Below are 72,089 nucleotides of genomic sequence, written 5' to 3' on the forward strand. Positions count from 1 at the left end.
GGCTGCAACACACACGAGGCCTTTTCAGTCTCTCGGTTAACCGTTGGAGCATCAAACGAAGTCCAAATGGTACGAAACTTGACAGGCGGTCTACCGGTAGTAAAACCAAGGCCAGTTGGCAAGTATCGGTCCAATCCGGAAATGTTTAATCCCCACAAACGAGAAGAAGGTAGAAATGACCACCGGAGGAGAATGGAACGCCGGAATGCAAAATGGACAACGGGTAAAATGCTCGGATGCATGAGACGAACATGTATGCAAATGAAATGCACATGATGACATGATATGCAATGCATGACACGCAAGCAATGACAAGGCAACAACAACGAATAACTGGAGGACACGTGGCACATCGGTCTCGGGGCGTTACAGAGCACCACCTAGGGTGTGCCTCGAGGGGGGCACAGCCCACTTGGGCACCCCTTCTTTACCCTATAAATTCACAAATATTCCGAAAACCCTCGGGGTTAACCTAGATCAGAAGTTCCGCCACCGCAAGGCTCTCTAGCCACCAAAAACCAATCTAGACCCTTTCCAGCACCCTACTGGAAGGGGGAATCATCACCGGTGGCCATCTTCATCGACCTGGCGGCCACCACGATGAGGAGGGAGTAGTCCACCCTCGGGGCTAAGGGTTTGTACCAGTACCTACGTGTTTAATCTCTCTCTCTCGTGTTCTGTAGATGTCACAATCTTGATGTATCATGGGCTTTGTTAATATAGTCGGATCATATGGTGTTTTCCCCTCTCTATCTTGTGATGAATTCAGTTTTCCCTTTGATATTTCATTGTTATCGGATTGAATACTTTTATGGATTTAAGGGCACTTGATATATGTCTTGCATATGAATACTCATGGTGACAATAGGGTATCATACTGATTCACTTGATATATGTTTTGGCACTCAACTCATGGATTCCTGAGGTGACATTGGGGTAATCTATGCATAGGCGTTGATGCATGTTCTTTTCTTTGTTTCTCCGGTGGAAATCTTGCGGCTCTCTTTGAAGTTATTTCTGTTGGATTGAGTATTATGAATATAAATTTTCTTTGGTGTTATTTTAGTACGAACTCTAGGATAGATCAAACAAAAAGAATAGCTTTATGTTATTTTAATACCAACTCTTGAATAGATCGAACAAAATGAATAGCTTTGAGGTGGTTTCATACCATACAAACAATTTATTCTTATGTTCTCTGCTAGATAGGAACTTTGGAGTGATTCTTCATCGCAATTTGAGGGATGGTTATATGATCTAATTATATTAGCACTAGCGAAAGTACGGACCCTAGGCCTCATTTTCAAGCATTGCAATACTATTTTGTGCCAGTTTACTATTTGTTACCTTGTTGTTTTTATTTGTTTAGATTGTAAAATTATATTTCTACGATCCATATTACACTTTTATCACCATATCTTCACCGAACTAGTGCACCTATACAATTTGCCATTGTATTGGGTGTGTTGGGGACACAAGAGATTTCTTCTATTTGGTTGTAGGGTCGTTTGAGAGAGACCATATTCATCCTACACCTCTCACGGATTAATAAACCTTAGGTCATCCACTTGAGGGAAAATTTCTACTATCCTACAAAACTCTGTGCTTGGAGTCCTAACATGATTCTACAAGAATAAAGTTGCGCTGTAGACATCACACCCCCATACGCGCGTAGCCGCTTCCACCCTGTGGCAACCCCTACTGGGCAAGTGTACTACGCTCCAGCACCACCTTTACACCATCAATCTACCAAAGCAGGAGTAGGGTTTTACGCCTCACTGCCGCCCAAATCTGGGTAAAAATGCCTCCATGATCACTGTCGTGCTGCCCCACGCTCGTCTGCTCTTTGTGCAACGCGACGTGCCCCTGCCGAACCAGCAACAGGCCTTTTGACCCATAGGTGGCCGTGGTTTCCCGTAACAGGTCGCACTGGGCGGTGAACCTCCTTCGTTAATCCGTATTCTGAATAGTATTCGGCAAAGAGAACACAGCTCCAAACGGTACAAAAAAGGGTGAAGAACTCACCTCGGAAGCCATAGATTTAGAAAATTCCAGATGGCAATCCCCGGCGTTGGATATCAGTTCGGGGGCTACCGAGGGAGTCCCAGATTGAGTGGTCCTCGGGGCGCCGGCCCATTGCTTGTGGGCCGGACTGATAGGCTACTATGGGGCCAAGCTAGAGCGCAGATCTATGGCTGGATAGAAGATCTTCGGAGCCGTGGTGTATCCTCAAAGTCAAGACTTAGCATGATCTTTCCTTTATTGTAACCGATCATATGTAACACTAACCCTACTAGTGTCTATATAAACTAGTGGGCATTACTCTTTAGGGTTAGAGCAACATCCAATACCCCATCAACCTAGGGTTTAGCTAACCTAATCTCGATGTAGATCGACTCTGTAACCATACCATACACATCAAATATAATCAAGTAGGACGTGGTGTTTTACCTCTTAGAGAGGGCCCGAACCTGGGTAAACACCGGGTTCTTCGTCCCTTGTTCCTCATTGATCCCAGATCCACAGCTCAAGACCCCCTACCCGGGATCCGCCGGTTTTGACAATGACAGTCGTTGCCTTATTTATTCCTTCAAATAGGTGGTTAGAAACATTCTTGATACCTTTTCCCATTAAGAAATTAGAATGTTTATATTTGTGAGTCTATGCTACAACTAGTGTCATTATTATACACACTTTCAATATCCGTGCAAACAGGGATGCTCGATTTTAGTGGAACTACAGAAAAAGTCCAAATGGTTCAACATTGTGAGCAGTTTTTCTTCCAAATAGTCATATCCAATTGATGGCACTATGAGCTGTTCATTACCAAGGGACATGGTTTGCTACTATCTTGCTACTCTTTTTGTACTGTCATTAGAATCATGACAGTGTCAAATTGTCTAGTGCAAAACATGACAGTGTAAAATTGTCTAGTGCAAGACATGACAGATGCTAAGAGAAAACAACTAGGAGAGACGTGTTTAAACCGAGAATACAAGGTGGGGTATATGTTAACTAGCTGCTTCATATTTGCGCACAAGGATATCTGCCCATTGCTATTCGGCAAACAAACAAAGTGACCTCAATTTGATGGAATTGCACAAGAGAATAGTACATTCACTGCATGCAGTGCCATTTGAAAATAGACACAGAAAGATTGGATAGTCACTTCATTGACTGCACAAAAGTAGTAATGTACGATTTATTGGCCAACACTAAGTGCTTCATTGCTTTGGTTTATTATATAATGGGCATCATTTTGCCTATGTTAAAGTTGTATTCTGAAAATAGCGTCGTTGTGTGATCGACAGAAGACCAATTCATATTTCGATGGATGTTCCTCCATCAGGTGTGTTTCACTCTCATGGTTCCATCTGTTGCTGAAACCACTTACGTTTGCAAGAGGAAATTGAGAATTCACAAAAAAATTGTCTTCCACTCTGGAAGGAACGTTGGCCTAGAGAAGCATCCATGTTAGTAGCAAGAACAACTATTTTTTGTCATCTTTGCTTTAGGAGCTACATATTGTATATGATCTATGAATCAGATGCATTAACATGTTGATCTTATGTATGAGAATCATACTAGTTGGTTGTGAATTTAGGCTACTAATGTGAACATATTACAATGCCAGGCCTATTAGTCTCATGTGAACATTTCGAATGGATCGACACTTACTGTGGACAACATGATCCTTATTTCTGTGTGCTCAGTGCTTACAAGTTACTAGTAGTTCCTTATTTCTCTTCCCTCAGTGTTTACAAGTTGCTGATCGATCACTAGCTAGCCTACTAATACGCTCATGGCAATTTTAGTTGCGACGCCAGATTGAAAGGTGGCAGTTTTTCAGTACAAATGCCTACCTCTGAAGAAACTGACATCCTGTTCTAAAGAAAATGCCATGCGTATCTAAAGAAACTGCCAGCAGAACTGTTCAAAAATGCCTTATCTCCTAGCGAACATTCATCAGGTATTGTGATCCTACATTTACACTATCCGACCGACTCGATCCTACGTGAATAACCAGCGGATCACACACGTATCTCATCTGGGTGAATCGAGTGCACTCGTTTGACCATCATGCTTATGTGCGACCCAGCGCGGACGGGATGCACCACTAACGGGACGGGACATGACAACATAGTCATCATTTTAGTTTTTCTAGTTTTCAACGGCAAGCTGGCGTGCTAAGCCATGCCTGCTTATGCATTTAATTCCGATGACCGTCGTGTTTCCCATGACACGCTGGTTCACCTACCATCTGCCTATAATTACTGGTTCCAAGCGTTCTCTGGTGGCACCATCACCCAACTCGTGCTATCCTCACAACCCCCCACCGGCCTAACGTCGATCGCCACTTGCCCTTTCTCTCACCACATCTGTCACGCCCTCGCCCGTCCGTAATAGGCAACGCCAGAGGCGCTCACCGCCAGAGCTAGTGTTCGGTTTTTCACCGGAAGGAAGATGGAGGGAGGAGGCATTCATTGGTCCTTGGATGGCAATGCAGAGCATGAGGACTTTTTGGAGCGCGACCGCCTAGCGGAGGAGCAACATATCGCCGGCACCGCCAGCGGGATATGGAGAAGCAGCACACCGCCTCTCGAAGTCGCGAGAAGAGCGCTCGCAACTGGGCCGACTACGTGGAGGTCCGTGCCTGACAAAGAGCCCTAAAGGCTATCGGGCACGCACACGTTCATGACACCGAATTTTACTACCAACTCATGAAGTGGGTTTCCCACTTAGAAGACGAAGCTTCGGTGGACCACGCTGGCATGGAAAGGGCCAACGCATGTGAGCAACCCGCCCTATCGCACCTCTGGCAACTCCGAGGCAAGGAGGAGGACATCAGTGCCAGCATTTAGTGTGCATCGCAGACGGCGGCCATCATCATCTAGTTAACTAATACTAAGTTAGTACTTGTAGACTAGAGTATTAGTGGGACTAGATAGTTAAGATGTCGATGATGGTTGTTAACGTGGAAGTTTAGTACTCTAACTCTAGTCGGATTTGTGCCATGAGTTTGTGGGCGCCTTTACTGGAGGTCACCAAGCCCATGGCCAAGCAAGCGACCTGCACATCATTCCCCAGAAGGGAGGCGAGAGTCTGCGCAAGTATATACAGAGGTTCAGCCGGGTACAGTACAATATCCCTGATGTTGACCCTGCCGCCATCATCAGCGCGTTCTGTCAGAACGTGCGTAACCGCAAGATGCGCGAAGAGCTGGCAATGAACAAGGTGAAAGATGTGGCGGAACTCTATGTTCTTGCTGACAGATGTGCCCGAGCTGAAAAGGGAAGGAAGTACCCCGGCGAAGATGCCGGCGTGGAAATCGACTCCTCAGATAAGGATACTGCCACCCTGGCGAAGAAAGGCCAGCGCCGCAACAGGAAGCGCAAAGGTAAAGCCGTGCTTCCCGTCGAGGGATCTGACGACGCCAGCTCCGCCAAGAAAACCAAGCCAGATGACCCCGGCAAGGAAATTGCCGGATGTGTCGCCTGTCGGGCCTTGGCGGCTGCCGAGGAGCCACGAAACTCCGACGAGCAATACTGCAAGATCCATCGCACCAAAGGCCATGATCTCTAGAACTGCCGACAGGTTGAGCTCCTTGCTGAGAAGCAGAGGGCTGAATATGAGAGGCGGGACAAGGAGAAAGGACAGGACGGTGCTGAGGGGTCCGGCAAGAAGCGTGAAGGCCAGGCGGGCCGTCGTGGCAAAGATAAACAGCAGGAGAGGCCCGCCCGGGGCCGTGACAAAAATCCAGAAGGCGATGATCGTGAAGAAGACGATGAGTCTGGTGACCAAGAATTTCAGAAAGCTACGAAGGCCATGTGCGTCGATGGCGGCGCCTCGCTACATACCTCTCACCGCCAGCTTAAACAGTGGGCGCGTGAGATTACAGCGGCAGAGCCGTCGTTGGATGCCCAAAGGCCGCTGAAGTGGTCCAGCACACCTATCATTTTTGACACTGAGGATCACCCTGATCGCACTACTACAGTCAGGTGCTTGACACTGAGGATCACCCTGATCCCTCAAGGTGACAAAGATGCTAGTCGATGGCGGGGCCGGTCTAAACTTAATCTCGCCTACCATGATCGAGAAACTGCAGATTCTTGATGAAGACCTCGAAGAGATGGGCACGTTTCAGGGGTCAACCCGGGAAGAAGTCAACCAAAGGGAAAGGTCACATTGCCCGTGACTTTTGGGAGTGATCTGAACTACAGGACATAAAGGATTGTGTTCGATGTTGCCAAGATCCCCTTGCCTTACAACGGAATCCTTGGCCGCCCAGCGCTGGCCAAGTTCATGGCGGCGTCACATTATGCCAACAACACCCTGAAGATGCCGGGGCCTGTGATGATCATCACCGTCCCATCAGACAAGAAGGATGCGCTAATTTGCACTGACCAACTCTACCAACAAGCAGTTGCAGCAGCCGCCACTGCTAAGGCGCATGCTCCTGCCGCTGGAACCCTGTGAAGGAAAAGGAAGAAGACCGGTGAGACCTCAGGCACCCACTCCGGCAAGTGCACCTCTTCGGAGTGTAGCGCTCCCGTCAAGGACGTGCCAGAGAGCTCCACCGACAGAAACAAGAAGTCCAGGGCCACACCAAAGATGTCGATGGGAACGACACCTATGGGATCACAAGAATCCCTACTACGGTTAGCGGGGCGCGGGGTCGTGAGAAGAGCGGATCAAACAGATAGTACACAGTTTGTTTATCCAGGTTCGGGCCGCGAGGATGCGTAAAACCCTACTCCTGCTTTGGTGGATGTATATTCCTGTTCTTGAGCTAGCTCTGGGGCATTAGGAGCTCCAAAAAAGCCAAATCCTCCTCCTGGTCGCCTCGGGCCTCCTTTTATAGAAAAAGGGGTTGCCACAGTGGCACGCAGGAGGTGGAAAGGCTACAGTGATGAGAGGTTATCCCTCACATTACATGACAAGGCGCATTTAATGCGTCTTGCTTAGGTGTCCTTGCTTTATCGGGGACGGGAAAGAAACCTGTCTCGTACATCGCCGCTCCTTCTTGTGTCGACACGTGCCCTGGCCAGCGATGCCTGTGATGCGATGTAGGTAGGTAGGCAGCTGAGGTGGCGCAGTGGAGGGTTTTCATGAAGATTTGCATGCTGCCACGTAGGTGCCTTCCTAGCTGGTTGGGTCGGCAGCCCCATGCGTACGGAGGTGGAGGTTTAGTCGGCGTGGGCCTGATGGTGGCCCTACGGATGTCCTCGGGAAGGGCCTTGCCGGGGCCCCGGCAAGGGTCTTGCCGAGGCGCATGCTGTCATCCCCGGCAAGGTTCTTGCCGGGGGTCTCGTGGTCTTCCCTGGCTGGTATCTCGCCAAAGGTCATCGTCTTCTTAGTGCGTATCTGATCTTGAATGTCTTCACAAAGATCTGCATGCCACCACGGGGATGTCTCCCGAATCCTTGCCCCTTGGGGGTAGTGGACTCAAGGGTAATTTGCTCCGTAGGCGTGGGGTGAGTCGCCGCGGCAAGGGTTTTGCCGGGGTTGCCAAAGCTGTCTCCCGGCAAGGATCTTGCCGGGGGAGTCCGCTTCGTCCCTTTTGCTCTTCGTGGTCTTGGCCTTGGCGTCGTCCTAGTTCCCTTGAGCTTCGGTCTTACCCTGGCTCACCTCCCTTGCCTTGCTTGGTGTGGTGGTGCCTGTGGCTCGGACTGTCCGTGCACAGTTATAGGGGTACAAAAAAGTGTACCCCTCTTTTTGTACACCGACAGGAGCCCCCGGGCCTGGGCCACAGATAAGCGCAACGCGTTGTTGGGCTAGGCCCAAAAACGGTGCGCGGGCAGGCTGGGCGTTTTTTTTACCGCGGTAAGATTTTTCACGCGTTGCGCTTCCCACGACTCCCGCGTGCGGCGCGGCGTGGGGAGGTGCGTGTGACGTGGGCAGCATGCGTGGGGTTGGTCTCTACACGCATGCGTCACGTCGTAGTAAAGGGGCGGTTCGCATCTTCCCCATAAACGGAGGGAGGCGTGGAGGCACGGCCCATTTACTGAATGGGGCCCAGGCGCGGTCCTCAAGGCGTCCACTCCCCATTATCACGGGGTGGGGAGAGGTCGCCTCACCCGTCCCCTCGGTTCTGCACATCCGCCACGTGCCTCCTATGCGCTTGGGGTGGCAAACGGCGGAGGCGGGAAACCGGGCCGTCGCTGGTTGGGGCAGCGGGTCGGTCCTGGCTCCCTACGCCTTCCGTGTTTTGATTGGCCGAGCGGGGCGGCCGAGCCCCAACCCCGTTCCATTATAAAGAGCAGGAGGGGGGATGGCGTCCCGCATTCTTCCATCTCCTTCCTCCTTCATCTTCTGCTCCTCTCTTCCATTCGTCATGGGGAGAGGAAATCCCGGTCCTTCACCGGTGGCGGTGAGGGTCGCCGCTCGACAACGCGTCCCTCCTTCTGTTCTGCCTCCGGTGGCAGGGCCGGTCGCGAGGGGAAGGGGGAGGGGGAGAAGCCGTGGGTGAGGCCAGGGCGCTCGGGGAAGAGGAGGACGGGGTGGCGCACCGGGCTCGCCTCCGCCAGCAGCTCCTCCTCCAATGGAGGGCCATGTTGGGGATGACCCTTGTGAGTTCTTCGTCAGGCTGCGCCGGCCGCCACGCCGTCGCCTTCGTCTCCCGACTCCATTTGCACGGGAGATGGAGCTGGATCCGCCGGAGTCATTGCGGCTGCATATGAGGGGCTGCGGGATCAGTGGCACGCGGGTCCGCGTCAACTTCCCCGCTCCTCACGTGATGTATCTTCGTTGGGGATGGAAGACGTTTGCTCATATCCACAGCTTGACGGAGGGGCTCACTCTCCATTTTAAGCTGATGGAGGGTGGCCTTCTCTCTGTCATGGTCTTCGGGCACTTTGGGACTCGTACAAGGTGCTGCGTGGAGAGCTCTTCTGATAGCGAAGACTCCTCCTCGGGCGGGAGTGAGGAGGAGGACAGTGGCAGCGATGACGAGGGAAGTAGGCGGCAGGATGACGGGTCCGACTAGGTGTTGGGTGCCGCTCCGTGCGGCACCGGCGACCCCATCATCCGTGTTGTCGGCTCCTTGAACTTCTCGGGGTCGTCTCCTTGGGCGGCTGGCGTTCGGAGGCTGCGGAAGAGGAAGAGGGCGGGCGGCAAGGCCGTCAAGTCGAAGTACGCGGGCACCGATGCCTTCGACGCGTGCTGACGTCCTGCCGCCTCGTCTTCGAGCTCTGCTTCCGGCGCCGCCATCACCATCCAGCCTTTGGACGGCCACCAAGATGTTCTCTCTGCGTCTTCTGCCACCCGTAGCTCGCCTAGGTGCTCCTTTTGCCCTTCTCGCCTCCTTGACCCGCGTCCTGAGGAGAGGGACAAGAAAGGGATTATGGGCACCTTATCTCTTTTTAGTTTGTAAGCCTTCGGGCCTTTGTTGAATTTAAAATTTGTAATCCCTTCATTCATGTTTTTCATTCCCTACGGACTATACCTGAGTGGAATGTTTTAATGAAAAAGGGATGCTTGCTGGGTCATTTGTTTGCGGGTGGAACCCACGACAAGGAGTAATCCCTTGCCGTCTCCCCACTTCGCTCGACCTTTCACACGCCTTTGGTAGAGGCTGGGATGAGGCGGGTTCAGGCTCCTTGTTTCATCCTTTCGCTGCCGCGACTAAGACCAAACTTGGTCCCAGGAATGAGCCCTAGGGCCTAGAGTTAGAGGACCACGGTAGCTTAAGGAAAAACGAGGTTTCACATACCTCAGTCCATAATGGAATGCATGATAAGGGATGAAGAACTTATCTGAAGCTGCAGCCCCCGGCAACCCTGGTTTGCCGTGGGTGAATCTTTGCTCTTGCAGCCTCCGGCAATACTGGCTTGCCGGGGCCTAGATGCTGATTTGTTCTTTTTTTTCTCCCCAAGTGGTTCGGCAAGGATATCTATGTGTCCTGCGAACCAAAGAAGACAAAAGAAAGACGAAGAGACGCACACTCGACCTCTAAGCTAGGGGTTAGTCGCCGCTAAGCACTATCAACCCTAACCAAGGACGAGACTCGACCTAGCATGCATGCTATAACTTAGGGCGCCAGCGCTTCATTTATTTGTGCTCAAGGTCTGCGCCTGGCTTTATACAAAGGGTTACATGCGTCATCGACAAGGCTCATACAAAAGGTGGCTTGCCGGGGGGCCCGGCAAGCCGCGCCTCATGGGTAAAACTTGCGAAGATGCTCAATGTTCCAGGAATTACTCACCGGAGCGGCATCTTTGGTCTCCAGGAGGACTGCGCCGGGCTTGGTGATTCGTATTACCCGATCAGGGCCTTCCCACTTTGGCGTCAACTTGTTGGAATTCTTGGCCGATTGAACGCGCCGAAGAACAAGGTCGCCTTCCTCAAAGCTTCGGGCATGAACCTTGCGGCTATGGTAGCGGCGCAAGGCTTGCTGGTAGCGCGCTGATCTCACAGCCGCCCAAAGATGATCTTCCTCAAGGAGCGTTGCGTCATCTTGCCACAATAGCTCTTGCTCAAGCTCGTTATAAGCGAGTACTCGAGGTGACCCGTATATGAGTTCCGTGGGGAGAACTGTTTCTGCCCCGTATACCAGGGCAAAGGGTGTCTGGCCGGTGCCTCGATTTGGTGTCGTTCTAATTGACCAAAGAACCGCCGGTAATTCATCAATCCAGCGTCTTCCACTCTTGTGCAGTCTGTCAAAGGTCTTTGTCCTCAGGCCTCGCAGTACTTCAGCATTTGCCCTCTCAGCTTGACCATTGCTTCGTGGGTGAGCAACGGAAGCGAAACAGACCTTGCTGCCGAGGTCTTGAATATATTGCATGAAGGTGTGGCTTGTGAACTGCGTGCCGTTGTCGGTGATGACCCTATTGGGTACACCAAAACGGCACACCAGTCCTTTGAAGAACTTGACGGCTGACTGTGCTGTGACCTTCCTCACTGCTTCCACTTCTGGCCACTTTGTGAACTTGTCGATTGCAACATACAAGTACTCAAAGCCCCGACAGCGCGGGGGAAAGGGCCCAGTATGTTGAGCCCCCAGACCGAGAAAGGCCAGGAGAGAGGAATGGTTTGAAGGGCTTGAGCTGGCTGATGAAGCTTCTTTGAATGGAACTGACACGCTTCACACCTGGTGACTAGTGTCATTGCACCCTGGAGGACGGTGGGCCAGAAGAAGCCTTGCCGAAACGCTTTGCCAGCAAGGGCCCTCGACCCTATGTGGGATCCACATATGCCTCCATGTATCTCCGCCAACAGTCCCAGTCCTTCCTCTCGAGGGATACACTTCAATTTCACATCGTTCGGCCTCTTTCTGTACAGGACGTCATCGACGAAGTGGTACATAGTAGAGCAACGGCTACTTTTTCCGCTTCTTCCTGCTCCTCAGGAAGTTCCCCTGTTTGGAGGAATCGGACGGTATGCTGTGCCCACGCTGGAGCCTAGGGCTCGACGGCGAGGACTAAAGGCATTTCCTCCACTATAGGAGCGGCTATCTCCACGGCAAGAGCTTGATGCTCCATCAGAGCTAGCCATCCTATGGCGGGCTCAGTGTCTCCGGCAACATCCTTGCCGGCGGCTTCGGGGAGCTCGGCGGGAAAGTACTTGCCGGGCCCTGATTTTCTCCTCTTGTTCTGCTCTGTTGATGGATCAACGGAAGGCTGAGTGAGCCGAAGCACAATGGTACCTGCTTCCACAGGTAGCCTGAGGGCAGCGCGTTTTGACAGGTAATCAGCGATGTCATTCTCCGCTCGGGGAACATATTCTGCCTGTATACCGTCAAAACGCTCCTCCAGCTTTCTCACTTCATCGACGTAGGCCTTCATCAATGGGCTCTGGTAATCCTTGTTGACTTGCTTGACGACAAGTTGCGAGTCGCCTCTGACGACAAGTTTCTTGATTCCGAGGTCCGCCGCAATCCTAAGACCGGCAAGCAGCCCTTCGTATTCAGCTGTATTGTTTGTTGACACCTCCCTGGGAAGTGCATCTGGATCACGTACTTGAGGTGCTCTCCAGTGGGAGCGACAAGCAGTACGCCAGCCCCGGCGCACTGTAAGGAGAAAGCTCCATCAAAGTACATGATCCAGTCGCAACTTGCCTCCTTGCCTGGAAGATCAGTATCTTGGGCTTCTTCGTCAGGCGTCGCGGTCCATTCTGCAATGAACTCAGCCAGGACATGGCTTTGAATCGTCGAGGTATTCTCAAACTTGAGGCCAAAGCTGGACAGTTCCAGTGCCCACTCTACGATTCTTCCCGTTGCGTCCGGATTGTGCAATATCCGTTGCACAGGGAGGCGAGTGACGACAGTGATTTCGTGCGCCTGGAAGTAGTGACGCAGCTTCCTTGAGGACATAAGAAGGCCGAAGAGCAGTTTCTGCACACCGGAGTACCTTGATCTAGCCCCCTGCAGGAGGGAACTAACAAAGTAGACCGGGTGCTGCATCATTTTCTTCTTCGGTGGCACTCCAACTGGCTGTGTTCTCTCTGCATCGGTGGCATCGGGCTCTGTCGCTGCCATTACCTTGTCATCAATTTCTCTTTGCACCACTAGTGCGGCGCTGACCACCTGGTTCGTTGCTGCCAAGTATAGCAGCAACGGTTCCCATGGCCTAGGCGCAACTAGTATTGGCGCGGAGGAGAGGTACCTCTTCAAATCTTGTAATGCTGCTTCGGCTTTTGGTGTCCACTCCATTGGGCCCGCCTTTTTCAAAATCTTCAAAAAGGGAAGGGCGCACTCGGCGGACTTGGAAATGAACCTGCTCATGGCGGCAACGCAACCATCATGTCGACGCACATCCTTGACTCGCTTGGGTGCTTCAATCTGCTCTATAGCTTTGATCTTGTCCGGATTGGCCTCTATCCCGCGCTGCGACACAAAGAACCCGAGAAGCTTGCCGGACGGGACGCCGAAGACGCACTTCTCAGGGTTCAGCTTGAGATTGATCTTGTGTAGGTTTGCAAATGTTTCTTGTAAATCCGGTATGAGGGTTGCCCTGTTCTTGGTTTTGACCACTATATCATCCATATAAGCTTCCATATTTCTGTGGAGCTGTGGTTCAAAACCAATCTGGACCGCCCTTGCAAACGTTGAACCAGCACTCTTCAACCCGAAAGGCATCCGTATGAAACAATACGTACCACATGGGGTGATGAATGCCATTTTCTCTTCGTCTTCTCTTGTCATGAAGATCTGGTGGTAGCTGGAGTAGGCATCGAGGAATGACAACAAATCACACCCACCCGTGGAGTCAACAATCTGGTCGATGCACGGCAACTGGAAGGGGTCTTTGGGACAAGCCTTATTGATATCTGTGTAATCAATACACAGCCTCCACTTCCCATTTGCCTTGCGCACTACCACTGGATTGGCCAACCACGTTGGATGGAGCACTCCTCTTACCAAACCCGCTGCTTCCAGTTTCCGGATCTCCTCTGTGATGAACTCTTGTCGTTCCAAGGCTTGCTTTCTGACCTTCTGCTTGACGGGCCGCGCATGAGGACAGACAGCAAGGTGGTGCTCAATCACCTCCCTGGGAACGCCAGGGATGTCGGATGCTTGCCATGCAAACACATCGACATTCGCCCGCAGGAAGGTGCCGAGCACGTCTTCCTATTTGTCGTCAAGGGCGGAGCTTATGGTAAAAGCCCCTCCCGTGCCGTCCTCCTTGACAGAAACCTTCTTGGTTCCCGGTGGTGTGGCCTTGGACTTCTTGTTTCTGTCGGTGGAGCTCTCTGGCACGTCCTCGACGGGAGCGCTACACTCTGAAGAGGTGCGCTTGCCGGAGTGGGTGCCTGAGGTTGCACTGGTCTTCTTCTTTTTCCTTCCCGGGGCTCCAGCGGCAGGAGCAAGCGCCTTAGCAGTGGCGGCTGCTGCAACTGCTTGTTGGTAGAGTTGGTCAGCGCAAATTAGCGCATCCTTCTTGTCTGATGGGACGGTGATGATCGTCACAGGCCCCGACATCTTCAGGGTATTGTAGGCGTAATGGGACGCCACCATGAAATTGGCCAGCGCTGGGCGGCCAAGGAACCTGTTGTAAGGCAAGGGGATCTTGGCAACATCGAACACAATCCTTTCTGTCCTATAGTTTAGATCACTCCCAAAAGTCACGGGCAAAGTGACCTTTCCCTTTGGTTGACTTCTTCCCGGGTTGATCCCCTGAAACGTGCCCGTCTCTTCAAGGTCTTCATCAGGAATCTGCAGTTTCTCAATCACGGCAGGCGAGATTAAGTTCAGACCGGCCCCGCCATCGACTAGCATCTTTGTCACCTTGAGGTTGCGTATTGTTGGTGAAACCAACAATGGCAAGCACCCGACTGCAGTAGTGCGATCAGGGTGATCCTCGGTGTCAATAATGATAGGTGTGCTTGACCACTTCAGCGGCCTTTGGGCATCAAACGACGGCTCTGCCGCTGTAATCTCACGCGCCCACTGTTTAAGCTGGCGGTGAGAGGTATGCAGCGAGGCGCCGCCATCGACGCACATGGCCTCCGTAGCTTTCTGAAATTCTTGGTTACCAGACTCATCGTCTTCTTCGCGATCATCGTCTTCTGGCTTTTTGTCACGGCCCCGGGCGGGCCTCTCCTACTGTTTATCTTTGCCGCGATGGCCCGCCTGGCCGTTACGCTTCTTGCCGGACCCCTCAGCACCATCCTGGCCTTTCTCCTTGTCCCGCCTCTCATATTCAGCCCTCTACTTCTCAGCAAGGAGCTCAACCTGTCGGCAGTTCTAGAGATCATGGCCTTTGCTGCGATGGATCTTGCAGTATTGCTTGTCGGAGCTTCCTGGCTCCTCGGCAGCCGCCAAGGCCCGGCAGGCGACACATCCGGCAATTTCCTTGCCGGGGTCATCTGCCTTGTTTTTCTTGGCGGAGCCGGCGTCGTCAGATCCCTCGACGGCAAGCACGGCTTTACCTTTGCGCTTCCTGTTGCGGCGCCGGCATTTCTTCGCCGGGGTGGCAGTATCCTCATCTGATGAGTCGGTTTCCACGCCGGCATCTTCGCCGGGGCACTTCCTTCCCTCTTCAGCTCGGGCACATATGTCAGCAAGAACATAGAGTTCCGCCACATCTTTCACATTGTTTATTGCTAGCTCTTCACGCATCTTGCGGTTACGCACGTTCTGATGGAACGCGCTGATGATGGCGGCAGGGTGAACATCAGGGATATTGTACTGTACCCGGCTGAACCTCTGTATATACTTGCGCAGAATCTCGCCTCCCTTCTAGGGAATGACATGCAGGTCGCTTGCTTGGCCATGGGCTTGGTGACCTCCAGTAAAGGCGCCCACAAACTCATGGCACAAATCCGACCAGGAGGAAATAGAGTCTACCGGCAAGTGCATCCACCACGACATGGCGTTGGGTTTAAGAGCCAATGGAAAGTAATTCGCAAGCACCTTATCGTCGCGGGCTCCGGCAGCTTGCATCGCGATTTTGTAGATGTAGAGGAACTCAGACGGGTGGGTCTTGCCGTTGTACTTCTCGCCAATGTCAGGTTTGAAGGTGCGGCGAGTGGGCCACTGGAACTGCCGCAGCTCACGGGAAAAAGCCAGACAGCCTACCTCGTAAGGTAGGCCTCCAGGGCTCTCTGGGCCAGGTGGTTCGCAGCAGGCCCTGCTCGCCTGTCTGACTGGTGGCGCTCTCCGCGCCGGCGCTCGATAGTGGTTCGAGCGTCTTCATGGGCTCATTCTCGAAGAACTTGGCGCTGGTCACAGTGGGTCCGTGGGTCAGACGACGCTATGGAGATGTCGTCGCTCGTGACGTCGCGACGATCTGGCGTCCGCGGTACTAGATGGGGAAAAGTTGAATGCACCGTGGTCACGGCGCCGCCGGCTTTTCCGCCACTGGTGCGTGGGACTCCATCGGAGCGTCGACCCGGGGGCCCCACCGGACTTGGTTCGTCTTTGTTGGCCACCACAACAAGGCATCGGATAGTAGCTCTCCATTCGTCGAGTTTCCCCATAGTGGGAGGAAAGTTGAGGAGCAATTGCGCGCGCCAGGGCCTCTGCTGGCGTCGGTGGCAGCGGAACCTGCACGGATCGCGACGCGCTTCGACTTCTGACCACGTTAGAAGGAGCTCTATCACGACCCCGCGGTCACATGCTGTTTTCACCAGCGCTTCGGCGAGTGGGCAGGTCTTCTACGTCCCGGGAGTGGCGCTCGGGGCTCTTCCCGCGGCGACGCCCGGGATCTTCGGCGTGATTACGCCGTTCGTCGCGCGCTGCCTGGGAGGAGCGCGCTGTTGGCGCCGACGTGGGAGTCTTGGAGGCCCTTGCGTCGCCTTCAGGTGGGGCGGTGATGACCTTGGAAGGCCCCGCTCCGCCCGCGGATGGCTTTAACATACATACCACATGGGGTGATGAATGCCGTTTTCTCTTCGTCTTCTCTTGTCATGAAGATCTGGTGGTAGCCGGAGTAGGCATCGAGGAATGACAACAGATCACACCCAGCCGTGGATTCAACAATCTGGTCGATGCGCGGCAACAGGAAGGGGTCTTTGGGACAAGCCTTATTGATATCTGTGTAATCAATACACAGCCTCCACTTCCCATTTGCCTTGCGCACTACCACTGGATTGGCCAACCACGTTGGATGGAGCACTCCTCTTACCAAACCCGCTGCTTCCAGTTTCCGGATCTCCTCTGTGATGAACTCTTGTCGTTCCAAGGCTTGCTTTCTGACCTTCTGCTTGACGGACCGCGCATGAGGACAGACAGCAAGGTGGTGCTCAATCACCTCCCTGGGAACACCGGCGATGTCGGATGCTTGCCATGCAAACACATCGACATTCGCCCACAGGAAGGTGACGAGCGCGTCTTCCTATTTGTCGTCAAGGGCGGAGCTTATGGTAAAAGCCCCTCCCGTGCCGTCCTCCTTGACAGAAACCTTCTTGGTTCCCGGCGGTGTGGCCCTGGACTTCTTGTTTCTGTCGGTGGAGCTCTCAGGCACGTCCTCGACGAGAGCGCTGCACTCCGAAGAGGTGCGCTTGCCGGAGTGGGTGCCTGAGGTCTCACCGGTCTTCTTCTTTTTCATTCCAAGGGCTCCAGCGGCAGGAGCAAGCGCCTTAGCAGTGTCGGCTACTGCAACTGCTTGTTGGTAGAGTTGGTCAGCGCAAATTAGCGCATCCTTCTTGTCTGATGGGACGGTGATGATCGTCACAGGCCCCGGCATCTTCAGGGTGTTGTAGGCGTAATGAGACGCCGCCATGAACTTGGCCAGTGCTGGGCGGCCAAGGATCCCGTTGTAAGGCAAGGGGATCTTGGCAACGTCGAACACAATCCTTTCTGTCCTGTAGTTCAGATCACTCCCAAAAGTTATGGGCAACGTGACCTTTCCCTTTGGTTGACATATTCCTGGGTTGACCCCCTGAAACGTGCCCGTCTCTTCGAGGTCTTCATCAGGAATCTGCAGTTTCTCGATCACGGCAGGCGAGATTAAGTTCATACCGGCCCCGCCATCGACTAGCCTCTTTGTCACCTTGAGGTTGCGTATTGTTGGTGAAACCAACAATGGCAAGCACCCGACAGCAGTAGTGCGATCAGGGTGATCCTCAGTGTCAAAAATGATAGGTGTGCTGGACCACTTCAGCGGCCTTTGGGCATCAAACGACGGCTCTGCCGCTGTAATCTCACGCGCCCACTGTTTAAGCTGGCGGTGAGAGGTATGCAGCGAGGCGCCGCCATCGACGCACATGGCCTCCGTAGCTTTCTGAAATTCTTGGTCACCAGACTCATCGTCTTCTTCGCGATCATAGTCTTCTAGCTTTTTGTCACGGCCCCGGGCGGGCCTCTCCTGCTGTTTATCGTTGCCGCGACGGCCCGCCTGGCCGTCATGCTTCTTGCCGAACCCCTTAGCACCGTCCTGGCATTTCTCCTTGTCATGCCTCTCATATTCAGCCCTCTGCTTCTCAGCAAGGTGCTCAACCTGTCGGCAGTTCTGGAGATCATGGCCTTTGGTGCGATGGATCTTGCAGTATTGCTTGTCGGAGTTTCCTGGCTTCTCGGCAGCCTTCAAGGCCCGGCAGGCGAGACATCCGGCAATTTCCTTGCCGGGGTCATCTGCCTTGGTTTTCTTGGCGGAGCCGGCGTCGTAGGGCCAAAGATGTCGGTGGGAACGACACCTATGGGATCACAAGAATCCCTACTACGGTTAGAGGGGCGCGGGGTCGTGAGAAGAGCGGATCAAACAGATAGTACATAGTTTGTTTATCCAGGTTCGGGTCGAGAGGATGCGTAAAACCCTACTCCTACTTTGGTGGATGTATATTCCTGTTCTTGAGCTAGCTCTAGGGCATGAGGATCTCCAAAAAAGCCGAATCCTCCTCCTGGTCACCTCGGGCCTCCTTTTGTAGAAAAAGGAGTTGCCAAAGTGGCACGCAGGAGGTGGATAGGGTACAGTGATGCGAGGTTATCCCTCGCATTACATGACAAGGCGCATTTAATGCTTCTTGCTTTGGTGTCCTTGCTTTATCGGGGACGAGGGAGAAACCTGTCTCGTCCGTCGCCGCTCCTTCTTGTGTGGACACGCGCCCAGGCCAGCGATGCCTGTGATGCCATGTAGGTAGGCAGGCAGCTGAGGTGGCGCAGTGGTGGGTCTTTACGAAGATCTGCATGCCGCCACGCAGGTGCCTGCCCAGCTGGTTGGGTCGACAGCTGCATGCGTACGGTGGTGGAGGTTTAGTCGGTGTTGCGCTCCTGTCGGTGTACAAAAAGAGGGGTACACTTTTTTATACCTCTATAACTGTGCACGGACAGTCTGAGCCACGGGCACCACCACACCAAGCAAGGCAAGGGAGGTGAGCCAGGGTAAGACCGAAGCTCAAGGGAACTAGGACCACGACCTTTGGAGAGATACCGGGGTTAGAACTGCCGACAGGTTGAGCTCCTTGCTGAGAAGGAGAGGGCTGAATATGAGAGGTGGGACAAGGAGAAAGGCCAGGACAGTGCTGAGGGGTCCGGCAAGAAGCGTCCCACCAACACCTATGGGATCACAAGAATCCCTACTACGGTTAGCAGGGCACGGGGGCGTGAGAAGAGCGGATCAAACAGATAGTACACCGTTTTTTTATCCAGGTTCGGGCCGCGAGGATGCGTAAAACCCTACTCCTGCTTTGGTGGATGTATATTCCTGTTCTTGAGCTAGCTCTGGGGCATTAGGAGCTCCAAAAAAGCCGAATCCTCCTCCTGGTCGCCTCGGTCCTCCTTTTATAGAAAAAGGGGTTGCCACAGTGGCACACGGGAGGTGGAAAGGGTACAGTGATGCGAGGTTATCCCTCGCATTACATGACAAGGCACATTTAATGCATCTTGCTTAGGTGTCCTTGCTTTATCGGGGACGGGGGAGAAACCTGTCTTGTCCGTCGCCGCTCCTTCTTGTGTCGACATGCGCCCTGGCCAGCGATGACTGTGATGCCATGTAGGTAGGCAGGCAGCCGAGGTGGCGCAGTGGTGGGTCTTCATGAAGATCTGCATGCCGCCACGCAGGTGCCTGGCCAGCTGGTTGGGTCGGCAGCCGCATGCTTACGGTGGTGGAGGTTTAGTCGGCGTGGGCCTGATGGTGGCCCTGCGGATGTCCTCGGCAAGGGCCTTGCCGGGGCCCCGGAAAGGGTCTTGCCGAGCCGCCTGCTGTCATCCCCGACAAGGCGCTTGACGGGGGTCTCATGGTCTTCCCTACCTGGTATCTCGCCAAAGGTCGTCGTCTTCTTAGTGTGTATCTGATCTTGAATGTCTTCACAAAGATCTGCATGCCACCACGGGGATGTCTCCCGAATCCATACCCCTTGGGGGCAGTGGACTCAAGGGTAATTTTTTCTGTAGGCATGGGGCGAGTCGCCGCGGCAAGGGTCTTGCCGGGGTTGCCAAAGCTGTCTCCCGGCAAGGATCTTGCCGGGGGAGTCCGCTTCGTCACTTTTGCTCTTCGTGGTCTTGGCCTTGGCGTCGTCCTAGTTCCCTTGAGCTTCGGTCTTACCCTGGCTCACCTCCCTTGCCTTGCTTGGTGTGGTGGTGCCCGTGGCTCAGACTGTCCGTGCACAGTTATAGGGGTACAAAAAAGTGTACCCCTCCCTCTTTTTGTACGCCGACAGGAGCCCCCTTCCTCTTCCTCTTCCGCAGCCTCCCAACGCCAGCCGCCCAAGGAGACGACCCCGAGAAGTTCAAGGAGCCCGTGACACGGATGATGGGGTCGCCGGTGCCGCACGGAGCGCCACCCGACACCTAGTTGGACCCGTCGTCCTGCCGCCTACCGCCCTCATCGTCGCTGCCGCTGTCCTCCTCGTCACTCCCGCCTGAGGAGGAGTCTTCGCTATCAGAAGAGCTCTCCACGCAACACCTTGTACGAGTCCCAAAGTGCCCAAGACCTTGACAGAGAGAAGGCCACCCTCCATCAGTTTAAAATGGAGAGTGAGCCCCTCCATCAAGCTGTGGATATGAGCAAACGTCTTCCATCCCCGACGAAGATACATCACGTGAAGAGCGGGGAGGTCGACGCAGACCCGCGTGCCACTGATCCCGCAGCCCCTCATATGCAGCCGCAATGACTCCGGCGGATCCAGCTCCATCTCCTGCGCAAATGGAGTCGGGAGACGAAGGCGACGGCGCGGCGGCCGGCGCGGCCTGACGGAGAACTCACAAGGGTCACCCCCAACATGGCCCTCCATTGGAGGAGGAGCTGCTGGCGGAGGCGAGGCCAGCGCGCCACCCCGTCCTCCTCTTCCCCGAGCGCCCCGGCCTCGCCCGCGGCCTCGCCCCCTCCCCCTTCCCCTCACGGCCGGCCCTGTCACCGCAGGCACAGGAGAAGGAGGGACGCGTTGTTGAGCGGCGACCCTCGCTGCCACCGTTGAAGGACCGGGATTTCCTCTCTCCATGATGAATGGAAGAGAGGAGCAGAAGCTGAAGGAGGCAGGAGATGGAAGAATGCGGGACGCCATCGCCCCCTCCCGCTCTTTATAAAGGAACGGGGTTGGGGCTCGGCCGCCCCGCTCGGCCAATCAAAACACGGAAGGCGCAGGGAGCCAGGACCGACCCGCTGCCCCAACCAGCGATGGCCCGGTTTCCCGCCTCCGCCGTTTGCCACCCCAAGCGCATAGGAGGCACGTGGCGGACGTGCAGAACCGAGGGGACGGATGAGGCGACCTCTCCCCACCCCGTGATCATGGGGATTGGATGCCTTGAGGCCCGCCCCTCGGCCCCATTCAGTAAATGGGTCGCGCCTCCACGCCTCCCTCCGTTTATGGGGAAGACGCGAACCGCCCCTTTACTACAACGTGACGCATGCATGTAGAGACCAACCCCTGTTCGCACATGAAATTTTCACTGTGTACCCTCGATGCCGGGGGTGATGCACCGCAGCTCGCGTCGAAGGAGATCTGACCGGCAGCGCGATACACAGGACAGCTGACAGATGCTTTTGTAGACCCGAAGCCCCGTTTGCCTGGGAGGGACCCCGTCAGGGCTCGCGGCGGCTATGGGCTGCTCTAGGTCAATTCGATCGCCCCTAGAGCCTCGTGGATCTGCAGCCCTCCAGCATGAAGAACTAGCGAAGAACGAGAAGAAGGATACAAAGGAGAGATAAAAAGTAGATGAACACGAAAAAGTAGTAGATGTGTTTGTTCGATTGTGTGTTGTTTCGATCGGCCGTCACCCCCAACATATATAAGAGGCGGCTAGACTTCCCGTACAGGCAAAGGATTTAGCTAGGCTTTCCTTACAAGAAAATTACATCAATTCACGTCCAAAACCCTAGTCAAATTCGGAGTGATTTTATCCGAACTTTCCAAAACTGTTCGGTTTAAACTGGCTGCATCTTGCGGGTCCTTTTTGTGGTGGTAAACGATCTCGGATGAAAACAAGCCCAAAAGCAATCTTGACCATTTCGACAAGAAGAACAACTTTCATGTTGAAGGTTTTTTTTATCAGAGATCATCTTGAGGGTCAGATCGGTCTCGCAACCCAGGCTATCTCCTCGCGCTACCCGTCAGACATGTGTCTGGTGGGGCGCGCCACATCTCCCCTCATGACAGGGCTGCACTCCGTTTGCTCTAACTTTTGCATACGAACTCAGATTTGAACGATTTTTATATCATAATCGATCGTTCCGACGAGACGAAGACAACCCGTGTAGATCATTTTTTCATTTGAGGTCGTCTTGGGGGCTTAATCGGCTAAACTGTACTTTGAATATAAGATCTTGGTACTTCAAGCATAGTTTCGGCCTTCGAGATGAAATCGGACGATGATGAACTAAATTTTAAAGTTGTTAATATCAATAATACGGAACTCTTTCATGTAGATCACTTCTCCATTTGAGTCCATCTAGATAATCATTTGAGCCCATCTTCAGCTTCTGGTCGAATTGACTATCACAACCTCCACCCCGGCAGGCCTTCCACCTGGGTAAGCTTTCCGCACCGACAAGGTTTCACCCCGGCAAGGTTTTTACACTAGCAAGGGTTCTTCCTAGCTCGGCAAGGTTTCTACCCCCGGCAAGCATTCACACCGGCAAGGTTTCACTCCGGCAAGGTTTGTACTCCGGCAAGGGTTCCTCCCTGACAAGGTTTCTCCCGCCGCAAGATTTCACACCGGCAAGCTTCACACCGGCGATCTTTCTGTGCCGGCAAGCTTTCCACGCCGGCAAGCCTTCACACCGGCAAGCTTTCACACCCACAAGATTTTATCCCGGCAAGGTTTTCGCCCTGGCATGCTGCTTTATGATCGTGCCACTTCTGAGCGTCAACACATGCCCCCCCGTTTTTCGGTAAAGCTAGCGTGCCGAAAAATACTTGTACCAAGTTTGTTCTAAGGACGATGTCAACACTCCATTGGCCATTTATATGTTCTTAGGACAATAAGTATATATCGTCCATGTCTTGTGTGAACTTTCTGATGCAAACTTGGGTGAAACCTTCTCAGCTTCGTTAACAATCCGGTGATAAAGTTCCATAGATATGTATCTGTCGGCGTTCTAGGAACGGGGGTCCCCAGACTAGCCTACCTGCGGCTTGCGGCGTGGTTCAAAGGGGGGCCCAGCGTGGCCCATCATCATCAACACAGACCCAAGACCCTCGTGAGGGGTCAAGCCTCGCGGGGCGGATGACACAGAGCTTCCTCAGGCACGGCCTCATCAGGCTGGCTCGCGAGGAGGCGGAGAGAGCAAGGCGGGGTACCTCACGAGGTGCCCGTGACGCAAGCCATGACGACCAAGGGCGCCAAGAGGGCACCAGCCGGCGCAGTGTCCTCCTTTCCTCTGTGGTGCAAAGGGAGCAAGCGCAGGCGAGATCATCAAGCAAAGGCACCCGTTTCGGTGCAACGAGACCAAGACCAGCCTAACGGCAGGGAGGAAGTCATTGTGGATCCCAAGCCAGCGTTACCACCCGAGCCTTTGGCAGGCGTGGACCAACTTTAGTCGGGATAAGTGTACCAGATGTTCCCCTCAAAATGGCCAATTGTTGGTGCCCTTCCCGCTCAATATTTGGGAAGAGGCCCAGGGACTTTGCCTATAAATAGGACTAGCCACCCCCAGGGTGGAAAAAGATCGGCCAATCCAGAAACAAGCTGGGATCGGATCGAGTAGCATCACACAGAGAGAGAGAGAAGGGTGACTGAACTCCTCCTAGCAGTTCATCCCCCATCCAAGAACAGACCCTCGCGAGGCTGCTCTTCCTTGTATCGCTCATCATCATCAGCCCAAGAGGCAATCCACAACACCACAAACTAGAGTAGGGTATTAGACCACAATGGTGGCCCGAACTAGTATAAACCCTGTGTCTCTTGTGCTGTTCTTTCCATAGCTTAGATCTTAGCGTGGCGGTGGGGTGCAGATAGGTAGGAGGCGAAATCTCCGCGCGAACCCCAGTGTTTGAACCTCAAGGGTCTGCTGGAACCAGAAATCCGATAGTATCTCAATGTCATCCTCTGAACCATATTGTTCACCCTTTTGCTAGGATTTTGTAGACAATCAACAATAAACTTTCTCCAATCCTTACTTTCGCCTGCATATAAATTTGATTAGTGGCCGAAGCTGTGGACTCCAATTCGGCCTTACCTATGTTGGCAAGAATAAGCATTGGCTATTGATAGATGTGCAATACACCATGACCAACATGGTAGCCAAATGCTTGCTATGCCAACTCTCTCCAATTATCATGTCTAGATATATGAAGAATCTTAAAACAACCCATGGTAAATCTTACATCTAGACATACCTCAAGATAAACTAAAAGTGATTCATCAAAACATTGATAACCATTGGATATTTGTTGCACTACTAGTAACGAATCACCGGAAGCCTCAATATGTATAGCACCTATAGCAAGGCAAAGCTCCAATCCGAATGACAATGCATATTCGGCTTTGATCATTGTGCAAAAATATTTTAAGCGGCATGAGGCTTCACAAAATAGCACCATAAGGATATATATAAACAATGCCAACACCTTGGCCATTGCTAAAAATTTAACCATCAATATATAATCTCCATGGTTCTAGAGAGATCAAGCTGAAATCAATATTATGCATGATGTCAATATGATGCTCAATAATAAAATCAACCATGATTTGACCTTACATAAATTCTGAATACTAATAAGCCAAAGCACACCCAATCAAAACATAAGTTCACTTTGCAATTTTGGTGAATTGGTCTATGCATAATATCTTCAAGGGCATCAATTCGACAAATTCCTTTGCAAGCACTTATCTCAAACTAAGGACGATGTTAGAATACCACACCGGCCATTCTTAGATATATTCTTAGGGCGATACATAGATATCGGCCATTACAATGAGGTCCATGTAGTATTCACCCACCAAGGTATGTATAGCCGAAATAAACAAATGAAATAGCAATAAGATATTTCGGCCCCTTTGTATTAGCAACAAAAATGTAACTAACCAAATGTATAATGATTTGGTAATACTCTGTCATGATATAGAAAATTATGTTGCATCCATGGATCAAAATAAGTCCATGGAGGGTAACTGGTCACACCTGTGGATGAATTCCATGGCAAAGGCATCAATGGCATTGTTGAAGAAAATGGATGATGTGCTAACAGAAGATTTTGATGTTGTGATCCACACCTTCGGCTTAATTGATTGTTGCTTCCATTCTTCTCTTTCTTCACTTTTATTGTACTTGTTGCAATAGAAGCATGCACATCATTTTTGTTATGAATGATCCTCTTGGGAACCCATGCCATGTTCTTCTGTCTCAGCTCTTGTGCACTAAGATTTTGTAATTCCTTCTTTTGCCAATACGTTAAGCCGAGTGGTCATCTCGGCTGTAACTCTGTTTTGACCAATGGCAGTTCCTTTTTGGCCTTATGCACTCTCAACTTCTTTTCTTCATATTTGGCACTTTGACTCTCAATAATTGGTTGCTTTGTCTCATTGCCTTTAGTAGCCAATGTTCACACTTTAATTGTCTCTTTTTTATTTGAGATCAAATCTGAAGTTGCACTCTTACGACCATCTCTTTTAACACGGTAAACTTGCTTGACCACCTCTTTCTTCATCTTTGAGCTCTGGACCGATTCCTTATGATTGAAACGGTCTTTAACATGTGATTGTTCAGATATTGATCTTCTCGGAGCTGCATAATATTGGTGAGATGGTGTAAAATAAGATGGAGAATGTGCCCTTATATCATAGCTGTCCCATGATGGATATGGATCTATATGAGCATAGGGAGGCATCCACGGCATTGGCATCGGCGACCCAAAATAAGGATATGAATATGTTTCATTAAAATTCTCACTTTGCCAATACCGATCCTCATATTTGCGCCTTGGGGGTGATCTTGGTTTCTTTGCATGATTGGTCCGATAAGCATTCTTCTCTTCACTCTTCTTTTGATATTTATCCAATAGTTCAGCGAAGGTGATTTTTGATCTCTTACACTTGCGCTTATTTCGGCCTTTGTTTCCTTTTGGTTTGCTTTCATCGATCATTGGATTTGCTTGCTGCCCCCCAGTCCTTGGCATCTCCATTGTAGCTTCGATGGAATTCTTGCCCTCAAGATATGTTCATTATGCTCTTCGACAACTTCTTTACTTGAAAGCTTGATCCCATCACCTGCAGTTTTTACCTTCTCTTCAAATGGATCGGCTTGAAGCAGCCGATGCAAAAACTTTCTACCATCGGGACCAATCGGAATAGACTAGTCATCTCTTGGTGTCTCAACAAATTTCAATCGTCCTTTATCAATGGCCGATTTAACTTTTTGAAGAAACATGTTACAATCCTCAAAATTATGCTTGGACGAATCATGCAACTTACAATACATTCGTCCCTCGACAAATGGCTCAACATGGTGATCAAGAATTCTAATATAATTATTCCTCAACAACAAATCAAAGATTTTATCACACATGTTTGAATTAAAGGTAAACCTTTTATTTTCTAGCCGATCTTGATGTGAGAACGGCTTTGGAATTAAGCAAACGAATGGTTCAGATTTTGCACCACACCATTCGGCTATGCATTGTGTTTTGCACTCTATTTCCGATGTCTTTGGGTAAGATATTATACTAGCATCGGTTTTCTCAATAGAATTTAACCTTGGCTTTAAATTTCTAAAACGAAAATAGTTAGAACATACATGTCTCAATTGATACCAAGTGCAAGCCAAGTATGAAATAAGCAAAGCTACCAAAATAGATATGAACTTTAGATAAAGCAACGGGGAAAGCTTTGGCTGTAATAATAAGTCACTATCGATCTTTATAAATGGCGTAATGGGTTGACCGATATGCTCAATAACAACTTTATTGCTAGCAAGTAAATTACCCTTCTTCATTGGTCTTTCAAAATTACTTATGAGGATTTTTCTAATAGATGCATCAACAATAAAGTCCTGACCAAATCTGAAAATAGGTAAATTACTTGCTAAACATACCTCTTCAAATATGTTGGGAGAGCACGATGGTGGTGTGACTTGAACAATATCTTGCTCCGCCTTTGGATGGCTCCCCAACGCCTCTTCATCATCTTTTTCTTGATTCCGTGCATCATTACATTGAAAATTTTTGTTGGCCGAACTTTGTTTGGCTACTTGTTCTTGTCCTTGAAGTTCATCAATTTCTCTGGCACGAAACTCATAGGGCAGGAAGTAGGTTCCATTAACTTTAGAAAAATCAAGTATGGTCGCTTTGCTATGCTTGCCATGCCCTTTCGCAATAATGCTTGGCTCTTTGCATTTGATGTATTCAGAATATATACTTCTTGATTCGGCTCTTTTAACCGGAGCACTTTCATGTTCTGAATCATCTTTCTTTACATTGCTTCTACCAATTGGCAATGCTTCTTTCACTTGAGCCAATTCTGTTTCTTTTTGTTTCTGGCGGCGAGCGACAAAATTGGCTTTAATCTTTTTCTCAATTTCAGCCCACTTCGGATACGATTGCCCCCCAATGCTTTTAGATTCTTTCGGCAATGGCACATGGGTGTTGCCGAAACTTTGCAATTGTGTAGGGGCTGTATAATATGATGTAGTATTAGGTGAAGGCATATGCATTGTTGTAAAACCATATTTTTGCTCGCCAATTTTATCAATTGGCAAAGATTCATCTTCTTGCAAAACTCTAGCTTTTATTGCAGCATAATCAAGAAACAACCCCTTTTCATATTGTTCAAGGCAAAGAGCACTAATCCTCTTTTTTTGTGCCAAGCTCTTTTTTAATGCAGCCACAACCGCTTCTAGAAGGGATTGCTCTGCAACACTTTCATATTCTTTTGGCAATGATTCGTGAGTGTTGCCGAAATTCTTGAATTGTGTAGAGCATGCATTATATGCTACAGTATTTGATGACGGCACATGTGTTCCTGTAAAATTTTCACTTATTCGGCTGTGACCATGAAGATGCGGGGCCGAATTATGAACATCTACAGTTGCATACTGTCGTGAAAAACTACTAACATGAGGTGTAGCATATGATGGTTGAGAGTAACTGGCCGAATAGCTAGTAGTAGAATGGCCAATTCTCCCATCCATTCGCATGGTTGGATTCCCATATTGCAAATCAGTTGCTGATGAATAAAAAGGTGAAACACTTTCTTGTATGCTATTCGAAATTTTAACATGAGGTGTTTCAAATTGATTAACCAAACCCATCATGTTGTTTATCGGCATATGGATTTGTGGGGTTGCCGATGCATGAGAGTTTGGATACATATGTTGTACGTTGCTAAAATCATAAGAATTTGAATCCTGAAAATTGTTTTGCATCGGCCCTTGCGCATAATTAGATGCATGATTGATAAAACTAGGGCTAGCCGATACATTATGCTCATTAGGTGATCCAGCAACAACATATGAATTATTTGCATCTAAAAAGGGGAATTCGGTATTCATATTACCTTTGTAGATTTCTGCAACTTCATGACGATCTCTTCATAGCAAGAACGGGCCAGAGACCGTTTGAAGCTTTGTCCCCAGCGGAGTCGCCAGAAAGTGTGTTCGCACACGAACACGTCACCGTGTACCCTCGGCGCCTGGGATGATGCACTGCAGCTCACGTCGAAGGAGATCTGACCGGCAGCGCGATACGCAGGACAACCGACAGATGCTTTTGTCGACCCGAAGCCCCGTTTGCCCGGGAGAGACCCCGTCAGGGCTAGCGGCAGCTATGGGCTGCTCCAGGTCGATTCGCTCGCCCCTAGAGCCTCCTGGATCCTCAGCCCTCCAGCATGAAGAACTAGCGAAGAACGAGAAGAAAGATACAAAGGAGAGATAAAAAGTAGATGAACACGAAAAAGTAGTAGATGTGTTTGTTCGATTGTGTGTTGTTTCAATCGGCCGTCACCCCCAACATATATAAGAGGCGGCTGGACTTCCCGTACAAGCAAAGGATTTATCTAGGCTTTCCTTACAAGAAAATTACATCAATTCACGTCCAAAACCCTAGTCAAATTCGGACTGGTTTTATCCGAACTTTCCAAAACTGTTCGGTTTAAACTGGCTGCACCTTGCGGGTCCTTTTTGCGGTGGTAAACGATCTCGGATGAAAACAAGCCCAAAAGCAATCTTGACCGTTTCGACGAGACGAACAACTTTCATGTTGAAGGTTTTTTTATCAGAGATCATCTTGAGAGTCAGATCGGTCTCGCAACACAGGCTATCTCCTCGCGCTACCCGTTAGACATGTGTCTGGTGGGGCGTGCCACATCTCGCCTTGTGACAGGGCTGCACTCCGATTGCTCTAACTTTTGCATCCAGACTCGGATTTGAACGATTTTTATATCAAAATCGATCGTTTCGACGAGACGAAGACAACCCGCGTAGATCATGTTTTCATTTGAGGTTGTCTTGGGGGCTTAATCGGCTAAACTGTACTTTGAATATAAGATCTTGGTACTTTAAGCATAGTTTCGGCCTTCAAGATGAAATCGGACGGCGATGACCCAAATTTCAAAGATGTTCATATCAACAATACGGAACTCTTTCATGTAGATCACTTCTCCATTTGAGTGCATCTAGATAATCATTTGAGCCCATCTTCAGCTTCTGGTCGGATTGACTATCACAACCTCCACCCCGGCAGGCCTTCCACCCGGGTAAGCTTTCCGCACCGACAAGGTTTCACCCCGGCAAGGTTTTTACACCGGCAAGGGTTCTCCCTAGCTCGGCAAGGTTTCTACCCCGGCAAGCTTTCACACCGGTAAGGTTTCACTCCGGCAAGGTTTGTACTCCGGCAAGGGTTCCTCCCTGACAAAGTTTCTCCCCCGGCAAGATTTCACACCGGCAAGCTTCACACCAGTGATCTTTATGTGCCGGCAAGCTTTCCATGCCGGCAAGCCTTCACACCGGCAAGCTTTCACACCGGCAAGATTTTATCTCGGCAAGGTTTTCGCCCCGGCATGCTGCTATATGATCGTGCCACTTCTGAGCGTCAACAACCCCACGCATGCCGCCCACGTCACACGCTCCTCCCCACGCCGCGCCACGCGCGGGAGTCGTGGGAAGGGAAACGCACAAAAAATCTTACCGCGGTAAAAACCGCCCCGCCTGCCCGCGCACCGTTTTTGGGCCTAGCCCAACAACGCGTTGCGCTTATGTGTGGCCCAGGCCCGGGGGCTCCTGTCGGTGTACAAAAAGAGGGGTACACTTTTTTGTACCCCTATAACTGTGCACGGACAGTCTGAGCCACGGGCACCACCACACCAAGCAAGGAAAGGGAGGTGAGCCAGGGTAAGACCGAAGCTCAAGGGAACTAGGACGACGCCAAGGCCAAGACACCGAAGAGCAAAAGGGACGAAGCGGACTCCCTCGGCAAGATCCTTGCCGGGAGACAGCTTTGGCAACCCCGGCAAGACCCTTGCTGCGGCGACTCGCCCCATGCCTACGGAGCAAATTACCCTTGAGTCCACTGCCCCCAAGGGGCAAGGATTCGGGAGATATCCCCGTGGTGGCATGCAGATCTTTGTGAAGACATTCAAGATCAGATACGCACTAAGAAGACGACGACCTTTGGCGAGATACCAGGCAGGGAAGACCACGAGACCCCCCGGCAAGTGCCTTGCCGGGGATGACAGCAGGCGCCTCGGCAAGACCCTTGCCGGGGCCCCGGCAAGGCCCTTGCCGAGGACATCCGCGGGGCCACCATCAGGGCCACGCCGACTAAACCTCCACCTCCGTACGCATGCGGCTGCCGACCCAACCAGCTGGGCTGGCACCTACGTGGCGGCATGTAGATCTTCGTGAAAACCCTCCACTGCGCCACCTCAGCTGCCTGCCTACCTACATGGCATCACATGCATCGCTGGCCAGGGCGCGTGTCGACACAAGAAGGAGCGGTGACGGATGAGACAGTTTCTCCCCCTCCCGGATAAAGCAAGGACACCTAAGCAAGACGCATTAAATGCGCCTTGTCATGTAATGCGAGGGATAACCTCGCATCACTGTACCCTTTCCACCTCCTGCGTGCCACTGTGGCAACCCCTTTTTCTATAAAAGGAGGCCCGAGGCGACCAGGAGGAGGATTCGGCTTTTTTGGAGCTCCTAATGCCCCAGAGCTAGCTCAAGAACAGGAATATACATCCACCAAAGTAGGAGTAGGGTTTTACGCATCCTCGCGGCCCGAACCTGGATAAACAAACTATGTACTATCTATTTGATCCGCTCTTCTCACGACCCCGTGCCCCGCTAACCGTAGTCGGGATTCTTGTGATCCCATAGGTGTCGTTCCCACTGACACAACCTATGTGGATAAAGGGATGACCCGCAGCGGTTTAGGGATAACAGACAACAACTCGAGAGGCAGACAAAGCGGATTCGCTCCCTCGCCTTCGAAACCCCATCAATATCAATCACAACTCAATGTAGGCTTTTACCTTCATCGAAGGGGCCGAACTAGTATAAACTCCCCGTGTCCCCTAGTCCGGTTTAACCCCTTTAAGCTAACCCGTTGCAATGGCTCCACGACGAAGTCCTTTCACAAGGACATCTGTCGTGACAAACTCATGACAGTTGGCGCCCACCGTGGGGCTATCAGACGATGGTTTCGAGTTCTTGAAGGGCAGCTTTGATGGACTCAAGGGATACGCTGTGGGCCGGATGACGAAAAGTCGTCGCGGCAAGCTCTACATCGACAACGCAGGATGGGTTCCCGAGGCCGATTCAATCGAATACGGGTACCGGGTCCCCTTTGGTGGGTTCACGTCTTCATCGGCAAGATTGGCGAACCGGCCCCGGAGCCGGACATCTACACTGACATCATCGAGACGGCTCAGCGTGCGAGCCCTTCGCCGGTTCGGCCCGTGGAAAGGCATGTCTTCGTAGGCATCATCCATGGGGCGGAATACGAGGACGGACCGGTGTTCGATGGGGAAACCGTTGTATGCTCCCACGACGAGTCTTCTGGAGAGACCGAATCGCTCTAACAGTATTCCGGACTCCCCGGATCTGCCAAACCGGGCCGCTATCTTCCTGGCCGGTACACAGTCAGCGCCATAGTCGTCAGCTGCCGCAGCAATACTCTCCAGTTCAACAACCGCCACGCCGGCAGGGGCAGGAGGATATGTGCCGCCTTCGGCTCAAGTCTTGTCTGACTTGTTCAACGCTTTGGCAACATTGATGGCCACAGAGGTGGATGCAGCAGCCCGGGATCAGCACAATGCGGAGATTGCAAAGGTAAAGGATCAGATAGCTCAGGCTAAAGCGGATCTAGCGGCAGAGAACGCTAGGATGGCTACAGAACGGGCTGAGTTGGAAGCTCAGGCCTACCGGATTAGGCTCGATCAGAACGCTTCCGAAGAAGTCATGAGAAGAAGGTACCTGTCGGTGTCAAAACTGGCGGATCTCGGGTAGGGGGTCCCAAACTGTGCGTCTAAGGCGGATGGTAACAGGAGGCAGGGGACACGATGTTTTACCCAGATTCTGGACCTCTTGATGGCGGTAAAACCCTACGTCCTGGTTGATTTATTCTTGATGATATGAGTATTACAAGAGTTGATCTACCACGAGATCGGAGAGGCTAAACCCTAGAAGCTAGCCTATGGTATGATTGTATGTTGTCCTATGGACTAAAACCCTCCAGTTTATATAGACACCAGAGGGGGTTAGGGTTACACAAGGTCGGTTACAAAGGAGGAGATATCCATATCCGTACTGCCTAGCTTGCCTTCCACGCCAAGTAGAGTCCCATCCAGACACGAGACGAAGTCTTCAATATTGTATCTTCATAGTCCAATAGTCCGGCCACAGGATATAGTCCGTCTGTCCGGAGACCCCCTAATCCAGGACTCCCTCAGTAGCCCCTGAACCAGGCATCAATGACGATGAGTCCGGCGCGCAGTTTTGTCTTCGGCATTGCAAGGCGGGTTCCTCCTCCGAATATACCACGGAAGAATTTGAATACAAGGATAGTGTCCGACCCTGCAAAATAAGTTCTACATACCACTGTAGAGAGAATAATATTTCCACAAATCTAATCTGCTGACATGTTTTGGCAACATGACATCATGCCATGGCCCGACGTTCATTCGAACCATTTTTCTTTAACCAGCCCCGCACATAATGCGAGGCAGTCTCTTGACACGTCTTGTCAAAGCAGAGATCATGTCCCCCTTATTACGAGATTCTCATCAATATGGGCGTGGGTAACCTAACCGTGCCAGCAATTACGGCGCTTGGGGGATAAGCGAGTTTTACCAGGCTAGTGGGGGCGCATAGTTTCGGCCACCCTTATAAAGGTATAAGGTTTAACCTTTTTCTACCCATGCCTTGTTCCTCCTTGCTCATCCATTCTTGCGCACTCAAGCTCCAACGCCCAAGTCCACATCCTTCTCCTCAACCTTCTCCAAACATGTCCGGAGCGGGAGGAAAGTGGATGGCTTCCTCCGTCACGGAGGGACACATCAAAAAGCTACGCGGAGCCGGATACTTAGCCGCAAATATGGCGCATCGGCTGCCCGCTGCGGGGCAGATTGTTCCTACCCCGGAACCTCACGAGAGGGTAGTTTTCCTCCACCACTTCCTCCGCGGACAGGGGTTTCCCCTCCATCCATTCATCCGCGGTCTTATGTTCTACTAAGGACTGGACTTTCATGATCTGGCCCCGAACTTCATCCTCAACATTTCGGCGTTCATCATCGTGTGTGAGGCTTTCCTCCGCATCCGGCCCCACTCCGGCCTGTGGCTTAAGACCTTCAATATCAAGCCGAAGGTGGTGGGAGGCCAACAAGCAGAATGCGGTGGAGCCATGGTGGGCAAGATGCCCAATGTTATATGGCTTGAAGGCTCCTTCGTGGAGAACATAAAGGGGTGGCAATCGGCGTGGTTCTACATCACGGAGCCGCGCGACACCAACTAGGTGGTGGCCCCCGAGTTTTGATCTGGAATCCCCACGTAGCTCACCTCTTGGAAAGAGAAGGGCCTATCCTGGGGTTCATCGGTGGATCTGGACAGATTCCAGAAATGTATCTGGAATATGGCAAGCAAGAAGCTCAAGCTTGTCAACATAGTCCAGGTCATGCTCTTTCGCCGATTCCTCCCGTGTCAACAATGGGATTTCAACTTGTGGGAGTTCAACCCGACCCAGCACCAGACTCTGAGAGAGCTCTTCGACATGATGCACAAGGACGTCTGGATCGTGTTGTTCAAGGGCGCCAAGGTCCCTCCCTCTCTCACCGAGGACCACGGGCTAAGCGCGAAGCGCCCTGCGAATCCGGTAAGTTTTGTACATCAGGTAGGATTTTTACTTCCCATAACTTAACCACGTGCGGGGTCTGAGCTCCCATGCCTTTGACAGGACTGGGTGGGGGCATCGGAGAATATCAACTATCCGGCCCCTCTACCCGAAGACACTGCGGACGCTCTCGTGATGCAGATGCTGACTCCGGCTCCATACAAGGTGCCGGAGAAGACCAAGAAGAAGGCCAAGGGAACCCGAAAGAGTTCCCGACGCCAGGTGGTATCGGACTCATCGTCCGATGACTCTGCGATGCACTCCTCCCACAAAGACGAGGACGAAGATGAAGATGCTCCCCCTCCAGCCGGTGGAGACAAGAAAAGGAAGGCCTCCCCAACCGGGGGGGTGAAGGGTCCAAGAAGGGGAGGACTCTCCTTCCGGACTACTCCACCACTGCCGTCAAAGGCGAAGACGAGTGGCTGCTCAGGGCTAAGCCCCTGGAGAAGTCATAAGTATTCGGATACCAGAGTAACTCATAGCATACCTTTGTCGCACTGCTTCCTCTAATGCCTAATTATGATTATGCAGACCGCCCCGAGCCCGTATCGACGTATCCTCATCGGACGGCTCCCTGGACTCGTCGGATATGGATAGCGATCCACTTCCGACCGCCACATCCCCTTGCCCTACGGACAATGCCGAGGTATTGTCTCAAGAGGCACCGGGTCGAGGGGAGACAGTCCCGGAGGCGCCTCACGGCGATCTTCCGGACTCCGGGAGTAGAGGGAGTAAAGCTCCCGAGGGCTCCGAGTTCGGCCCTCAGCCGAACACCGCGCCGGAACCTCCAGTGGTTCCGGACTTGGGCAGGCGGCCTCCTTCCAAAAGGGGCAAGACGCCTGTGCCAGTGACGTCTGCCCATCCAGAGGCACCGGACAACTTTCTGGGAGCGCTTCGCGGCGCTTCCTTCGACGAAGAGCACCGCACTATTATGAGTGCGGTGATTAAGAAGGTTCAGTCCGCCAAGAGCGAACTGACTAAAGCCTGTGCCGGCCTTTTAACAGGCTTTGAGGTAAGTATTTAAAATATAGGAAAAATATTACTGCATAGATAGTAGCCCCTGATGCTCTGTTTGGTGTTCACAAAGAAAAGTCGAATAGAGGATCAAATAATATCTGCGGGAGTCTAATACTAGTATGTCTGTATGCGTATGCAGGCTTCGCTGCTGACCTCTGCCGCACTGACTGCGGAGGTCGCTGCACTGAAGCAGGACCTCGAGGGGTCCGAGAAAGAGCTCGGCCTTGCTAAGAGGCAGCTCGAGGAGAACAAAGGTAAGTAATACCTAGTCTATAGATATATATATAAAAGATGCGATTGCAAAATGACAGGATCATCTTAAATTTGCCAGGGGCTACGACCGAGGTGGCGACCCTAAAGCAAGCGCTATCCGAGGCCGAAAACAAAGCGGCCCAGGGGCGCACCAAGCGGGAAAAACAAGAGGCACGGGTGGGAGAGGTGCAGCAAGAGCTCCACGCTCTCGTGACGAAGCATGAGGCGTTGGAGCTTGACTTGAAGACGCGAGAGTCCGAGCTTGCCGCGGCCCTTGAGAGTACAAAGAGTGCCAAGGCTGAAGCCGAAAAGGCCCTCCAGGAGATTGATGCGATGAAGAAGATAGCGGCGGGTAAGGCATTCAATATGCAAAGCAAACATGTGAAAGTAAAATATTTGTTACTTACCCGAGTCCGGAGCTCTCTAGGAGCATTCGCAGATTTGCCCCGCAGCGTGTCGGATGCTGCACAGTTTTACCGGGCGGAGGAGGGAAGCTCAACGGAGAAGTTGTTCTTGTCTCAGTATATCGGGACCGAACACCCGATGCCTCTGAGCGACCAGCTAAAGCAACTGGTCGAGCTGCACAAGGCGGCCGAACAGGCCATGAAGGGCTTTATAGTCCGGATGTGGCCTAGCGACGCCCTTCCCAATAGCTACTTCGGCCTGGTGAGGTGGCTTGTGGATGCATGCCCATGGCTGGAAGTCATCAGGCGGTCCGTCTGCATCGAAGGTGCACGCCGGGCTTTCGCCCGTGCGAAGGTGCATTGGGCCAAGATGGACGCCGTGAAGCTGGTGAAGGAAGGGCCGCCGCAGGGCAAGGAGCATCGCCACCCTAAGATGTACTATGAGGGTGTCCTGAAGGGTACCCGTCTTGTAGTGGACGAGTGTGCGAAAGACGTAATATTTGAATAAACTTGCTCGTGTAATCCTGTATTATGAAAACTTGTTCATATGCGCTATGCAATGCTTGTTTGAATTTAAAATATTACCTTTTGTTCAGTTGTTTATCAAATCTTAGAGATGGCTAGTCGTCGGCTTCTGCCTCCATGCCACAAGTGCTGGGGTGCTCGGGATAAACCTGAGCACTCTTGTTCCCATTTTTGGGTCCTTCGAGGGAGGTGCTCAGCACAACGAACAAGGCAATCGGACTATAATGCGTTATCACTCTCACTTAGCCATAGAATTCTATAATTTTAAATTTCGGCGAAGCCCCTAGTATTCGGAAGGCCAAATTCGGGACGCTATACACGCCTTTGGCCGGACAGAGCTGACTCCTCGCTCTAAGCGGCATAAGTCTTTAGGGACTCGAAACCTCTCGAACAGCGACCAGTCTCTCGCCTTATCATGACAGTCTGTTTTAGCTTTCTCTACTGAGGTGCTTAGCCCAGCAGAACCGGGGCACAATCGCAGTAGTTCTCCCAGTGCTACCTAGCCGATATAGCGGAACATAAGGTACCAAAACATGGGAGCCGGGCAAACCCAACTATTGACCTAAGACATGATTCGGAGCTGATGCATATAATGCTATAAGTTTGGGGTGCCGCACTGTCGAAAGTGTTCGGACTTCTCACGCTGTATTATGGGGTATGCTTAAGCCCCTAGCGTATTGGTCATACCAGAGTGTACGGGTGCTAGATGTCATGAATGAACATATATATATATATAAAGGAAGAATGCAATAATAGTCTTAATGCTATGCATTGTTTATTCAGAAAGGTGCGTTAAAGCAGAATGATACAAGTAGTGCGATAAGCAAAAAGTATGACTATTTGACATGTCCCTTCCAAGGGCAAGCTGAGGAATAGTATTAAAGCAAGTATTTCACTCTTTATCGTAATCCACCTAGGAGTTCCGTGGTGTGACATAGCTTTCTGCCTCCTTGGTTACTGCATCATGTGTTAGGCAGTCATGCTGCCGGACAGGGTTTCCAGAGATTAAAGTCCTGAAAGAGAAAAATAACAAAGCGGGAAGACCCTCATGCGGTTTAAGCCTCGTCTTGGAGCGTGCCGTAGTCGTGCCCCCCTCCCCACCTGTGCCCATGGTATTTTTAATGCGTAACTATGTACGCGTGGCACGGATTTCGCTGTTTGGCTGGGATCGGGGTGGGAGCCGCATTGCTATGCGAGCTCAGAACGTGCCAGGCGGTCCTGTTGCCGATTACTCCAGGCGCGCTTGAAGGTGTTCGGGTCCTTAATCGCCGAACTAGTGGATTGCCTTAAGAGGCTGCTTTGCGCTTCTGCTGCGTGGGCGGCGGTGTGCTCCTCCATGCGGAGAGAGCGCTCTGTGTTTCCATTGACTATGATGACCCCCCGAGGTCCTGGCATCTTGAGCTTGAGATATGCATAATGCGGTATCATATTGAATCTGGCAAATGCGGTTCGCCCGAGCACTGCATGGTAGCCACTGCGGAACGAGAGTATATCGAAGACTAGCTCTTCCCTTCGGAAGTAAGCCTCTACACTTCCAGTGCAACTGAGCCTGTGCAATGGGCCTCTACACCTGGTATGATGCCTTTAAAGGTCGTTTTTGTGGGTTTGATCCTTGAGGGGTCTATACCCATTTTGTGCATTGTGTCCTGATAAAGCAGGTTCAGGTTGTTGCCGCCATCCATAAGGACTCGAGTGAGGTGAAATCCGTCAATGATTGGGTCTAGGACCAGTGCGGAGAATCCTCCATGACGGATACTAGTGGGGTGGTCCCTGCCGAGCTGTTGAGCCAATGCCGAGCTGGTCCTTTGAATTTGAGTGGGAGGTATTTGATGGCGTCTAGGTCATCACCGCGGGACATGTGGATGTGCAGGAGGAAATCCTCGATCCATACCACAGGATCTGTTGTGCCGTCGTATGATTCTATATTTACGGGCTTGAAATCCTCTGGGATTTGATGATCCATTACTTCAACTGTGAAGCATAAGGGGTGTGCGACGCAGCTCAAATGAGTCTTGCCCGCTGTGTTCGGCCCGGCCAGACTTACTTTTACTGTATCCGGCGTGACGATTATCGTCTCGCATAGTGGCGCGCCCTCGTGATCCGTAGATGGATCTTGCATGTTTTTCTTTGTCCTCCAATACGTCTCGCAGGTCTGGCGTATTTCCCCATGCCTTTTTATTTGAATGGCGTCAGGGTGCGGGCTAAGCTTTTGGCTGGAATGCCTCTCTATCGCGGCCACGAGGTGGCCGATCAGCCGCCTCATATGCTAGGGATGTAGGTTTCGGTGCTTCCTCCTCCAGTCGGGGTAGCAACCTGCACTTTGGGTAACTCTTGGAGGGGAGTTCGAGTTTATATTCCTCGGCCTCCAGGACTTCAGTCCATCTGTCATCTAGCAAATCTTGATCAGCTTGAAGCTGCTGCTACTTTTTCTTAAAGCTATTTGCCGTGGCTATAAGCCGGCTCTTGAAGCGCTCTTGTTCGACGGGATCCTCTAGCATGACGAATTCGTCATCGTCGAGGCTTGCCTCGTCTTCGGAGGGAGGCATGTAATTATCATCCTCGGCCTCTCCATCTGTCGCTGTCTCAGGAGAGCTGGCTTCTCCATCCTCTTGATCTAAATCTTGCTGGAGGGGATTGTTGTTGTCTTCGACACTGTCCGGAGTGCTATTATCTCCGGTGCCGGTATCACCGCTTTTTCCTTGGCGGGACTTTGAGCGGCGCCGCTGACGCTGGCGCTTGGGTTGCTTCTTGGAGGGGTCATCCTCCGCTGTCCCGTCGTCATTGCCTTGTTTGGGTGTGTCCACCATGTATATATCATATGATGAGGTGGCTATCTAGTGCCCTGTGGGCCGTGGTTCCACTTCGCCTCCCGCATCATCATCCATATCGTTAATGTCTTCGGAGTCGAAGTCGAGCATGTCGGTTAAGTCATCGATAGTGGCTACTAAATGGGTGGTGGGTGGGCGACGAGTTTCTTCGTCATCCGCTTCCCAATCCTGTCGGGCGTAGTTCGGCCAGGACTCTCCTGACAAGGAGAGAGACCTTAACGAGTTCGGTATGTCGGCGAAGGGCGAATGCTGAAAGATATTTGCGGAGGTAAACTCCATGATCAGCGCCCAATTGGATTCGACAGGCACGGGCGCTGGCGGTTCGGAGTTCGTGGCCGGAGAAGGATCCGGTAGTTTGGCAACATGGCTCTCGTCAAAGGTAAGGTCGATATTCGGCTCGATCGCCGCTGAGGATATGGCTTCCGTGGTGGGGTCTATCCACCCGTCCATGGATGGCGTGACTGGTTCTGAATTGAGGGTCGGAGTGGTTGCTGGTGCGATATCCTGAACACTGTCCGACGACATAGCTAAATCATGCTCATCGAGACTGTGCAGCGCACTTGGCAAGGGCTCGAATCCGTCAAAGATCAAGTCTCCATAGATATCGGTCGAGTAGTTTAAGCTTCCAAAGCTGACCTGTTGGCCAGGGGCAGAACTTTCGATATGCTTCAGATGGCCAAGCGAGTTGGCCCTTAGTGCGAAGCCGCCGAATACGAAGATCTGTCCGGGGAGAAAAGTCTCACCCTGGACTGCATCGCTATTGATAATTGAAGGAGCCATCAAGCCTAATGGCGACAACACAGAGGAACTCTCAATGAAAGCACCAATGTCAGTGTCAAAACCGGCGGATCTCGGGTAGGGGGTACCAAACTGTGCGTCTAAGGCGGATGGTAACAGGAGGCAGGGGACACGATGTTTTACCCAGGTTCGGGCCCTCTTGATGAGGTAAAACCCTACGTCCTGCTTGATTTATTCTTGATGATATGAGTATCACAAGAGTTTATCTACCACGAGATCAGAGAGGCTAAACCCTAGAAGCTAGCCTATGGTATGATTGTATGTTGTCCGATGGACTAAAACCCTCTGGTTTATATAGACATTGGAGGGTGTTAGGGTTACACAAGGTCGGTTACAAAGGAGGAGATATCCATATCCGTACTTCCTAGCTTGCCTTCCATGCCAAGTAGAGTCCCATCCGGACACGAGACGAAGTCTTCAATCTTGTATCTTCATAGTCCAACAGTTCGGCCACAGGATATAGTCCGGCTATCCGGAGACCCCCTAATCCAGGACTCCCTCGGTACCGATCACACCTCCCATCGGGTTATGAGCCACGAAATCTCTTGAACACGCCGGGAGCAGGAACTAGTAACCCGCCAATATTAAACCGGACGGAGGCACTAGGAACAGGAGCGTCGGTTCAGCCGCGCACAATGGATCCGCCTCGTCAGAATAACATTGTGCCGCAATATGTTCCAACACCTCCTGGGCACTACTCCAACCCGTTGGACAACATTGTGGCCGCCACTTCATGATTAGCAGCTCTCCCAACCGACGGCGAGTCACCAGTTGCGGTTGAAGCACGACGGGCCAGAGATCTCCTTCAAACAGCCCTAAATCAGCAGCGGGCATATTCGCACAGTCGTGAGAAGATTCATTCCACCCCATGTCCAAGCCGGAGTTACAACAGGCATGTAGAGGATGAACCGGCTGTGTCAAGCAGTGCGCGTCGCCATAACTCGTCGCGAGGTCACAACCCGGCAGGGGCGGTGCCAATGCGCACAATGTAGTGGATCATGGTCGTGCACGTCGGGAGGCCGAGTTAGCGGCCCTGCACAGGGCCCGTCAACCTACTCCAGTTCGTCCCACCGCTTCAGTCAAACCAGGGATAGTATTCAGTTCCTTGGGGGTGCCGTGCCTTACCCCCACTTTGCGTAATGTGAGCTTGCCCAAGGACTTCAAGGGACCTCGTAAGGTACCCAATTATACCGCCGATTTACAGCCAGAAGCATGGGTTGAAAACTACGAGATGGCAATGGAGATGCTAGATGTGGATGTAGCGGTATGTGCTAAGTACTTCACCATGATGTTGGAAGGAATAGCTCGTACTTGGTTGAAGAGCTTACCAACTAACTCTGTTAGATCATGGGCCGAATTGAAGCACCGGTTTATCCAGAACTTCAAAGATACTTGTAAGCATCCCATGTCAATTGTGGATCTGGCCGCTTGTGTCCAAGAGGAGGGGGAGTCGACGACCCATTGGGTCAAGCGGGTCTCAGCGATTTTACATTCATCAGATCGTATCAATGCAGATACCGCGGTGCTAACGTTGGAGGGCAATTGTCGTTTTCTACCGCTCAAACAGAAGTTAGGAAGGCTCAAACGTCACTGCAATGATATGTCAACGCTTATGGCCGCTTTGGTTAAGTACGCCGATTCAGATAATACCAAAGACCCTGACTCAGAGGAGGACAAACCGGGGAAAGGGAAAAAGAATAGCAACGCCAAGGGTCAGCAGCATAATCCGGCAGGCCATGGGAATAGTGGTAAGCGCAAGGCCCACAATAGCTTGGACTTTGTCACTAACACCAATGCTCAGGAGAATTACCAGCGCCGTAAGGGCAAGCAGCCCCAAAGGGGCGGAGGTTCAGGCCCCAATTTGGAGCGCCTGTTAAATCAACCCTGTCCAAAGCATGGATCAAAGGAGAAGCCAGCATCGCATCTTTGGAAGGATTGTTATATCATGCGAGATTTCAAGAACTCCAATATGTTCCAGTATGATAATGGCCCGCCCGGCGGTTCAGGAGGCGGTTTCCACGGGCCGGGTTACGGAGGTGGCAGTTCCGGTTCAGGATTTCAGGGCAATCAAACCGGACACATCAATCAAGGGCACCAAGGCAACCAGGGAGGTTACAACCATCAGGGGAACCAGCAGCAGCAGTCAGGTTATCATAGCAACCCTAAGCAGCTAAATAGTGGGCAATATCATGTCTTCACCACTAGCTTGTGCAAGCGTGATCAGAAGCTTCACAAGAGGGCAGTAAACTCTGTTGAACCGGCAGTGCCTCAGTATTTGCGTTGGTCTGAGCAACCCATTTTGTGGAGTAGAGAGGATCACCCACCCGGGTTGACAATCCGGGTCACTTGGCCCTAGTGGTGGCCCCTCAAGTTGGGGGATATAAGTTCACGAAGGTACTCATGGATAGGGGAAGCTGTATCAACATTCTATATTATGATACCTTCCGTCGTATGGGGTTGACAGATAAGGGTCTTAAACCATCAAACACTGTTTTTCACGGCCTAGCAAGTCTGCATATCCAGTAGGCAAGATAGCCTTAGATGTGGCTTTTGGAGATGACTATGATTCAAGGTCAGAAACATTGACTTTTGAGGTGGTAAAAATCAAAAGTCCGTATCACGCTTTGTTTGGACGACCGGCTTATGCTAAGTTCATGGCGAGGCCGTGTTATGTTTATCTACAGCTTAAAATGCCAGGTCATAAGGGGACCATCACAGTACACGGGAGCAGGAAGATCGCTTTGGAATGTGAGGAAGGTGATGCGGCTTATGCTGAGTCGGTTTGCGCCACGGAGGAATTGAAGTTTTATAAGGACCAAGTTGATCCGGCATATATGACTTCTTTGAAAAAGCCAACTACGGAACATGATCCGGCATTGAAATTTAAATCAGCCACAGATACGAAGATGGTTGATTTTGTTCCTGGCGATTCATCCAAGCAGTTCAGCATCAACGCTAACCTTGATCCCAAATAGGAAAGCGCGCTCATCGAGTTCATCCGTGAGAACCGGGACATCTTTGCATGGAAACCTTCTGACATGCCAAGTGTACCGAGGGAACTCGCTGAGCACACACTTAACATTGATCCTAAGTTTAAACCGGTCCAGCAGTTTTTCCGCCGCTTCAATGAAGAAAGGCGTAAGGCTATCGATGAAGAGGTAGCTCGGTTGTTGGCAGCAGGGTTTATCATGGAAGTCTTTCACCTAGAGTGGTCGGCTAACCGGTGCTGGTTCTTAAGAAAAACGGCACTTGGCGTATGTGTGTAGATTACATAGACTTGAACAAAGCTTGCCCTGCAAACCCCTTTGCCCTCCCTCGTATTGATCAGATCATTGATGCTACGGCGAGTTGTGACCATTTATGTTTTCTGGATGCTTACTCTGGTTATCATCAGATCAAAATGGCATTTAAGGACCAGGAGAAGACAACTTTCATCACTCCCTTTGGAGCCTTCTGTTATGTCTCCATGCCCTTCGGGCTTAAGAGTGCCCACGCGACTTATCAACGATGTGTTCAGAATTGTCTTCATAAGCAAATTGGACGCAATGTTCATGCATATGTGGATGATATTGTGATAAAGTCCAGAAAGGAGGAAACATTGATAGATGACTTGAGAGAAACCTTTGACAACCTCCAGATTTACAAGATGATGCCCAATCCGGAAAAGTGTGTCTTTGGTGTTCCAGCAGGCAAACTCTTGGGTTTTTGGGTGTCAAATAGAGGCATTGAGGCTAATCCGGAAAAAATTTCAGCAGTTACATCTTTGGCTAAACCGGCGTGTATCAATGATGTTCAACGTCTGGCCGGCCGGATTGCGGCTTTGAGCCGGTTTATCAGTCGTCTTGGGGAGAAGGCTATCCCTTTATATCAAATGCTCAAGAAAACAGATAATTTTGTCTGGAGCGAGGCAGCTGATAAAGCGTTTGAGGATCTCAAGAGGCAGTTAGCTGAACCGCCTGTGCTTGCAGCACCGATCGATAAGGAGCCGTTATTGCTATATGTGGCTGCTAATGCCCAAGATGTTAGCGTGGCTATTGTGGTGGAGCGCAAGGAAGCTGGCAAGGAATATCCGGTTCAACGGACGGTTTATTATATCAGTGAGGGGCTCATTAAGTCAAAGCAGATGTATCCACATTGGCAGAAGCTGGTGTATGGAGTGTTTATGGAAAGCCGGAAGCTTAAACACTATTTTCAGGGTCATCCCATCACAGTGGTCAGTTCAGCCCCTCTGGGAGATATCATTCAAAACAGAGAAGCAATGGGCCGGTTTGCCAAGTGGGCTATTGAGCTTGGACCTCACGGGCCCAAATACAAACCTCACATAGCAGTTAAATCCCAAGAACTTGTGGACTTCATCAATGATTGGACAGAATTGCAGGCACCCGAGGAAAAGGCGGATACCACGTATTGGGCTATTCACTTTGATGGATCCAGGTAGTTGGAGGGCTCGGGGGCTGGAGTCATACTAACTTCCCCAAGAGGTGACAAGTTTTGTTATGTCCTTTGTTTAATGTTCCCTTGTACTAACACTGCAGCTGAATATGAGGCCTTACTCCATGATCTTTGGATGGCTAAGGAGATGAACTTAAGCCGGGTTAAGTGCTTCGGGGATTCAGATCTGGTAACTAAACAGGTGTCTGGCACTTGGGATTCTAAAGACGCACTCATGGCTGCATATCGGTGAGAGGTGGATATAGTGGCTGGTCACTTCAAGGGTTATCAGGTGGACCATATAGACTGGCGAAAGAATGAAGCGGTGGAAGCTTTAAGTCGCCTTGGTTCTCAGCACAAACCAGTTCCACCAAATGTCTTTCTTGACGTATTGCATAATCCGTCGGTCAAGGTATGAACAGAGGAAGAGTTGGCTATTCCTGATACGGAGGCTCAATTGGTGGCAGCTTTGCATGTCATACCGGATTGGACAATCCCATATCTGGCTTACATGAACCGGGGCGAGTTACCGGACGATGAAACCTTGGCCCGACAGGTAGTCCGGCGTTCCAAGTCCATGACCATACTCAACGGGGAGTTAACTCGTTACAGCGTTTCAGGAGCAATTCAGCGTTGTGTCTCTCCTCAAGAGGGTTGTGAGATTTTACGAGAAATCCATGAAGGGGATTGCAGTCACCATGCTAGTTCAAAGTCTTTGGTGGCTAAAGCTTTTCGCCACGGTTTCTATTGGTTAACAGCTCATGCTGATGCTGAGGATTTAGTCAAACGATGTGACGGTTGTCAAAAATTTGCACGCCGTGCTCATATTCTGGCTCAGGAACTGAGGATGATTCCAATAACATGACCGTTTGCGACTTGGGGGCTTGATATGGTTGGACCCTTTAAGCGCTCCAAGGACAAAAAGACCCACTTATTAGTGGCAGTTGATAAATTCACCAAATGGGTGGAAGCAGAACCAGTCAGTATGTGTGATGCGGCCACGGCGGTTCAATTCATCAAAAAGTTGATATTCCAGTTTGGCTTTCCACACAGTATTATAACTGATAATGGTACTAATCTGTCAAAGGGAGAGATGGAGGAATTTTGCCAACGTGAGCACATCAGGCTTGATATAGCATCGGTGGCTCACCCCCAATCTAATGGTCAAGCGGAGAGGGCAAATCAAGAAATTTTGAGAGGTATTAAACCCCGGCTTATGGTTCCTTTGAAGCGGACACCGGGTTGTTGGGTGGAGGAATTACCTTTTGTGTTATGGAGCATCAAGACCACACTTGACAGATTGACGGGTTACACACCTTTCTTCATGGTTTATGGAGCGGAGGCGGTTCTCCCCAGTGACATCCGTCACGACTCGCCCCGAGTGGTAGCTTATGTTTAAGCGGATAATGAGACAACACGTCAGGAGCGTGATCTTGCAGTAGCACGTTCGACGATTTATCAACAGGATCTCTAACGTTATCACAGACGCCGGGTTAAGACCAGAACCTTTCAAGAGGGCGATTTGGTGCTCTGGCTCATCCGGGATCAAACTGATATGCACAAATTATCCCCACCTTGGGAAGGACCTTTTGTGGTCAGCAAGAATCTGCACAACGGGTCATACTACCTCATTGATGTTCGAGAGCACCAAGACTCACATAAATCGAAGGAGGAGACCAAGCGGCCATGGAGCATAGCTCTTCTTCGGCCTTACTATACTTGAGCCATAGGCTCTTCATATGTACATATTTATGACGATGTACATATTATATAATAAACCGGAGCCTCCATTAAAGCGGGGTATCGGTTCTTTTTACATCATGTGTGTGCTTACAAGAGTTTATACTGACAAAGCAGAGCTTTTTTTAAACCGGTCTGTACATCCGCACGAATATAAAGAAAATTACTAGGGGGCTTGGTCATATCTGAACCATAGCTACACCTCTTGATCGGTTTGAAACCACAAAGGGATATCACTAGGGGGCTTGGTTGTTATCACACCATAGCTACACCTCTTGATAGGCGTTTAGCCACAAAGGAAATTATGTGGGGCCAAAGAGAGTGTTGCACAAAGCACAAACTCAAACATGGGCACCCACTAAGCACAGCTCACAAAGTTACTTGGGGACTTTTTGTGCAAAGCAACAAAGAGTTTGAAAGGACCCTTGTAATTGGCTATCAAGCCATGGCTTGGAAGCCTGGTGTATTCACCTAAAACCCCGGGTTAACCTGCCTTCATCAAGTAAGCCACTCCTGTCCAGGTAATCCTGGTATGACCCGTTGAACGTTTGACAAGTCAATCTTTTACAGACCCTGAACTTGTCAAAGTTAAACCAACGATTGGCTAATTGGAGGCCCATCTTAAAAGGCTTTGTTAAATGGTTTAACTCAGAGGCCTGGCAGCCCATGAAAAGCCTCGATTTGGAGCCTGGCAGCTCATAAAAAGCCTTGCATGTTTCTTTTGTTGGAATCTTAGTTGCTAAGTTTTCTGCCTTTATTGAGGTTCATAATATGTTCTGGTAAACCGATGTATTTGGCCCGGCTTGACTTTCAACTACACGTTGTCAGTAAATGATCAGTTACGCGTTCTTTACCCCGATCTAGTTTGACTAAATCGCCAGTGCTTTAAAGAAAACCCAGTGATTCTTATATCCTGGTACGGTTTATTATCATAATTCGGCAAATAAGGACGGAGTTATCAACACTCCGGATTGGTGTTAACACCTTTACCATACAAGTAGTTGGTCAACCAACAAGGAACACAACTCCTTCTGGGTTAAGCATAAATTGATCCCAAAAGGCATAGCAAGTTTTCACATTATCAAAGCGTCACAAAACATGCTCGATGGCATAGATAAAGGAGTTTTTGCTATCCTATTACATGAAGCTTCCAAACGGCTCCAATTGAATAGTTATTTTTAAAACATTGGCACACAATAACTGGTAAACCGGCTCCGGTTTAAGATGCTTCGTCTGGACGGTTTGACGGTTGAGGGTCACTTCTTCTTCATCCCTCCCCAGACGCTGGAAATCAACCGTTGACTAATCGATTCCAGTTAAATCTTGAAACACGACTTCTTCATGGATAAGGGTGGAGGGGTTAACATCAAGAGCAAAGGTATGCTTACGGATTGGAGGCACAAGTTCTTCGACTTCATGGATTTCGGCAGGCTGTCTCTTCCCTTCAGCATCATAAGCCGGTTGGAAATGAGACAAGTCTGTGTCCTCTGCCAGTTTGCTGGCTATTGGCCGCATTTCTTTGGTCAGCCTTCGGAGGTCATCATTGTTGAAGTTTGAACCATCCTCCTTTACACCTAGATATCCTTTAATAATGTCCTCAGCTTCAAGATCAGGGATCCATGCCTTGGCTCTGATTAGTGCGGTTAATGCACCTGCTCTTGCAGCTGCCTTCTTCAGTTCGGTAATCCGGGCTGGTAACATGGCCAGCTTCTCAAGAGTTTCCTTTATTAGTGATGGTGCCGGTTTATTGTAAGCCGCAGTGCAAATAGCCCGCTGGGACCCAGAGTACAACTGTTCAATCAAAGTATATGCCGCTTTAAGTTTCATCCGCATATCTGTGCCCAGATGGGCGATACGAGTGTGTGTGACGGTTTAAAATCAGTGTTCCGATCAATGATAAGGTTCAATGAATTGGATAAACAGCACAAGGAGATACTTAGCAAAGACAGCGGAAGTCATGGCATTGATTTCCCGTTTCAAACCAGCTAGTTCATCTACAACTGGTTTCAGGGCTGCTTCAGCATCCTCAGCTTTTTTGGTTAAACCAGCTTTCTCGGTTTCCCAGTCAGCACGATCTTTGTTAAAAGACTCTTTCAGCTTTTCCATCGCTGCCAGGGCTTTGGTCAGCTCCTCCTTAGCATTCACAGCTTCTGCCTGTTGGGACTTCACATTCTCTTGCAAATTGGCGGTCCGGGCATCTCTATTGCTTAGTTCGGCCTACAACAATGAAGAAATGTGAAGCAATAGGATATATATTTTCTAAAGTACAAAGCGTATAACAAGTTATGCACTTCGTACTTGGGGGCTAATGCCTATTTGCTCTGATTCACTACATTTTTTATAAAGTCTCCAAAACAATGCAAGCATCATCCTTGACACTTGGGGGCTAATGTACATCTGTTCAAAACAGACGCATGGATTAAAACCCGGATTACCTTGCAAAGCTAAACCGTCCTTTGGGGGCTATGCTGAGGAAAGCTATGTCATTACATTGGTAAAGTATTGGCCTTGGTTTTCACTAAGGACCTAATATTTGAGGATCAGTGGCAGAGACTTAAAGTATTACAAAGACCCGGTTCATGATTAACATCATAAAATGGCCCTTGGGGGCTACTTGGGTTGGCATTTCAACTTTGGAATCAAGAAGTAAAGGGAGATGAAAATACCTCATAGGGTTCTTTCATCAAATTCACCAAACCGGCTTCATAGTCACGGTTTGAGTGCAAACGGTTTAAGAAACCGGAGTGAAGCTCTTCAGCGTTGAGATGGGCATAACTTGATAAGTGAGTACTCCATTTGCCCTTCTCCCTAGCAGCACACTCTTCTTTGGCACTATGTTGGGCCAAAATTACGGGATGGCCAGGAGAGCTGTGGCCCATACCAGTAACAATAACATCATCTCCTTGGCCTTCAGTAGGTTTTGCGGGTGATGACGGAGTTTCAGTATCTCTCATTGGACTAGCCCGGTTTGGAGCTGCCGGTTCAGTGTCAGGCACGGCAGGGTCATCTTTTGGTGGTTCATCAGTATTCCGATCTTGAAGGGGCGGTTCATCAGCGGCGGCTTCAGGATGAGGACCCTCCGGTTCACGAGTTTGGTCCAGTTCACCTCTCTACTCTTCTTCAAAAATTGTCTGGTCTTCTGACGGATTGTTAACCCGAGCTTTCTTGCTGGGTCTGGCTTTGGCTCTACAGATAAGTTAAAAGAGGGTTAGCATCTTATTCAAGATTTGTAATGCATTGGAAGAAAGAGTTTGAAAATTTACCCAGCCATAGTTTTTAGAGGAGGGAGTTGGGTTGCTGTCGACTCGCCAGAGGATGAGGGAGGTGTCACCTGATAATTTGAATCGGACGGATTAAGAGGTTGTCTGAAATAACCTGCCTTGGGATAAGAATGGTCAGAAGTGGAAGAGACCTCAGACCGGCGCTTCTGAACCGGGGTATCAGGTAAACTAGTCGAAGTGACCTGCTGGCCACTGTGTCAGGTTGTCCGGCGAGCTTCATGCTGCTGCGTCTTCAAAATAAATGTTGGGTCCAAGTAAGCAAGAGGATGAGAAAAGCTTACTTTCTGGACTACTTGACGGGTTTTTTTGTGTTGGCATAGAGTCTGAACCATAGGAAAGGGTAATTACCTCTACATCATCAGCTTGGATGCCTTCTATGTCCTCCTGATAAAGATCATTGTTAATGAGGTGCATGAAAAGGGAGCCAAGTGAGTCAAGTTCTACCTCAACTTCTGGATCATCAGCATCGTCATCAAGTTCCATGTTGATCCGGTCGCCATTTTCCGCTTTGAGGTCTGCATGACGGCTTTGGTTTCGGGACGAGATGGTTTGCCCGCTTAATCCCCAGTTGGCTTTACTACCTTATCTACGGATTTCCGTTTCCAGAAGGGATCATCACCCTATTCATACATAAACAGAAGAAGGATTACAAGTTGAACACGTTAAAGATATCAATGATGAAAAGGAAGTATAGTGCTTACAGCAGGTGGTTTGTTCTTGGTATAGAAGGGGTTTAAGCCGGTTTGACTACAGACTGATTCCGATTCATTCAAAATTTTCTTTACGCTTTCAGTGACCTCTTCATCGGTCACGTGAATGTTGATATGGCATTGAGGGTCTTGAACATCACCGGTGTACTCACACATTAAACCAGGGCGGCGGCTTATCGGCAAGACGCTCCAAGATATCCAACAGTGCACGAAATCAACGCATGTTAAACCGTTGGCCATAAAGGCCCGGAACTTGGCGAGTTGAGGGGCATATTTGGCCCGTTCTACAAAACTTAAGCGTTGCGGCATTGGATGGGTGTTGGAAAGCCAGTGATCATGATAGCCTACAAGGGGATTCTCATCTTCAGGAGAAGTATCTCTGCAGTAAAACCAGGTCTGGTTCCATTCTTTAGGGTGGCTGTGCAGTTTGGCATGAGGGAATTCAACTTCCTTCCGCTTTTGAATTGAGACACCACCAAGCTCAGTATTGGGGCCATTTACAAACTCTGTACGCCGGTTCAGATGAAAAAAGTCCCGGAACAACTCAGCAGTGGGCTCTTCTTGTAAATACACTTCACAAAAGACCTGGATGTTGCATAGATTGGACACCGAGTTGGGTCCGATATCTTGAGGATGGAGTTGGAAACTAGCAAGCACATCTCGGTAGAACTTTGACCCTGGCGGTTTGAAACCACGGCCTATGTGGTCGACAAAGACCACAACCTCGCCCTGCCTTGGGGTTGGAGGATTTTCTATTCCTGGAACTCGCCATCGAATTTCAGTTTTCTTAGGCAAGGTGCCAATGCTGACCATCCCGTTCAACTGTTCCTCAGTGACCCAAGAACGAGCCCAATTGCAAGCGGCAAAATGTTTGGCCATTGTGAAACAAAAAGCTGGAAAAGAAATGCCGGTTTACAAATCATTCATGGTGGTATACAAGATGCAGTGGAATAAAGATATACAGGTATGTGAAATTGCATAAACCGGAGAAAAATACAATAGTGAATGGCAAGGTCATATCAAGGGCATACATGTGTTGTTAAACCGGACTATTACAATCAACATAAAGAAGGTTTGCCGGTTTACTAGGGGACTAATGGTATGAGATAGATTGTTTTTACAAAGGTAAACCGCTTACGTAGTACAGAGGATACATATCTAAGGCGAAAAGGGCTAAGTAAGGAAAAACAAGTTTCACAGGATCACATGGGAATTTTGGATCTATCGAAGACAGAAAGGCAAAAATATTTTGACCTAAAAAGGGTAGGTGTCACAGCCCTAGCATTGGCCTTCCTTGTCATTGCATCATCATCTTGCATCATGTCTAAATTTCTCAGAAACTTGAAATGGGGACTAACCAAACCCTAGCACCAAATGAATTCGAATAGGCTCAAATAAAATCACTTCCAATAAACCCAAAGTGACTTCAGGAAAAGTCTATCATTTTTGAAACTGGTGAAAACCTCTGACAAAAATGGGTGCATATTTTCCCTAGGTCATTTCAGGTTATTGGATTAAATCATAAGTATTTGAATTGGAGAATTTAATGGCTATAAATATTTTAAATGCTTCAATAATTCTGAAAACATTTGAGGGATGTTAGTAAACATTTTAAAAGTGCCCACAAATTTTCCAAGGAGTTTTAAAAATGGTTTAGTATTATTACTAAATCAAAAACAGAAAAGCAAAATAGAAAATAAAAATAAAAAGAGAGAGCGGGACTTACCTGGCAGAAGCTTACCTGGCGCCCACCAATAGGCCCAGTACTGTAGCTGGCGGCCCAGCCCACAACCGCTGCCCCCTGTCGTCTTCCTCCTTGGACAAAAGGATAGGGGCGCGTGCTCGCCGCCTGCTGGCCACGTGCAGGCCACCTCCACCCTGCCTGCTTCACTCCCCCAATGCCCTGAACACGCCACGCAACCCCCTGACCCCTCTCACTCTTCCCCGTGTCCCTCCTCTCCTCTGCTCTCGCTCTCTCTTCCGAAGCAGAGCGGAGCCGTCGCCGCCGCTCGCCGTTGCTGCGGCCACCGCCTCCCCCTCAACCCCTCGCCGTGCCTGCGAGCTCCGCCTCAACTCTCTCGTCCTCGCCACCAACTCACGCGTCCTCGGCTGCCGTACATCATCGTCCTCGTCATCGTCTTCACCGACGGGCGCCCGAGATTGCCACCGTTGATTCGCCGGCCCCAGCGCTTCCCCGACGTCGCCGTCACCTCTGCTAGCCCCACAGTGAGCTCCTCTCCAGTCCCCCCTTGTTCCCCTCCTCTAGCTCGTCCTCTAGTAGTTGTCACCGCTAGAGCCGTGAGCTCAGTTCCACCGGCGATGGCATCGCCGCGGCCACAGCTCCTGCCCCTCGTGTCGGCATGCATCAACGTGCTCCGGAGGCCCCCAGGAGCCTAACCCACACACTCACTCGCCCTACTTCGCACCCTAGCACTAACCCCGCCAACACCCGAACTCCGGCAGCCGCCAACGTCGTCGTCGGCGTCTTTTCTGACCACCCCGAGCCCAAACACCACCACCACTCGACGCTGCAGCCCCCCAGCTTCACGTAGATGCTCCCCGCGCGCCAAATAGGGCCCTGCAGCGAAATCCCGACTCCCTCCGCCGCGGATTTGGTCGCCGACGGCTAAACGCCGGCAGCTGACGTGGCCGTCATTAGCAGTTAAACACCCCACTAACCAACCCCCCTACGCCACTGACACCTGGGCCCTGTTGCCTAACTAACACTTGTTTAAACCCCTGTTTAGATTAAACTAACCCACGGGCCCCACAGGTCAGCTTGACCTGGCCACGTCACCGTTGACCGGACCCACCTGTCTATGACACTAAGTGTCTCAGGGTCACTGACTAGTGGGTCCCACTGGTCAGGTTTGTTCTGGACCGCGCCCTGTTGACCTACTGATGTCAGGCTGACACAGTAATCCTTTTCTGGAATTTAAATAAATCTTAAATGATTTGTTTGATTCAGAAAATATCCAAAACTTTGAAAAATCATAGAAATTAATCTATAGCTCCAAATGAAATAATTTATATATGAAAAATTATCAGACAAATTCAAGGAATCCATCTGTACCATTTTCATGCATGTTTGAGCTAGTTAACCTCACTGTTTAGGATGAAACATGATTAGGGCAAATTTCATAATAGGTTTGGAGTTGGAATTTGATGTAGTTTTGAATTCCACTTCAATTAAAATGACTTTCTGTTGCATTAGCCCAAACACCAGCATGTTGCCATGTCATGATCATACATCATATTGTTGCATTGCGTTGATTGTGTTTCTTCCTTGTTTGCCGGTGTTTGTCCCCTCTCAGTAGACGTGGTTTCGACGATGTGATCGATGACACCGATGAAGAGCTATACTATATTCAGAAGTGCCAGGCAAGCAAAACCCCCTTGTTCATTCCGATACAATCCCACTCTCTCGCTCCTGCTCTCTTTCACTGCATTAGGACAACAACGTTTCAACTGTTACATGTTGCGGTAGCTGAACCCCTTTCCTCTGCATGACCTGACATTGCCACAGTAAATAGATGAAACCCACTAGCATGAGTAGGAGTTGTTTGAGCCCTGATGTGCCTACTCATTCATGTTTGTTGTCATGCCTGCTACTTCTTAGAGTTGAGTCAGGTCTGATTCATCGGGGATGAATTGGAATGTGGTGAATATGTCCTACTGTTGAGAGCTAATTAAGTGTGTGAACATGATTTGGTAAAGGTAGCGGTGAGAGGCCATGTAGGAGTACATGGTGGGTTGTCTCATTGCAGCCGTCCTTACGAACTGAGTTCTGTGTTTATGATCCATGAATAGCTACTACCACGCATTGGAATGCTTAAGTGCCCCTTTCGACTTATTAATCAACTCGATCTCTGTCCAGAAGTTGCCACTAGTTTCTGGTGTTTGTAGGTAGTGTTAGTAGTCTACCAAGTGGCACCCGGTACAGGTGGGCTTGGGACAGACTAGGCACAGTGGCACGGTGTACCAAGTGGCACCCGGATGGTGGGCTTGGGAACCCTGCACACATCGTTTGGGGCCGTGAGCGACACCCCGGCCGGATCTCCTTGCGGATGGAACCCGAATAGGCGATAAACCTGGACTAGAGACTTGTTGGTTAGTCAGGTCGTGGCCGACTCCCTCGCCCGGCTTCCGCTTGAAGCTTGCCGAGGTACATGACGTGTACAGGGCGATAAGTGGCGAGAGCGTGTGTGAAGAAGTACACCCCTGCAGGGTTATCATTATCTATTCGAATAGCCGGATTCCTCGGATATGGAAACTTGGACCCCTTGCATAGTTCATAGGCAAGTGAAAGTGGATACTCTAAAACTCGCAAGATAAGCGTGAGTGCTATGGATGGCGCTCTCGCAGGGAGACGGGAGCGGATCCATAGTGGTGTATTGGTATGGTGAAAGTGCGCCACCTCAAAAGAGTTACTTGCAGTCGTAGTTCAGGTTAGCCACTGAGTCAAAGCTGGCTTGCTGCAGTTAAACTCCACCACCCCCTTTGTTGATATCGATGTATATGTAGTTAGTTCTGATGTAAGTCTGCTCGGTACATTTGTACTCACGTTTGCTTATTTTATGTTTTGTAGAGAGACTTCAGTCTCGTTAGTAGTTCCACGTGGACTTCGATGTTTAGCTTGTTACCTCAGCTACGATCTTGTGCCCTCGACAGGATCTGGTAGATAGTCAGGCTTCTCAGCCTTTTTCATTTATAGATGTCTGTACTCAGACATGTTAAGCTTCCGCATGTGCTTTGTTTCTATGCTATGATTGTTGGGTCATGAGACCCATGTTTGTAATATCTCGCTCCTCGGAGCCTAATGAAAAAAGTCATTGAGTCGTAGAGTCTTGTTGTGATGCCATGTTGTATTGCACATATTGAGCATATTGTGTGTATGATTGAAATTCTTGGTATGTGTGGGATCCGACAACCTAGTTGTTTATCCTTGGTAGCCTCTCTTATGGGGAAATGTAGTCTTGTGCTTCCATGCGCCATAGTAGTCCGCTACAGCCCGGTTCACCGGAGTCCTGCTAGCCCCGCACTACTGCTCCGGAACACTTGACTGGCCGGCATGTGATGCACTTCGTTCCTGTGTCTGTCCCTTCGGGGAAATGTCACGCAGTGACATCCGGAGTCCTGCCTAGCCTGCTACAACCCGGTTCACCGGAGTCCTGTTAGCCCAGTGCTACAGCCGGATTCACACACTGCTGATCGACATGCTCGATGTTGATTCATGTATGCCTGTCCCCGTAAGTTAGTGCCACTTTGGGTTCAGGACTAGTCATGTCGGCCCAGGTTCCCTGTCATATGGATGCTAGCGACACTATAATATACGTGAGCCAAAAGGCGCAAACGGTCCCGAGCCATGGTAAGCACTACACCACAGCACTACATCATCAACAGCCAGGTTGGTCGGAAATACAGCTTCCGCTGACAGACAGTCGGTCGGGAAAGAGTATTGCCAACCGATACCGTCTGTTGGGGAAAGTCTAGACGGGAAAGCCCTTTCCCGACCGACATATCTTTCCCAACCGACTGTTGGGCAGCTATGGTGCATCTTTCCCGACCAACAGTCTATTGGGCCTGCCATGGGCCTTTCCCGACCAACACACTGTTGGGGTAGCCATGGGCCTTTCCCGACCAATGGTTTGTTGGGGTAACCATGTACCTTTCCCAACCAACATTCTGTTGGGGCTTGCATTAGCCTTTCCCGACCGACTGTAAGACGGGGTTTGTTTTGCCGACCAACAATCATATTGTGTTTTCTTTTGATGACCAACATTGTTTATCCAACCACAACTTTAATTAGCATATGCTAAAGATTGTCACATACATATAATTCATGTTTCTAAGGATAGTCAACAAGACACCATATATTAGGTGCACCAAACATTTTTTATTCCATTTAACTAACAATCACATACATACACTTCAGTTTGTTCTAGACATAACCACCAAGACACCATGTCACGTACATACACTTCACTCTGTTCTAGACATAACCGTCAAGACACCATACATCAGGTTCACAGAAGGACAGCTAAAAGATGCAACTGTGATACATCAGTTATACAAAATGAGAGCTAAAACATCCAGTTGATGTGGATCGCTGGCTTCATGGCTCATAGTGAGTCCATCCTTGTGTTTGCTTCCTACAAAAGTCCAACAAATCTCAAATATTACAATGCTTAATTAATCTATGAAATTGAATGCAGGCAGAATTCACATGTGCACTACACACACACAACATCACAAAATGAAGAATACACTTACCTAATCTAAAAAAATAGCATATCCATACATGAAGACTGCCAATCGACTTCCAGCAGTAGCCATGGATGTGGCATAGAAACCCTCAATTAACTTCTTGTATATCCATTTGGAAGGAAATGCATCATTTACTTTGTACAATTGCTGAGCATATAGTGTTCCTGGGGATATACCTAAGTTACTGTACTAGCAGCCAATATTCCAACACTTGTTTCCAAAAAAATAAACATACAACTTTGAAGATAGTGGATACAGTGAGCTAAAAGCTAAATATATGCAAGCGTGACTCTTTCAGTAGATGTATAGATTTCTGGTAGTTCAAACTGGATAAATGGAGTTGAAAGTTAATTATAGATGTGACTCTTTCTCAATGCCTAAAAGTATTATCTTAGCTCACCTAACATTGTTTTGGGCAGGAAGGGGGAACACTTAAAATGTACATGTGTCCAAAAGGTTCCCAGCATTTTCACCCAGAATGGAAATAGGATTAAGAACAAATTAAATCCCCAAAAATAAGAGTAATATGACGGAAAGAAGCTACAACAGCAAAGTAGATTCACCTGGTATCCTTGCCAAGGTAGGCGGACGCAGACTACTATTTAGCTTTGACTTGAATACACCATGATAATTGAAATCCTTAGTATTGGATGATATGCTCTGTTGAATTTGGCTCAAAAGGTTAAATATTCTAGATTGTATAATCAAAGCCATGAACAAAATCCATCAAAATCAGGCATTTAAAGCAAGTAGGTTGGGACCAATATATTATGCACAAAATAGTTATTATTGAGATGAAATTATACCAGTCATACATGCCATCACTTTAGCCTGCACTACAATAGTTATCGAAATAAAGAACAATGCAGAAGAATAATTAGAATGCTCAATGCTGCATATAGTTCACCCTAACAAATGGTTCAGTTCCTTCTAATTAATGTATGATTAACTCAGAATGGATAATTAGTATGGAATATTAGATAGTGAAAAAGTTCTAGGTGATGCAAATTCATTTGTACATGGGGATTTATCCTAATGGCTCGTAGGGTGCCTCTAATCAGTAATTATAACATAATTGTAGGTGAGGAATTGAAGGTCGCCTTTCCTATTTCCATTTCTTCCCAAGTGAGTATGCACACTAGCATAACCAACACTTCCCCTGTTCACGAGAGGAAAAACGAAATCAAGAGAGTATGTTAACTTATCAACACATCAAGTCATGGATGAATTGTCACCCTTTTACGCAAGAGAATTCTATAAAAACAGCTGACAATCTACTAGAGTATCAACACAGGGCTATGGTGACAAAGTAAACTTGAATTCTAAGTTCAACTACGAGTATACAAATACAAAGCCTATTGCCTGCTATGCTCTGCTTTACTGAATTAGTTGAGATATGGGCATACAGAAGCTATTATCTACTGGATGATACAAATACGACTATACAAAATTTATCCAGCTTCTGGTTCTTTTATCATACGCAACATACCAATTTGTTTTATTGATAAATTAGTGTCTAAGTGTATATTCTCAAAAAATAGCAGAACGGTGATTCAGAAATACTTTATTTTCATGCAAAATAACAAGAATAACAGCAGCCAACTTGAGAGATCCAACAACACCCTAGGATGCCCACTTCCGATGCCATGTATGTTATGACAAAAAACATCATATTTGCTAAACTTGTACACACACCATATTTATGTCATTCGGATAAGCTAAAATGGTGTGGATTAAACTACACTCCATTCATAACACAAAGAGAGAAATTGACAGTTTGAAAGTAAGGATGTTTAACTACCAAAGTTCCTCCAAATTGTATCCTATCCCTGTTTGTATAGTTCATATGATTAATAGATGCATAAACATACCTAATAATGAGCTAGCAGGTGAAATTTACATAGCCAGGATTCCCAGGACACCATGTGCTACAAGTTCTCAAAAATCCATTTCTGTAGCAAAAATCACACTGATATTGGCAATGCTCTTGGCAGGCCCTTGAGGTAAATAGGCAAATGCGGACACACCATGTCTCGATTGAGCCATGCAATCTTCAGAGTGTCAATGCTGTCAAGTAAAAGTAACAAATGCATCTATAATATTTAGTTGGTTAGGTACAGACTTGCAACTTCAGAAAATCTCCAGAAAATCTCCCAAAGAAAATAATCATGGATTAATGTACAAAAATCATGTATTCATACGCTTACTATCAAAGCATTAATCATATATAATGTTGAAACAATAAAATAAATACTTACACTGGAACCACAAAAATCTACTAAAGTTTCAGTGGCCTTCTGTTTTAGTTAGTAGTTGAGTAATTGCCCAAACATCCACCAAACCTATTCAAGTTCGTTTCACCCTACAAAAAAACATTATCCAATTAAGTCTGCTAGCAATCACACAATGTAAATAAACAATAATTGTAATCGATGGCTAGGGTTTGAACTTTACTTCTTCAAGAACTTAATTATTTCCATGAATCAAAGCAGAACTGATTTTTTTAAAGAAACCAATCTGTAGAGAGATGGGGGCACCAGCCACTGGGCTATGGAAGGTTCATCGCTTGGAGTTAAAATGTGCACACAGACACACACACACACACAAAGAGAGAGAGAGAGAGCTTACAGATGTCGTTGCCGCCAGGCATGTCTAAGAGAGATGGGGGCACCAACCAGGTAGCCACCACACTCCTAGTCGCTAGAAGATAAGGGAGCAGAGGCCACCTGCCTCGTTCTGAACCACCAGGACCGAAAGGACCTTGTCCCGCTCAGATCTGCTACCATGGGAGGGGGGAGAGGGAGCTGGGTATGGGTTGGGGCGGTGGCGCCATGGGAGCGAGGGGAGAGGTGGCCTCAACGGGCGCTTGGGCACGAACAGGAAGTGCCACCGATGGCAGCTGGGTGAGAGCATCGGCGCCACAGGACCACCTCCACATGGGAAAAAAGCAGCGATGTGGGGATGGTGATGGAGTGGTGGGAGGAAGAGATGGACAGAGTGGGGGAAGCATCACCGAATGCGAGCGCCAGCATCGCCGCCGCCGCGGCCGCTCAGATCAGGATGGGGAAGAGATTAGGGGGAGAGGTAGCGGTGTGGTGTTGATTTTTTGGAGCCGAATGGTGTATGAGGAGGGGTTTTTTTTGAGGGAAATGAGGAGGTGGGCTGTGAGGGTGCGCGGCATGAAAAATTCGGCCTGGGTTTCGCGCTAAGTCGCGTGCACGGCCCAGTTGGCGACCCACGATCGGTCGGCAATATTTCCCGACCGACTGTGTGACAGTACTGCAATTATCACCGACCAACGGTTTGATGCTATAAATTTTAGCATTCCTGACCGACAGTTGGTCGCTATATGTGAGTAATACCGACCAATAGTCTGATTGAAGTTTTTCCAACAAACAGTCGGTCAGCGAAACTGACTTTTTCGAACAGACGTCTGAAGGGAATGCAGTGTCGTGGTGTAGTGAAGGCGACACCCGTGGGAATACTGTGCGTGAGGCCGCAAAGTGATATGAGGTGTTACCGGCTAGATCGATGTGATTTGGAATCGGGGTCCTGACAGTAGGACCCGAAACCATTTATGAAGGATTAGATCAGTTTTTGCGCATAAGGGTTTGTGGTGGTAACAGAAGATTAGCCACGGCAAGGGATACGTCAGGCGTGAAGTGTCCATCTATAGACTAAGGAGGAATAGGGAAGAACAACACCGAAGCATTGATGAAATTCATAGAACTGCGAAGAACAGGAAACCCTAATGAATCTAAGGAAGGAGGAAAGGACTTACTGCAGCCGCGGAAGCAGCGGAGGTGTGCTGCGGAACTCTGGTACTAATAGGTTGATGCATCGCCCAATGGTGAGGCAGAGGCGAGGCTTGACGATGGCAGTGGCGCTCAAGTGCGGAGGTGTCGCAAGGAGTAAGAAGAAGCGAATGAGATGAAGGCAAAAAATGATAAGGACCCGTGGCCCTATTTATAAGGCGAAGCGATAAGGCGACGAGTGCGGGAATCAAGGAGCTCAAAAATGGATAGTTAATAATGGTGTCGCTTCGATGGCTGGATATGCATTAATGAAGGTAATCCTCAGCTTCAACAGAGAGATGACGTCAGGGCGGTTTATCATGATTCTGGAATGTGACGTCACGGCGGTTTACAAGATCAAGGTGAAGATGCAAGGGAGGAATTTTTCTAAGTATTGAAGATTGACATGAACAAGTTCAAACCAATCTGGGGCCTAATGTTGGGGATATTACTACTGTACGTAAACCGGCCAGGGGTAGCCGGATTAACCTTATGAAGATTAGAAGCCCATGAAGACGTAAGAATGATGGCGCTTTATGAAGGCCCAAGGCTGAGAGGCGAGTTAAGGCATGTAGATGTAAACCGACCTTGTTATGTAACTTGCATTGTAAGATAGGAAGGATAGAGGCCGAACCGGACACGTTTATGATCCGACTTCGGGACTCTGTAAACCGGCGGGCGTCAACCTATGTAGATAAAGGGATGACTCGGCAGCGGTTTAGGGACAACAAACAACAACTCGAGAGCCAGACAAAGCGGATTCGCTCCCTGGCCTTCGAAACCCCAGCAATATCAATCACAATTAGACGTAGGCTTTTACCTTCATCGATGGGGCCGAACTAGTATAAACTCCCCATGTCCCCTTGTCCGGTTTAACCCCTTTAAGCTAACCCATTGCGATGGCTCCACGACTAAGTCCTTTCACAAGGACATCTGTCGTGACAAACTCACGACAAGCAGCAAGAAGGATCGATCGGACATAGTTAGCATCGAAGGAATCGGCCGACTTCAGTTAGCAGCGAAGGAATCTCTCAGGGTCAGTTAGCAGTGAAGGGATAGATCGATCGTCTTAAGTATGTAGTGGGATCGATCCCTCGTGTTCAATATAGCTAGTGCAATCACTCGGCTTCAGTAAGAGAACACCTCGCAAGGCCTCAGTTAGCAAGCAACTCACACATACATGTGTACAAGAGAAATGTACAAACCACACTGCATCAGTCGGCCCCGACGACCCACCATAACAGGGAACTCCCCAATATTTTTGTCACCCTCTTTTCTACCACGATTGTTTACATCATGGACGACCCAAAGAATGTCATGCAGGTGCGTCTCCGGCCGGCCCAGGATGAAAAGCCCATTTTCTATCATGATTTTCTGTCATAGAAGTGGGAGCCCACCACATTTATTATGATACATGTTTTTGTCACAATTATCGTCATAGTAGTGTCATGACCATGAGAGAAAAATAAATTCGTTCGCGCCATAATGTCACAAATGTGTCTTTTTTTGTAGCGTGATGCCCTGCCAGGAATGGGGAGAGCACCTCTGTGATTCAGTTATGCGATAGCCTGTTTGTAGCTTCATCATTGCCGCCGTCGGCCGTGTCAACCTCGATCCCGACCATGTGGTGGCCAGGCTCGAGCGCATCCTTGGCAGAGTTGATGTCCCCGATGAAGTATAATATCACCAACATGAGATCTTGAGGATGCAGGTGATGGACGGAATTTGCTAGTAGTGTACAGACATGGGGATGGAGTGGTTCCGCGTGCATGTCATGTGCGCGATTGCACACTACCAAGCTCTATTGGAAGAGGCCCAGCAGCCCCAAGAGCCTCCCAATGCCAGCAGATGATACGTCTCCATCGTATCTATAATTTTTGATTGTTCCATTCCAATATTCTACAACTTTTATATACTTTCAGCAACTTTTTATACTATTTTTGGGACTACCATATTGATCTAGTGCCCAGTGCCAGTTCCTGTTTGTTGCATGTTTTTTGTTTCACAGAAAATCCATATCAAATGGAGTCCAACGGGATAAAAATTGACGGAGATTTTTTGGAATATATGTGATTTTTGGGAAGAAGAATTAACGCGAGACGATGCCCGCGGGGGCCACGAGGCATGGGGCGTGCCCTGGGCCCTCGTAGCCACCCCGTAAGGCAGTTGGTGCCCTTCTTTAGCCGCAAGAAAGCCCATATCCAGATAAAAAGTGTGTCCAAATTTCATCCCAATCGGAGTTACGGATCTCCGGTAATTTAAGAAACGGTGAAAGGGCAGAACCAGAAATGCAGAAACAGAGAGACAGATCCAATCTAGGAGGGGCTCTCGCCCCTCCACCACCATGGAGGCCATGGACCAGCGGGGAAACCCTTCTCCCATCTAGGGAGAACGTCAAGGAAGAAGAATAAGAAGAAGGGGGGCCCTCTCCCCCTCTCTCCCGGTGGCGCCGGAACGCCGCCGGGGCTATCATCGTGTGACGGCGATCTACACCAACACCTCCTTCATCTTCACCAACATCTTCATCACCTTCCCCCATCTATCTACAGCGGTCCACTCTTCCGCTACCCGCTATACGCTCTACTTGAACATCGTGCTTTATGCTTCATATTATTATCCAATGATGTGTTGCCATCCTATGATGTCTGAGTAGATTTTCGTTGTCCTATCAGTAATTGGTCAATTGCTATGATTGGTTTAATTAGCTTGAGGTTATGTTGTTGTCCTTTGGTGCCCATCATATGATCATGCGCGTGGATCACACCATAGGTTTAGTTGTATGTTGATAGGATTATGTATTAGAGGGCAAGAGTGACAGAAGCTTCAACCTAGCATAGAAATTGATGCATACGGGAATGAAGGGGGACCAATTTATCTTAATGCTATGGCTGGGTTTTACCTTAATGAACGTTAGTAGTTGCAGATGCTTGCTAATAGTTCCAATCATAAGTGCATAGAATTCCAAGTGAGGGATGACATGCTAGCAGTGGCCTCTCCCACATAAAACTTGCTATCAGTCTAGTAAAGTAGTCAATTGCTTAGGGACAATTTCGCAACTCCTACCACCACTTTTCCACACTCGCTATACTAACTTTATTGCTTCTTTACCAAAACAGCCCCTACTTTTTATTTAGGCGCCCTTTATTATCTTGCAAACCTGTCCAAAAACACCTACAAAGTACTTCTAGTTTCATACATGTGCTAGGTAAAGCGAATGTTAAGCATGCGTAGAGTTGTATCGGTGGTCGATAGAACTTGAGGGAATATTTGTTCTACCTTTAGCTCCTCATTGGGTTCGACACTCTTACTTATCGAAAGAGTCTACAATTGATCCCCTATATATGTGGGTTATCAAGACCTTTTTCTGGAGCCATTGCCGGGGAGTTATAGCATGGGGTGAATATTCTCGTGTGTGCTTGTTTGCTTTATCACTATGTAGTTTTTATTTTGTGCTCTTGTTTTCTATCTTTAGTTATGGGTAGGAAACGTAAAATATCAAAAAAATAGTTGTACCTACTACACCAATGGTTGAGGAACCACTCAAAATCAATCACACTCCTGAAGCTTTTTACTTGGATCATCTTCGATCCCTTTGTGCTCATGCAGAAACCCCAACTATCTTTGCTGAGATCTTTAGATGAGCATGCTTGTTATGTGCGACACCACATATCTGAAAAAGGGATACTTTACTGGATAAATTCATCGTTTTGTAGTGCTATGCTTGGAATTTACGTGAAATATATGATTGTACTTGTTGTTCCAAAGACCCTAAGAAACACCTTCCTTACCAATGTGAGTTTATGATAATGGAATCGTATCTTCATATACTAAGGGTGTTTATAATTACTATTATGTTCAACAAATTGAAGAATTTGTTGCTTTTAGGGGTACTTGTGAAAGTGCTTCCTTTATTGAAGAGTGTGATACTACACTCTACAAATCTGAAAACTTGGCCATACTTAAATATTGTTATGATAATTATGCTTCTAAAACTTATATTAAACCATATATTGAGGACTCCTCCGCTGTCCAAGAAGAGACTAATATTTTGCAGGAGTCTATAGAAGAAATTAATGACATTGTGAGCTCATTGGATGAAAAAGATGAGGAGGAGAGTGAAGAACAAAAGGAGAAAGAGCGGATTGATCACCCGTTCCCACCTTCTAATGAGAGTAACTCTTCAACTCATACATTGTTTAATTTCCCGTCGTGCTTACTGAAGGATGATTGCTATGATGATTGTCATGATCCCGTTGATTCTTTTGAAATATCCCTTTTTCATTAAGCTTGCTATGCTTGTGGCCAAGATGCCAATATGAATTATTCTTATGGAGATGAACTGGCTATTAGTTCCTTATGTTAAACATAAAATTGTTGCTATTGCACCCACGCATGATAGTCCTATTATCTTTTTGAATTCTCTCGACTACACTATATCGGAGAAGTTTGCCCTTATTAAGGATTATATTGATGGGTTGCGTTTTACTACTACACATGATGATTTTGATAGATATAATATGCATGTGTTTGCTGCTCCTACTTGCAATTATTATGAGAGAGGAACTACATATCCCCCTCTGCATGTTTCCAATATGATAAAATTGCAAGAAATTGTTTATACTATGTAGTGGCCTTTACTATGTGTGAATGAATTGTTCTTTTATGACATGCCGATGCATAGGAAGAGAGTTAGACTTCGTAGTTGCATGATATATGTTGCTTTGTGCTCAACGCTAAATGCCAAATCATTGCTAATTCAAATTGGCTTTGATGCACCTTGGGATCCGGGTGGATCCACTACTTGAGCACTATATGCCTGGCTTAATGGATTTAAAGAAAGAGCTGCTAAGGAGACAACCAGAAATTTTAGAGAGTCATTTATTTCTGTTTTGTGCTTTTATAAAGTTTAAAATTAGAAATAATGTGCCAAGGTTTGCCTTTAGGATGTTTACATTGCTTGTTGGTTTGTGCGGTGCAAGACAGAAACTTTGGCTGTAGTGCGCGATTTTACATTTTTTTACTAGAACGTCAAACGGTTCTAAAACTTTCTGCACTGTATTTCTATACAAATTATTGATTTGTCCTAATTTTTAAAGAATTTTTGGAGTAATAGAGGTATGGTGAATGTTCAGATTATTACAGACTATCCTGTTTAAGACAGATTCTGTTTTTGATGCATAGTTTGCTTGTTTTGATGAAACTGTCAATTTCTATCAGTGGATTAAGCCATGGAAAAGTTATATTACAGTAGATAAAATGCAAAAACAAAATATTAATTGGTTTGCAATAATACTTAGAGTAGTGATTTGCTTTATTATACTAATGGATCTTACTGAGTGTTCTGTTGAGTTTTGTGTGGATGAAGTGTTCGAAGATCGAGGAGGTCTCGATGTGAGTAGAAGGAGGAGAGGCAAGAGCTCAAGGTTGGCGATGCCCAAGGCACCCCAAGTAAATATTCAAGGAGACAAGAGCTCAAGCTTGGGGGATGCCCAATGCGTCTAAGCTTGGGGATGCCCCGGAAGGCATCCCATCTTTCTTCAACAATTATCGGCATGTTTTCGGATTCATTTCGTTCATATGATATGTGCAAATCTTGGAGCGTTTTTTGCACCATGCTGGTATGATATAGTCCATGGTTGATTTATAGAATGCTCTTTGCACTTCACTTAAATCTTTTGAGTATGTCTTTATAGAATGCTTCATGTGCGTCACTTATATCATTTGAAGTTTGGATTGCCTGTTTCTCTTCACTTAGAAAAACGTCATTTGTAGAATGCTCTTTGGCTTCACTTAAATTTTTAGAGCATGGGAATATCTTTTGTAGAAAAAATTAAACTCTCTTTCTTCATTTATATATATTTGGAGAGATGACAGGAATTGGTCATTCACATGGTTAGTCATAAAATCCTACATAAAACTTGTAGATCACTGAATATGATATGTTTGTCTTCCAATAGTTTTGTGATAGAAAGATGGTGATATTAGATTCATGCTAGTGGGTAGTTGTGGATTGTAGAAATATTTGTGTTGAGGTTTGTGATTCCTATAGCATGCACGTATGGTGAACCGTTATGTAACGAAGTTGGAGCATGAGGTATTTATTTGATTGTCTTCCTTATGAGTGCACTACTGGAATTTGGCATTTTGTCATCTGCCTCCTCTTTGCCGTCCGTCAGTTGATGGCAAAGGGGCTCTTTGCCATAATCTTTGTGTAAGTGGACGGCAAAGAAATGGAAGATGGCAAAAAGGCTATTTGCCGTCAGCTGCTTCTTGGCCGTCAGCCAGCTGACGACAAAGAGCTAGAAGGAAGACGACAAGGAGCCAGGTGGGACCCACAGATTCTTTGTCGACTGCCTAATGTTTGCCCTCCGCTGGCGGACGGCAAAGAAAGGGCCCAGGTTACGGCCGTCTCCCCCTTCTGCTCTGCGAGCCCTTTGCCGTTCACTAGCGGGCGGCAAAGAACGTGCCCCCTATCTCTCTCTCCGGCCCCACCCCCTCTCTCTCCCCTCTCTCTCACTCCACCCCACGCCCGCACCGCCGCCGCCGAGCACCGCCACCGCCCCACCCCGCCGCAGCACCACCCCGCCTCCCCGGAGCCCTGCGGCCCCGTCGCCACCACTGCCCAGCGCCACCTCCGCCCGGCCAGCGCCGCCCCACCCCTGCCGCAGGTGAACCCCGGCCACACCCCTCTTCTCCTCTTTTTTTCTACTGTTTTTTTTTTCTGTTTTTTTAGTTTAGATTACTTTTAGTTTTGTTTTAGATTTACTTTCGTTTAGATTACTTTTAGTTTGGTTTTATATTTAGTTTAGTTTAGATTACTTTTAGTTTGGTCTTAGGTTTAGTTTAGTTTTAGGTTTATGTTTAGTCATGAAAAAACTAATAATAATTAGAAGAATAGGAGGAGAAGAAGAATAGCTAGGTTTAGGTGTAGTTTTTTTCCCTGTTTTGATTTAGGTTAATTAGTGCTAGGTTTAAGAAGAGGAAAAATGAGAAGAAGAAGAAGAAGAAGAAGAAGAAGAAGAAGAAGAAGAAGAAGAAGAAGAAGAATAAGAGGAGGAGGAGGAGGAGGAGGAGAAAGAAGAAGAAGAAGAAGAAGAAGAAGATGATGATGATGAAGAAGAAGAAGAAAGAGGAGAGGAGGAGAAGAAGAAGAAAGCAAGAGGAGAGGAGGAGGAGAAGAATACCACCGACACCCTAACCCCGACCACCGACACCCCAACACCTGACACCCCGACCAGCAACACCCCGACCCCGACCACCGACACCCCGAAACCCTGAGACCCCGACAATCAACACCCCGACCCCCCCCCCACCCTAATGTCTACTACACAACCTTGTTCTTGTAGACGTTGTTGGGCCTCCAAGTGCATAGGTTTGTAGGACAGTAGCAAATTTCCCTCAAGGGGATGACCTAAGGTTTATCAATCCATGGGAGGCGTAGGATGAAGATGGTGTCTCTCAAGCAACCCTGCAACCAAATAACAAAGAGTCTCTTGTGTCCCCAACACACCCTATACAATGGTAAATTGTATAGGTGCACTAGTTCAGCGAAGAGATGGTGATACAAGTGCAATATGGATGGTGGATATAGGTTTTTGTAATGTGAAAATATAAAAACAACAAGGTAACTAATGATAAAAGTGAGCACAAACGGTATTGCAATGCTAGGAAAGAAGGCCTAGGTTTCATACTTTCACTAGTGCAAGTTCTCTCAACAATAATAACATAATTGGACCATATAACTACCCCTCAACATGCACCAAAGAGTCACTCCAAAGTCACTAATAGTGGAGAACAAACGAAGAGATTATTGTAGGGTACGAAATCACCTCAATGTTATTCTTTCTGATTGATCTATTCAAGAGTTCGTACTAGAATAACACCTTAAGACACAAAACAACCAAAACCCTAATGTCACCTAGATACTCCAATGTCACCTCAAGTATCCGTGGGTATGATTATACGATATGCATCACACAATCTCAGATTCATCTATTCAACCAACACAAAGAACTTCAAAGAGTGCCCCAAAGTTTCTACCGGAGAGTCAAGACGAAAACGTGTGCCAACCCCAATGCATAAGTTCACGAGGTCACAAAACTCGCAAGTTGATCACCAAAGCATACATCAAGTGGATCACGTGATATCCCATTGTCACCACAGATAAACACATGCAAGACATACATCAAGTGTTCTCAAATCCTTAAAGACTCAATCCGATAAGATAACTTCAAAGGGAAAACTCAATCCATCACAAGAGAGGAGAGGGGGAGAAACATCATAAGATCCAAATATAATAGCAAAGCTCGCGATACATCAAGATCCTGCCGACTCAAGAAAACGAGAGAGAGAGAGAGAGAGATCAAACACATAGCTATTGGTACATACCCTCAGCCCCGAGGGTGAACTACTCCCTCCTCGTCATGGAGAGTGCCGGGATGATGAAGATGGCCACTGGTGAGGGATTCCCCCTCCGGCAGGGTGCCGGAACAGGGTCCCGATTGGTTTTTGGTGGCTATAGAGGCTTGCGGCGGCGGAACTCCCGATCTATTCTGCTCCTCGATGTTTTTAGGGTATATGGACATATACAGGCGAAATAAGTCAGTCAGGGGAGCCATGAGGGGCCCACGAGGGTGGGGGCATGCTCAGGGGGTAGGGCCTGCCTCCCTGCCTCGTGGCTTCCTCACATCTACTCCAAAAATAACTCTCCCGAAGGTTTCATTCCGTTTGGACTCCGTTTGATATTCCTTTTCATCGAAACACTGAAATAGGCAAGAAAACAGCAATTTCGGTTGGGCCTCCGGTTAATAGGTTAGTCCCAAAAATAATATAAAAGTGTTTAGTAAAGCCCATAAACATCCAAAACAGATAATTTAATAGCATAAATACTTCATAAATTATAGATACGTTGGAGACGTATCAGCATCCCCAAGCTTAATTCCTGCTCGTCCCCGAGTAGGTAAGTGATGAAAGAAATAATTTATGAAGTGTGAATGCTAGCAGGTGCACAAGTTTGATCAATGGTAATTTCAATCATGTTTTCTAGCATCATTATATACCATAATAGTAGCTCAACTCATAGGACTTCTCATGATCAAGTAACAAGCTATTCACATGTTAAAGTATAGATCATAAACTTTCTTGAAAACTAACGAACTGTGTTATTAGACATCAAACAATTACAATTCATATTATTTTCAGGAAGGGTCTATGTCAGAGCTTTGATTCAGCAAACTTCACATACTCAACTATCATTTAGTATTTCACAATTGCTAACACTCACGTGATATTTATGGGTTCAAAGTTTTAATCAGACACAACGAAAGATACGGGCTTATAGATTCGCCTCCCAACCTTTTACCTCAAGGGTAATGTCAACAATAATAGTTCATGATGCCTTACATCCAATTGGATATATATATATATATTAGGATCTTTCCAACACAATGTGCTTGCCAAAGGATAAAATGTAAAAAGGAAAGGTGAAGATCACCATGACTCTTGCATAATGTATAAGACAAGAATAAAAGATAGGCCCTTCGCAGAGGGAAGCAGAGGTTGTCATGCACTTTTATAGTTGGATGCACAAAATCTTAATGCGAAAGAACGTCACTTTATATTGCCACTTGTGATAGGGACCTTTATTATGCAGTCCGTCGCTTTTATTACTTCCACATCACAAGATCGTATAAAGCTTATTTTCTCCACACTAATAGATCATACATATTTAGAGAGCAATTTTTATTGCATGCACCGATGACAACTTACTTGAAGGATCTTACTCAATCCATAGGTAGGTATGGTGGACTCTCATGGCAATACTGGTTTAAGGGATGTTTGGAAGCACAAGTAGTATCTCTACTTGGTGCAAAGAATTTGACTAGCATGAGGGGGAAAGGCAAGCACAACATGTTGGATGACCCCTGACAATCTACTTTATTTCAGATATAAGAAAACATAACCCATTACGTTGTCTTCCTTGTCCAACATCAACATTTTAACATGTCATATTTTAATGAGTGCTCACAATTACAAAAGATGTCCAAGATAGTATTTTATATGTGAAATCTCTCTTCCCTCAATATTCTTTCATGAATTGTTCAAGTGACCAATACAATGTTTGCTAACCTTCAGCAAATTTACCACCTCTACTTCTTATATGTGAATTCATTACTCCCCATGGGATAAGCATATGAAACATATATAATTTCAGATTTATTATATTCAATTCATTCAACCATTTACTCATAGGATATATGTGAAGCACGTGAGTGAATAACAAACTACTCCGAAAGATATAAGTGAAGATCAATGAGTAGTTAAATAATTATTTAGATATGTGAAGACTCTCCCATTTAATAATTTAAGATCTTGATATTTTGTTCAAACATAAATCAAAAAAATTACATCTAATAATAGCAAACATCATGTGAAGAAGCAAAAACTTAGGATCAACTGATACTAACTGATAGTTGTTGAACAAGAAAGGTGGGATGCCAACCGGGGCATCCCCAAGCTTAGACGCTTGAGACTTCTTGATATATTATCTTGGGATGCCTTGGGCATCCCCAAGCATGAGCTTTTGTGTCTCGTTAATTCCTATCATATCACGGTCTCCCTAAATCTCAAAAGCTTCATCCACACAAAACTCAACAAGGACTCGTGAGATAAGTTAGTATAAACCGATGCAAAAAACCTTATCATACTCTTGTGTAGAAAATCACTAAAATTATTAATCAACATTGCATACTAAATGCCTCCGCATATTTAATAGTCCAATCCTCAAATAGAATCATTAAACAAGCAAACATATGCAAACAATGCAAACATAACAGCAATCTGCCTAAACAGGACAGTCTGTGAAGAATGCAGCAAGATCCATACTTACCTAGCTCCAAAAATTATGAAAGAAAATTCCCACTTTAGTAAATTTATCAGAACTTATTACGCAAAAGGTTTCAACAGTTTATCACATTCTGAATTTTCTAGGGAATTTTTGCAACAGTGGTAAATTTTCTGTTTTCAAACAGCAACATGTAGACTTGTAAAATAGGCATAGTAAAGGCTATCAGTGCCACTTTTATTGAAATAAAAGATGAAAAACATTTTCCTAAATAACATAAAGCAAATGTTAACAAAATAAATTGATGCTCCAAGAAAAACACATATCATGTGGTGAATAAAAATATAGCTCCAAGTAAAGTTACCGATGAACGAAGACGAAAGAAGGGATGCCATCCAGGGCATCCCCAAACTTAGGCTCTTGGTTGTCCTTGAATATTGACTTGGGGTGCATTGGGCATCACCAAGCTTAGGCTCTTTCCACTCCTTATTCCATAATCCATCAAATCTTTACCCAAAACTTGAAAACTTCACTACACAAAACTTAAGAGAAAACTCGTGAGCTCCGTTAGTAAAAGAAAACAAACCACCACTTCAAGGTACTGTAATTAACTCAATATTTATTTATATTGGTGTTAAACCTACTGTATTCCAACTTTTCTATGGTTCATAAACTCTATTACTAGCCATAGATTCGTCAAAATAAGCAAATAACACACGAAAAACAGAATCTGTCAAAAACAGAACAGTCTGTAGTAATCTGTAGTTTTCGAATACATCTGGAACCCCAAAAATTATAAAAAAAAATTCTCGACGTGAAAATTTTATCTATTAATCATCTGGAAAAAGAATTAACTAAATATCACTCTCCATTAAAACATGAAAGCAAATCTTGTGAGCGCTAAAGTTTCTGTTTTTTTACAGAAGGATCGCAAAGACTTTCCCCAAGTCTTCCCAAAGGTTCTACTTAGCACAAAAACTAATTAAAAGCATGAAACCACATATAAACAGAGGGTAGATAAATTATTTATTACTAAACAGGAACAAAAAATAAAGAACAAAAATA

This window comes from Triticum urartu, chromosome 2 (assembly GCF_003073215.2).
Source record: "Triticum urartu cultivar G1812 chromosome 2, Tu2.1, whole genome shotgun sequence".
In the NCBI taxonomy this organism is placed as follows: Eukaryota; Viridiplantae; Streptophyta; class Magnoliopsida; order Poales; family Poaceae; genus Triticum; species Triticum urartu.